Source organism: Solea senegalensis, linkage group LG11, assembly GCF_019176455.1.
Source record: "Solea senegalensis isolate Sse05_10M linkage group LG11, IFAPA_SoseM_1, whole genome shotgun sequence".
NCBI classification, from domain to species: Eukaryota; Metazoa; Chordata; class Actinopteri; order Pleuronectiformes; family Soleidae; genus Solea; species Solea senegalensis.
This window is the reverse complement of record NC_058031.1, coordinates 19,019,441-19,082,214: the sequence shown is the minus strand read 5'-3', so window position 1 is coordinate 19,082,214 and position 62,774 is coordinate 19,019,441. Positions and strand designations below refer to the sequence as shown.

Sequence of the window (62,774 nt, the reverse complement as noted above, 5' to 3'; positions counted from 1 at the left end):
GCAGTCAACCAGTCAGGGTGGGTTTTGTGTGATCACATTGTTTATTTTAGCCCTCATTAAAATGTGGTGGGGTGGCTGTGTCTCTCCAGGGCTCGGCGGTGGCTACTGTGGTGGGGAAATGGGGGGCCTGTTGTGGTGGGACCCCCTTGGGCGGCCCACAGAAAGCTGCCCCCTCACCCCCTTCCCCCCCGCTCGTCATCTGGATGTGGCAGTCACGCCCTGTGGCAGAGCTGTGGTTAACTGCCGCAGTCGCTTGGTTAGTTTTTTGGTTGCCGAAAGAGGCGCGATGAGGGTTTTGGGATGCAATGTCAAGAAGGAGGTGTGCTGTTGCACACAATGGCCACTAGAGGGTGCTCAGCTACAGTAAGCCAAAAGAGGGGGGTGCTCTCAGAGCTGATGGACCACTGTGCTGCAGGGCTTTTGTTCTTATCTCCTTTTACACGGTCACACAGGAAGTGCGAGCGGGCTGCTGTGAGTGTGTGTGTGTGTGCGTGCGTGTGTGTGTGTGTGTGGGGGGGGATAAAGTGACATTTTAAATGCAGTGCTTTTTAAAAGAGAAATGTGTCAGCTGTGTACATGTGTACATGAAAGATGGCAGGTATTCCGTGCCTCCAGGTGCCTTTTGTCCACGTTGTTTAGTCTCTTTAGCAGACTACAATAGTGGCCTGTTTTATTTTGTCTGTGACGGTGGAGTTATTAGACATAAAAGACTCTGCTCTGTCAGCAGCCACGCCCTCACCTTATCTCCACACACATACACACTGGATGGTTTACCTTGCAGTTTATATTACGTTAGTGTGTCAAAGCCTGTGGCGAGTTTTCTGTCTGGTATGTAGTGAATTATTGCCTTGTGTGCGTGTGTGTGTGTGTGTTTTCATAACCAACCACGCTCGTGTTCTTCCTTTTATGAAAGGAATCAGGAAATGTATGTTGGGTGTGCTGGTGATCCAAGGTGTTTGGTTAGTGTGTGTGTGCATAACAGTGCATTAAAGTGAATTAACAGGTTCCCTCTCTGAACTCGAGGAGGTCTTTGAAGTTTGGGTTATGTCATCCGTCTTTAGCTCGTTGAAAGAAAGACAGAAATGCTCCAGCTGGCTTCTCCCTGCCATGTCACCATGGTAAATGACAACAGACTAAATTGTCATGCCCCTCGCCGACAGTGGAGTCCCTGTCTTGTTTAGATTTTGACGTTTGTGTCCTCTGTGCTGCCTCCAAGCACAATAACGGTTGTCAGATGCAGCCGCGGCGCAGAGGGGACCAGAGCGAAAGGCAATTAACTTGCAGCCGACGTTAATGGACGCATCTGATCTGCCCACGCTTAAGGTGCTCGTGCTTCTCTCTGATCTAAACCAGCGTCTCCTTTACTCGCCAGCAGCCATAGAGGATGCTATGACACTTTAACAGTGTACGGAAGAAAGCAGCATCAAGAGGAGGAGGAGGAGAGATGTATTGATTGCCCTTAGCTGCTCCTTCATAGCCTCCGTGCATGGTTTGTGTTGGCTAAGCCTTCTGTAGCCTAATGGCTTTTTAGACTTCCATTAGTTTGTAGCAGACAATGTGGTTTAAGTAAGTAACAAAAGGCTTTGTCAGAATACTTTAAGCATTAATAAGACAGTCAGTGTTACTTGTGCAGCCTGTCAGGAGGCTGGTTCACTGTCATCAGCTCCAGCAGTTTTTTTTTTTATTAGTCCTGACTCACATTTAGTTTTGGAGAATTTGTGGGATTGAGCGGCGAAAGCTGCGGCTCCCATGTCCCATAAACTTGCAGCAGTGTCCCTGTTATTGTTCGAGTGTCGTCTCACACTGACAAACATGTGAAGACGTTTGTGCCGTTCCTTTTAACGAGGAGAGTCCTGTGGCTTGATATCGGGGGGGGAGTAATTCAGTAGGAATGGGGTTAGGAGAAATGGAACCACAGGCCTCAACGGTTGGATTTTTGGGAAGTTTTAGCTTGTTTTCTTTTGGTTCTACTTCTGGAGCCATTTTAATTTTATGAATGTTGTTTATTTGGATCAAGGTCTCTTTCTTTTGCCGAGACCTACGCTGTTTCTAATCACCCTAATTGCGTAGTTGTGCCTTTTATATGCACACAGTTACCGTGTATAATATGACGACTGTGACATAGATTTGTCCGGTTGTATTTTACATTTATCCAACTGTATTTCTTTGTGGGTGCATTCTCCTGCACTGACCCACTTTACCCCACAAATCCTGCTTTTTTGGAGATTGTATTCTGTGTTTTCGCCCGTGCTCTGCCTAATAACGCTCTGTCCCTGCGATCCCTCAAAGTCCTGCACTTTAATGCATCACTTACCGTATTTTTCCAGTGAGTTGACTGTCGCCTGCCGGGAAGGCTGCACATCGTGTGTGTGTGTGTGTGTGCCACTTTTGTACCATTTTTGGAGCCGTCCCTGTGTTCTCTCCGCACCAGTGCTCATACTACGGAAGCCTCCTGGGTCCATTGCTTCTGTGGCTGGGCCACAGAACCCGGGATCCTGCTTTGGTTGGATGCGAGTCTGTGTTTTTCTGTGTCTGTCATCATATGAGAGAAAAACCTTCTTTACTGTCTCACTATTTCTATATTAAAAGGCTGTGTTTGGGCCAGGACTCCACCTTAACTGCTCCACTCTGGACGTAGGCACAGATGTATAAAGTATTAGGGACCAAGACTGGAGTAAAAGTACAAGCTGAAGTGTTTAAGTTAAGTGGAAGTACTGAAGTATTCAGCATTTTTTGTACTCAATTATTGCAAGTAGTTTATTTTAATTTTACATTTCTAATTTAATTTTAAATTTTGATTTTTAAATTTTAATTTTTAAATTAAATTTTTTTCCTTCCAGATAATAAAAGGATTCTGGTTTAAAATTTACTACTCAAGTACTGAAAGTGAAAGTCGTGTTGTGAGTTATTAAAGACGGCAGTCAAAAACATCATTCATTTGATATTAACACTCTTTTAAGGCCAAAAATGAAAATAGACTTTAATATATGCAGCTCTTTTCCTATCATACAGTCCTGGCACAGCTGCCTTTAGTAATGTGGGGACCCGACCAGTGACACATCAGCATGTGGACTGGACTAGGACGGTTGACCTCTGCACCACCATCTGCTCATGGAGGTACCGCTCACTGCACCTGAAGCGTATCCCTCAGGTGCTTCAAGACGAGGAGACAGATTTCGGCTTGCGTCTCATTGGCTGGCTGCGCTCTGATCTGCCAACCAAGCAGGAAGTAAAAGAAGACCAGAACAATGAGCTGGCTGCAGATCAGTAGGGACCCGCTTGGCCTCTCCCAGACACTACGTCTTATTTCCTTTTCAATTACTCACGGCTGCCCGATGAGCAGCACGCTCACACTCCTCTCTGTCTGCCTGCCCACCAGAGAAATCAAAGAATAGACTCTTTTTTAATGTAGGAGAGTGGTTTTGATTTGGACGCTGGAATGTCTTTGTGATACTGTCGCAAGATTTGTTGGCAGGAGTCAACGTCTCTGTGTGTGTGTGTGTGTGTGTGTGAGAGAGAAATGTTGTAATGTGTGTATTTCGTGATTCAGACACAGTCAGGTATCATGTGGTTCTGAATATTGTGTGGTTGTGTGTGTTTCTGTGCTAATTTATGTCAGTTTCCACTGATGGGCTTCCAGGGCCGGCCCATAAACAGCCTTTTAAAACTGGGGGGAAAAAAAGGGAATAGCCGTCCTGGCACTGAAGTCTAAACTGTATTGCCACCCAAGCGTGCTGCTCGCCTGCTGTGGGTTGGGTCCCCTTTGCCTGGCCCTCGCTAGCTCCCACCACTGCTTGTTACCCACCACTCCCCCTCCTCACCACCAGGCCGGAGGTAGGAAATCAAACCAATTACGGTTGTATTTAAAGAAAATTGGAGCACGGCCGGAAAAGTGGGGGCATTTCCAAAAACCACAAAAAGAAAACTGCAGGACTGCTCTTTGGAAAAAAGCTGTGGAGCACAGTCCACGGCACAGAGAGAAATCTATTGTTTGATTGAATGCATGAAATATCATTTCTTATTTTTCCGAGTAGCACACACATATGTATATATACATATATATATATATATATATATATCTATCTCACTGAGTAAAAACCCGACCAAAATAAACTGTTATTCCTGTCGGCGTCCTCCATAATCCTGTTCTGCATTTGTCTCACTTTGAGAGATGGATGGATCGTGCTCCCCGTTGGACCCGTGTGATGGATGGTCTTTTACGAGCGCGCCGCGTTCGTGTTCAGCTCTGCTGTGCCCCGCTGTGCGCTGCCTGCCAGAAGGCCGCACCTCGTCATGTGGCTGAATCTGCCAAGACATCTCACGGACCAAATCCTCCCTGGCTCACTGTGCTGCTGCTGCTGCTGCTGCTGCTGCTGCTGCTGAGCCACAGTATCAGGGCCTCTCATATAAAACACAAACACCTGTAGGCTTTAAACGAAGAGAGAATCGTGTGTGTGTGTGTGTGTGTGTGACTGAGGCCATGTTTACAGCCAGAAAAGCTTGTCTAGGATCAGTGTTGTACTCGCCCCCACCCCGCTCTGATGTGTTCTCTCTGTATTACCTCTCTCTCTGATCCTCCTCCTCACTGTCATCTCTCAGGAAACCCCCTCATTACCCAGTCTTTATTTTCCATCCCCCACAAGTCCTCTTTGTTCCCCGGCCCATTTGGCTGTTATATCGCAACACTTAAAAGCAATCATCACAAAGAAAAGGAAAAATGAACGCTCCCTATCAGACGTCTCCAGGCTCTCCAGATACATTTTTCTTCCTTCATCTCTCTCTCTCTCTCTCTGTCTCTCTCTCTCTCTTCAGAGAAAAACAAGGATGGAGAAATCAAGGTGTCTGATGTCTGTAGGCCGACACACACACACACACACGCAAATTGTTTACTTCACGTGCACTCACCATAAAGAGTGTAAAACGATCTCCCATTAAGGATGAAAACAAACCAATGTGTGGGAGTTGTTCCCCCGAGGAAGTTCTCGGTAGCTGTAGTGGAACTGTGGAACCATGGGAACTGGTTTAGGAGAGACCTGCGGGGCAACCACGGCCAGACACGGGGGTGTGTGACACACAAAGACCAAACTGATGACACCTGTCGGACAGCTGATACTATTATTTTCGTGGGTTCGTGTTTTTGAAACCTCAGTTTCCCTTGAGTCGAGAAATATCTCAGTTTTTTTGTTTACGTAGGGGGCGTGTTTCGAGCACACACGAGTGTTGGTAACACAGTGGACACCGGTCAGCTTGATTGACGGCTGCTGTCGTCCAATAGGAGCCTGGGTTGCAGGTGACGCCTCATGAGCTGGTTGCAGAAACGTCAACATGGCGCCGAGGCTTTTAAATGTGAGCACTTTCAGAGACATTTGAGAGGACGCGATGTTTTTAATATGGTGTGTCGTCTTGGTTATACGTCCAGTCCCTGAATGACATTTGCACAGAAGTAGAAGAAGTAGACGAGTGAATGTAAGTTTGTTTTTTCCTCTCGATGACGTTCGCACTCCCACATGATTCATAACAGACTTCACATGGATTATGAATGTAACATGGATAGAGAGATAGACAGTGTCTATGTGAACCAGTGTCCCCTGCCCAAACAGGAAGTGAACATAGACCTGGTCCACAGGGAGACCGGTTTCCCTTTCTTGCATTGTAGCCCCCACTCTTGTACTCGGGACCCCACCGTGATGATGAGAGCCTGGCAAACTGCTGCACTGTGTGTGTGTGTGTGTGTGTGTGTTAATTTCCTGTTTTATAGAGGAAGCACTGTTGAGATCATTATTCTGATTTACTCTATGAGAAGGAAAAAAGGGTAAAAGGAAAAAAAAAGAAGTGAATTCTCATGAATTTGTATGGGAAACAACTGGCATTGTTTCTGGGAATCCTTCCTTCTCTCTGAGAAACAACATTTTTTTTAGTTCACCGTCTAAATCAAGCTTTGAAAAGCGTGTCATTTCATTACTGCAATCCACAAAAAGCCCTAAAACATTTCAAGCCATTAACCTCTGATGTGTTGGACTTTGATCCCTTAACTTAACTGATCGAATTAAGGGCAAATTTGTTGGACGCGCGAAGCTGTGGTCATTGTGAGACGACAGGAATCCGAGTCCAAGTCCGTGAGGGCATCGGAACGGAACGTCGGCTGCTGTGGTCTCGGCCTGAAAACCCTCCGACCGGCGGCGAGGCCACGGGTCCACCAGGCCGTGGTCTGATGGGTTTCCATAGAGGCCGCCTTCTGGTTCTCGCTCATTTACATGTCTGTCTGCTGTGATGAGATGAGTGAGGGAGGATGACTCAGCCTTAGTTTAGAAGATTGTTAAAACAGTTTCCTTTTTCTGACGACCAACACCAATATCACATTTCTGTGTAGCTGAGCCATCTAATATTAAATAAGAGCGTTTGGAAAATTCTTGTAATCGCAGCTACCAGGAAAAAAACCCCAAGGCTCCCGACGACGTCTTTTTCAACTCGTGTAAAAGTATTAAATCCCTTTTTTTTTTTAAGCAAACAAACACTCAAATGAACATTGAATTTCCTTCTAAATGTTATTGATTCACTTTGTGATCCATCATAAATGAACGGTGTGTGAACAGAATGTGAGAATAATGATCTAATACAGAAATGGCAAAACGATAAACACTAAAGTTTATTTGAACTAGGAGTTTTATTATTATTATAGATCGAAACAGAGAATAACGTAGGCCGTGAAAAGGATGATTTCATATTTATCAGTCATTAGCGTCTCGTGTTATTTGACTCTTTGTTAAACATCATGTCTTTGTTTTGTCCGCCCGTCAAACTGAAAACACAGAGAAACGACGACATTTTCCATTTGTTTCAGCTGTTTAATAACTAAGGATTATGACGTGTAACTCTGTATCTGTAGCTCTGAGTGTGACCCGCGTTGACTCCACAGAGAGGTCCTCCTACTGTGGGAACTGGGAGCTGCCCGCTCCATGGTAACCCAGCGTGGTCTCTGTAGACCCCTGCATGGATGAGAAACCACCTTCACTGGGAGAGCCCACTTTCTCTCGCCGTCAGCAGTGCGAGTCATCAGTGTGAGAACAGTTGCATCACGGCTCTCGCGGTTTCTTAGCCCCTGGCCCCTGTGTTTGTTGGTCAATCTGTGGGAACCCTGATTTTTTTTGGACGGCAGCCTCTGTTCCCACCACCGGTCTTGGTTAGAAAATAGACTTCTGGTCATGTACCAGGCGCCCAAACCGAGCCGGCTCGAGCCTGCTCCTTCTCACGGGTTTTCGGGGGGGAGGAGAGGTCAGCGGCTGCAGAGAACGGCTCTAATGGGTTTCGTATGCAGGTACCACAGTAGCAACATGGGAGACTGCGCTCATGAGAAATAACTTTTTACGATTCAGAGCTTTTTTTTCCAAAACACTCCCTCTGTCCCTTCCCCTTTTCCTCTCTGTCCCCCGTATCTCTCCCTCTCTTCAGTGTCTGTCTTTAATTTGTGTCTCAAAGTGCTGCCATGTCCCTCGTCTCGCCGATTAACGGGAGACAAAGTTGTGCGACGCTCCGTTTGGTGACGAGGACAAATCCAGACACCGCGTTGGGTTCGTCGGACGAAGAAGATGAAGACGAAGCCTCTTCTCTCATTGTTGTAGTTGTGCTTTTGTGACACGGCCACGCCTCCTACGTTTCATCCACTTAAAAAGCAATTTTCAGTTTTTTTTTTTAATGTCGTCTTACAAAGCAATTCATCACGCCTTTCACTACAATCACATCCAGACCGTTCACCTCTGGAGCGCTACAGTCGTGTGAAGAGCGGAGGAGGGGACGTACGTCCATGACTGAGACAAAGTCTGATGAGAGTTCCTCTGCTGTCCACATGTGGACGAGAGATTTGGGTCTGAGTGTGTGAAGACAGTTGGAAAAGTCCCCTGAGCCCGGGTCTAATTGAAAGCTTATCATCTTCTCTTTGTGCTTCCTGAGCGGTGGTGGCGAGGGGGGGAGGGGGCGGGGCGGGGTCAGCGAGGAGCGACACTGTGATGAGACCTGGAGGAAATAGTGGGGAATGTTTTTAAGATGGTGCAGATCTGTCATGAGCTCTCACTGTGAAGTCTGGGCTGAGGCTGGTGTGAGATCGCTCTGTGTGTGTGTGTGTGTGTGTGTGTGTGTGTGTGTGTGTGAGTTTCTGTGGAAATGCTTTGAGTGTGCAGAGTTAATTGAATACAGTGTGTATCAAGGCTGTGTGTGTGTGTGTGTGTGTGTGTGTGTGTGTGTGTCCTAAGGCTTTGTTGTTCTGCCAACACTGCCCCCATAGAAGGCCTGACGCACACACAGTTCAAACCATACAGAAGGAAAGAAAGAAAGGAAAGAGCGCGCTGAATGGGGAAGAAAGGATAAAAGAGCAGAGATACAGGAGAGTATAAACAGAGGGGATAAAAGAGTGAAAGATTGAAGAAAAACAAAGGCTTTTTAGAAGCGAAAGCCCTTTTCGTGGAGCATCAACAGGTGGCATTAGTTTAAGAGTGAAGAATTGAAGGTATTGTGTGTCAGGTTAACCACATGAGACGGGCAGAAATCAGACCACCCCACAAGGTGGTATCTCAAGTGTTTAATCTGGAGGCTGCACGGGCTTCAAATGGTCCAAACAGATGCCATCAGCGCCGCATAAATTAATAACCACAGAGCTGGTGAAGAAAAAAGAACAAAGAAGAAGAAAGAAGAAGAAGAAGAAGAAGAAGGGGCGACATTCCAAACTACTCCTGTATTGTTTTTAACAAGCGACAACTTGCCAACATGGAGGCTGCCAGGGCGGTGCTGGATTCCTGAGCCGGGTTTTATTTACGCTCGTGGTACCGTCGCGTTGACAGCTGAGGCATTTTCAAATCTCTGAGAGGTGTGTGGCAGTACGAGCGTTGCCCTAATGGGAGAGAAGGGGGTAATTATTAAAGTGTGGGGGGGGTGAACTAGCAGTGAACTGCCGGGGTAATGAGGCCGAGACAGTGGCAGAATTTTGCTGTAAACGTTCCTGCTTTCCTCTTGTTTGACAGCTGATGAGTCAGTGACCATTAAAAACCTCCCAATCCAGACTTTAGAGGAGTGAATTTCAAAGTTACTGAGCTCTAAATACGACACAAGCATTCATTCATTGTGACCACAGACACTGAATCTAAATCTAGGGTCATTTTTATCATAAGCAACAGAAAATGATCATGAACTGAAGGCAAAGGTGAGACACATGTTTTTTAATTCAAATGATTAAAAACTACATTATCCGCAAATTGTACAAGCACTCAATATGGAAGCAGTAACGATATTATTACATATGTAGATGAGATTCTTTAAATTAACATATCAGTTTCAGATGAACATGCTTTGAGCATAAAGAGGAAACAAAGACAGGAAGATGACTTTACATTGTTTTTTTTTTTTTTTTGCTTATATGGGGATTCTTTTACAAAGAAAATGAAAAGACATTGTGCTCTTTCAATCCAACGCACGTTATTAAACATCCACACAGTTTAACAGGCAGTTGTGAAGATCTTTGGTGTTTTTATTGTTGAAGAAACCACACGACTGTAACGACGTGTGTGGCGTTCTTTAGCTGCATGAGGTTCAGGAAAAATACGTTTCCTCCAAATCAAAGGGGAATGAGACGTCGTCGTCGCCGTTGATTATTTAAAAAAAAAATAAAAAGAGGAATAAGGCAGAGTCTTTGTTGCGAAACATAAGTTGCATAAGTTTTGTTTTTTTGTTTTTTTTACCTGAGCTACACACACACACACACACACACACACACACTAGCTTTGAAATGAAATCTCACTTGTGTAGCAACCAAACACCCGTCGCACAGAGTCATGAGTGATAATCGTCTTCCCTGGAAGACGTTGCCGGTAAATGTCACATGACACCCGAAACCTGCAGCCTGGCGCTAACATTACCTGTGCAGGTGTATGAGCCGCGAGCTTCTGGCACTGACGATGATCGTTAAATTAGAGCAGCGAAGCATTTGCTAATTAATCAGAACAAAGGCACCTTTGCACAAGTGAGCTTTCTTTCTTCTTCTTCTTTTTTTTTTTTTGCATAACTATTGTGAGGTGTTGGTAAGAAGATCCCACTCTGACCCCTCTGCCTTGTTTCATCCCCTCATCCTCCCCACTCTTTTCCCCTTCAGGGATAAAGGGATCACATGTGACTGCAGTGACCTCAGGACAGGTCAGAGGGAATGTGCACACACCTGTGGTGCAGGAATCTGTGTGTGTGTGTGAGAGAGTGTGAAACCGTTCAATATTTGGTGAAGGATTAGTCCAAAGGTCACTTGAAGTGTGTTCTCCGTGTGTAAGGCAGGAATCTTCAGATTTAGATATTTGTAAATGCAAAAACCATAAGAGATATGAGTTCAAACATAGTGCAAACATTAAGCAAAGGACTCTTTTCAGCACAGGAAGGCAGTTTTTGGACATAGCTCAATAAAAAGGTTCCGGACTGAATCTGTTGGGCGTGGTTCATATAAGGAATCAAAGTTTTTAGTGCATCAAAGCTACATTTGGAAGACAAAATAATTACATTAAAAGGTTTTGTTTTTCATAATTTAGTAACAATATATTACACAAATTCCAAATTTATACTTATAACAACAAAACATGGTATATATATATACTGTATGTATATATTTATATATATAATTATGTATAAAAAGGAAAGGTAGCGAGAAATGCTCAAGGATTTTGGGGGTATATGCGTACATTTCCTCACAATTTGGCTCAAATAAATATCAAAAAAAAAAAAAAAGTAAACCGTTTATCATCCAGATGAAAAATACCAGACGAGCACTTTCATGAAAGGGGACTGGATTAGAAAAAAATAAGGAGGAAACAAAAAAGTAAAAGCGTAGGCACAACAGGACTGAGAATAGAAACTGAAAAACACTCCTTTTGCATTTAGACTTTTACATTCCTCAAAACATCAGCCGCTGAGAATGTAGAGTCGTGACACATCCCATGCTTTTCTCCCAGATTTGCGGCGAGCGTCGCGGATCGCCGTCTGCCGACCGCAGCACCACCAGCCGCTCTGTGTGAAAGTACTGCACGTGCACGGTGAGATGGTCATTAAACAAACTCTGTCTGCATCCCAGGTTGTTTTTCACAACTGACTTCTTTTCTCTTTTTTTTTGTCTTTTTTTGTCTGTTTTTGCAATAATTACATTTTACAGAAATTAAAACTTTTAAAGGAACCGATCGCCACGGCGACGCGGACGCAGTCGGAGTCTCTCCTGGAGCAAAACGTCCTCAGGTGAGTTTCTCCTCGGTCTCAAGCGTCTGCTGTCATTTTCCAGTTCATCGCGTGTTTTACTTCCATTGTCTCTTGAGTCTCTGATGAGTAAATGGTTTGCACCAGAAAAAAAGTTCCTGAATCTTTACTTTGGTTTCTCTGGGTTTTTTCGACTCTCCCTTCTTTTCTCAGCTGAACATCTTCTTAATTTATAAGCTGTTGTTTTTCTGAGTACATGTTTTTAGCACAGTGCAGGAGTTTGCTCAAATCTTACAAAATAACACGGGAGTCTTGGGAGAGTTATTTTTTTAAAGCGAGTGCTGGAGAAATAAAAGACAAACATGCAGCCGTTCTCTTTTTTTTGTTTGTTTTTTTTCAGTGTTCAGCTTTTCTTTTTTTTCTTTTTTTTTTTGATCAACATCCTCTTTGACTTCCTTAACGTCGCTCCTCCCACACCCTCTGATTGTCTGTCAGTCAGTAAGGCCTCCAGACGGACTCATCCAAGCGACCCGAGGCGCTCATGGCCGTCGGGGAGTTGCTGTGGCTGCCGTCGGCCTCCACGCCCTCGCTCTGGGTGTTCAGGCCAGGGTTCATCAGGCTGTTGGTCCCTCCGGTGCCTCCGGCCCCCGAGCAGGACAGCAGGCGGGTGGGCGAGCGCTCGCCCCCGGTGTTCCCCGGCGCCACCATGGAGAACTGGTAGGATCCAGAGCCGGTGCCGTAATACAGGTAAGAGTTGGACTGGAAGTTCTGGGTCTGGTTGTTTGAGTACGGCGGCGGCAGATAGGTGTGGTATCTAGAAGAGGCCGACATGCTCAGGCCACTGATGCCAGTGCTGGAGGTGTTGGCCGAGTAAGGGAAGGCCCCGGGGTAATGCATGCGCGGGTCTGAGAAGCGGGGGTCAGTCAGGGGCGACAGAGACGGGAAGGTGGTCCTCTGCTGGAAGAGGTCTGTGGTTCCTGTCGACGGAAACAAAGACACAAAAGGACGGAATACGTTAACAAAAGTCTTGTTTTCTCATTTGATTTGACTTTGGAAACATTCTGGAAACATTCTGGAAACATTCTGGAGCTCAAATTTCTCTTCATGGACGGGTTTGCTCCGAGTAATGAGCTGAGACGTTAATAGCAGTCGTCAAGCACTGACAGCACATCATCCCACAGCCCCGTGCACAAGACTGAAGTTATGAAAAGACCCCCACACACACACACACACACACAGAGCCCTCCTACCACTCCCTCAAAATGAAAGCAGCGCACACAGTTAGTTATGAAACGCGGTATTGTCAGTGGTGAGGGGTCGTAAATCATATTTGATGTCACGATCTCAGGCAGACGCAGAGCGCGAGTGCGTGTCACGGTCCACGACCTGTGTGCTAATCTCATATGTAAACGCCGCACAATCCTAATCCAGCTGTGAGGACTTCAGTTTCACTGCTTCACCTTCTCATTTACTCAGCTGACACAAAAAAAGAAAAGAAAGAATATAAATATTGCTCCAGAGCTCCACTTGGTAGTTGCTTCCCTGAGATTTTGGGGTCACTGCTGTCACCAGCTCACTCCCTTTAGTTTAGTAATACCACACCGCTCCTATCACTGCACTGAAGCGTGTTATTGTACTTTCTTCTGCTGTATCGGTGTATTATGCCACTTAAATCATGATTTTTTTAAAAACTTTAAACGTATTTACTTTCCCTATAAAACGTTTATAGTCGGTTGTAACTTTTAATCCAACACCAGTTTCCAAGCCTCCGTTCATACTTGATTATAACCCTTGGACAGACGTGTTGGCTGACGAGTGAAGCGTGTTGAGTCTTTGAGGTTTGAAGTCGAGATTATTCTGCAGCTTTTAAACGGCGTGTAGTCGAGACTGGAGAGAGTTCCTCGTACTTGATGTCAACGTACAGAACGCTCCATCCATCCACACCTGCCAGCACGCTGCCAACACACACACACACACACACACACACAAACCCCATCCATGGTTATTTGTTTGTCCGCATGTGGCTTTCACGGGTCCTTTGTGCCCACATGACTGCAAGTGTAAAATGTGGATTTGGATGGCAGAGAAAAGAGAGCTTGTATTTGTGAAATAGCAAGCGCTTGCACGCCACAGCCCCGAGGGGGGAGAATGCCAAACTTGCGTGCCACAGTCTTGTTGAAATGTCTTTTCCCCATGTCTGGAGAACTGGGTCCATTTTCAGCTACAAAAAAAAAAAATCTGTTCCTTTGCAATTTCCATGGCCCCACTTTTTCTTTTTCTTCTTTTTTTTTTTTTTTAAACAACACATTTCTACAGTCGAAGTTTCCTCTTCTTTTTGGGATGTTTGATGGTGGTGGTGGTGGTGGTGGTGGGGGCTGTTTCTTTTTCCAGAGCCTACCAGGCACTGGAGTCATATCTAATTTCACGCGAGGAAAATCCAAACCTTCAGCTGCTGTTGATTCGGGTGAAGTGGAGTCGACCCACTAATTCCTACCGGACTCCCAAAAAGTCTCCACACTCTCTCTCTCTCTAAATTTAGGCTTCAGGGTGAAGCTGGGAGGGGATGTGTGTTGGGGGGCTTGATGAGTCTGGCTGCTGCGGCCCACCCTGCTCAGGATCTCCGTTTAATTGGAGTTGGTGGAAACGTGTTGGCTAAACTGTGGTGAGGACTGACTCCTGCGTTCTGTCACGGGAAAGCGTACTGGACACGTATCACAACACCTTTAATACCGTCCTGTTGGCTGTGAGCCAGAGGAAGCACCGACGCTCGCCACCACCCGACACTCTCCCCTCCACCACCCGACACTCTCCACGGCACAGTAGCTCCCTCTGGAGGACAGGGCTAAACAAACGCTTCTGTAATTGAGAAGCAAAGTTGTGCAGTCTGCTTTTTCTCCCACTTCACCGCGCTGCTGCATACCTCACTGCGTCCGTCGCCCCCACCGCCTCCCCCCTCCCACCTCCCGCCAGTGTAAGTACAGCCTTCACTGTGATGGCTGTGGTAACCGTGGTGTATCTTTGGCAGTGAGGGTCTTCCTTGCTGAGCCGAGTAGTAGCTGCCTGTAACCTCTGTGGCCTGAAACCACACATGATCTCCATTAGGCTCATCTGAAAAGTGTTGACTAAATTGCAGGGACAGGAGAGAGGGGATGGACCCCAGAGGGCGAGCTGGCACAGTCTGCCGTCTGTGATGTTCCCAGTCTGTGAAGCGAGCGGGTCGCTGGGAATCAGGGTTTTTATAGAGAACACAGTGTTCCAAATGTTTTCTCTCTTTCCTCCTCCTCCTCCTCCTCCTCGCTGCACACACACTTCATCCTGACGCCGGAGCTCTTCTCCACCTTTTGTGCTTTGCTTAAGAAGTCCACTAGTCCACAGTCAAGCGTGTAACCCAGATACGACGGCAGGGTTTGCCTCATTTGCTTGTGGGAGAAACTGATTTTTTTGTCGACGTGAGGGCAAGCTTGAGGAGGCCGTGTGTGTGTGTGTGTGTGTGTGTGTGTGTCCACATGTGGTGGCTGGCAATGGGGGGGATGCAAATCCAAGCGCTCACCTGTGAAATGTTTACTCAGCCTTGATGCAAACTGCGATGGCCATTGCTCAGGGAATGGTGTCTCAGGCAAATAAGTGGAGGGAAGGAGGCGGGAGAGGGAAAGCTCCGTGTTAGAGAGCCACTCTCTGCTCGGTTTTAAAGTCTCATCTCATGCCCGCTGAGGGAGATAACGTCGTGTTTGATTTACGAACGGGTTTGGGTGGTTTGGAAAAGATGCCTTTAGATGTGGAGAGGTTGATTTATTCACGCTTGATAACAGGGCGATGATGACGAGGCGGCGTAATGTCAGGGCAGATCACAGTCCCAACGAATAGAAGAACACAAATGAACACAAATGATCTCCAGGTGTTTGTTTAAGTGCCAAGGCTTTGAAGCCGGAACGTCGCGTTGTATGCAAATGATAATCACCTCTGCACTGTGACACCGCGGCCACCGGCTCGAGAGTTTCCATGTCGGACGCATGCAAACGTTCTGCACGGACCCAACTTTTGACATGACAAGCAAACGTCAAAAAAACAAAAAAAAACATCTGAGATTTTCCTAATGCGTCGACAAACAGGCCGACGTGATTAATCTGTCGCTCGAGTAACTCTGCTGTCTGGTGTCTTTCACTGAAAGTTATGAGCCGAGTATCATCAGCACTGTAAGGATTTGTTTTTGTAAGATTTTAACATTGTAAAACATGCTCTTTAGATAATTATTACTGAGGTTTTTTATTGTCTGAACAGGAAATATGTATAGTCCATTAAACGCTGGGTTTTGTGAAAGGCGCTTTATAAATCTAAGTTATCATTATTAGTTTTATTATAATAATAATTGATCAAATGTCTCTGTAATTCACATGGGTTATTAGCTTCAGCTCCAATTGGCATCAGTGGGAACACGACACGAGGCGAGTGAACGTGCTAATCTCGTCTTTGTCTTATTTTTTGGCGGCGATGCAACGTCCTGCGCCGTTAATAGTAAAAAAATAAATAAAATAGTAACCAGTGTAACATTGTCCCTGAGCTCATTGTTTGGTTTTGGTTATGTCACAACTGACGCACGGGTGCAGTGATGAAGAATCCACCACAGGGCAGTTGGAATGGAGTTTAATCACTTTTTAAAAATGTATTTATAGCGTGAACGAGACGCTAGTGTCACTGCTCAAACACTCAATGTGTTTTTCAGACAGTCTCGTAAAGGAGCAGCGTTAGTGAACTAAGTCCACGGCTTTTCTTCTGTCTGTTCTCATCACAGTGTGAGTGGATGACTCAGTGTGTCTGCTGACGTGGAGATGGACGGCAGACTAAAGGGGCTGCAGCTAACACAGCAGCTAACACAGCAGCTAACACAGCAGCTCAATCACCCAAAAAATCCAAAGTTTTTAAAGAGAAAATAGGAGATAAGGAGACAGAGCAGCGATGTCGTCAAAATTAAAGCGAATTGTCACAGCGCAGCGGCACACCCTGAGTCGCGCCTGCCTTTCCAGCTGCTCCACTTCACTACTGTTGTTTTCAAAGGGTGTCAGTGTCTTCTATAATTAAAATTAATTTGTTTGGAAATATTCAGTTTGTTTTGAGATGTTCTTAACGCTGTACTCTTTGAAAGGTGTGAGCTTTCTTCAGCAGTCCAAATTGCATCAATTACCTCCCCGGTATTTATCGAGCCGTAATTAGAGCCATAGCTTACGAGTGACCTCACCACTGATGCTGCTGTTTTAATGAGAGCCTCGCAATATGATTATCATTTGGCAACTTAAGAAGAGGAAAAAAAAGAAGCACAATGGGAAACGATTTTGCACATCTTCAAATTCTTAGAGACGACAGACAAAGGATTCCCAGAGTGAAATGAAGAGGTCTGCGTGTCTCACCTGGCCATGGCCTCAGGTCCTCCTCCACCTTGCATGTCTTCAGGGCAGGAGTGTCCATCTGATCCTGCCACAGTGCTGCGGAGAAAAAATGAAGAGGGTTAGGGTCAAACGTGGACATCCACATATTATAATGATGTGTGTTATTATTATTATTATAATAATAATAAGTCATGATATTGTGGTGAAATTCGGAGAATGTGTGGGTGTGTGTGAGGAAGCTGCTGCCTGTGCCACAGAAATCTGAAGCACGTTCCAGGAAACACCCTCCACGACAGACTTGTCAAAGCTGTCTTGACACCTGGCGGTTTGGAGTCTGTGTCTTCCTGTCACAGGTTGGCCTCTGCTGACTGAGCAGTGAAGACTGGGAAGAGGAGGGGGTGGGGCCTTTTTCACACCAGGGTGAGACCAGGCTTGGAAACATGCTCGCTGGCTGCACGGGAGATATTTTTGGGTCTTTCAGGCGAGACATTGGAAAGGCAGCAGAGACCTGTGAAGCGCGGGACACTCACAACACTTTCCAGCCGAGCTGTCAGGAAGCAAGGACGGGTCACACGGAGCCCCCTGGCCCACCGCGTGGGACCCTGCTTCACACTCGGCGGCCACACCGCAGGAGGCCTGACACAAACGGGCGCTGTTTGTTTTGGGTCTGAGACGTTTGCAGCTGTTACACGGCCACAGATTTGTGGACGTGGGCTGTGCTCAAAACTGCTCTGTGTAACTTTTGAACGTAAACAAACGTGCGTCGCGTTCAAACCTCTGTCAAATGAGCCTCCGCACAACTGTGATAAGAAGCGAGGCGGCTGCAAACGGGCCGGAGAAGCTCTTAAACTACGCTCCCTCTGCCGGGTCTGATAGTATTGCTTGACAGAGCCCATTTTCAGAAGGACCGTACGTCGTACATCACAACATTGCTCTATTATTAATGAGCGCAGCAGCCAGTCGAGCATGTGTTCTCACTATGACTCTAACCTCCTGTCGTGGCAATTAGGATCGCTGAGGATGCCAGGAGTGGGGAGGCGGGGAGGCGGGGAGGCGGGGTGTCTGGTGCTGGGTTGGGTCACCTATAGCAGAAGCAGGCTCAGCATGTGTATGATCTTTTGCTTTCCCTGGAGCTCCTCCGCTTCCTTTGCAAAGGCCCAGATCAGCACTGGGTCTATGAGAGGTCCTGCACTATGTGCCTCACAATGGCAAATTCTTACACATAAATGGCCTTATTCAGAAAGGCTCGCAAGCAGCTGGTATGATTCGCTCAAGAAAATAAACATTTCCTTCAAATATTTTGATTGGCCGGCAGACAACGTCAATACCAGAGGCACAGATTACCCCTGTTAATAAAAGGACCCGCCCCCTGGGTGGAGCTGCGGAGTGGGAAAGGAAGGCTCCGAAATGGGAAGAAGTGTCAACTGCGTCACTAATGAGCAGCGTTGGGGAGCTGCCAGTGCAGTTTTTGGGATGACACAAATAAACACGAGCTTTTTTAAAGTGCAGCGAGTAAATGAAAGGGACGCGCCCGAGGGGGGCGGGGGGGTGTCGCTGGAGCCAAAATGGCGTCTGTCCTCGTGACTCCAGATCCAGCGACGCCTCTGAGACATGTAATGTGCCTGCCATAATGAAGCGTGTCATTGAGACACAGTGAATGCCAGTCCTTGTGCTGGCTTCCTGCTTCGCTCCGGCCTGAGGCGTCGCAACGGGGAGAGAATGTGAGCGAGCGAGCGAGTGAGAGTGAGACGCCAGCGAAGGGAAGGGGAGAGAGAAAGAGAGCGTGTTAGAGTTGGGAGGAACGCGGCCTTGGCTCAGCTATGTGGGACATTTGATATGTCTTTTGAGCCCTCACTTATAATGTGAGCGAAAACAAACACATGGGCTGAAAAATCCTATGTTCTCTTTGCGAGCCCGTGGTCCTCCTGCCCTTCCCCTCTCCCCAGACTCAATAGAGACTGTTCATGGCACACATGTAGTTTCTGTAATTGCTGAAATGTAAAACTCGGCCCCGACTCTGATGTGAAATTATAACTTACACAAACAGTCGAGTCTGAGTAAAAAACAACTCGCTCTCACTTCTCTTTTCTCTCTCTTTTTTTTCCATGAAGAAGTCGGCTTCAAAAGAAGTCGGCTTTTTTTTTTTTTTTTTTTTTCTTCTTCTTCTTGTTGGAGAACAGAAACATTTTCAGTTTGAATTATTCATCTTTGTGTCACAAAAAACGCGTAACCACAAGTGAAGCTTTCAGGCACCATAACAAATAAACTCTGCGGCAGCCATTGACATATTATGTAAATAGTGGAGTGTAGAAGTAAAACAGTGTGTCTACAGGACCGCTCCAGATTCCGGCTCGTTTTGGTTGTGTTGGCCACGGAGGGACGGCTTCCTGCTTCGGTTTGGCAGAACTCAGCATGAAACTCAGCGAGTGTGACGGCCATACTCCAGCGTCCGCACCACAGCTACCTGACGGCGCTCATTTCCTGTCTCGCTCTCGCTTCTAATTGGCTGATCATGTCATTCTGGATGTGTGAATTAGTGTCAGCGGCAGTAGCAGTAGTGCCGCCCCGAACCGGGGGGCGCTTGTTTACGTGGAGTAAACAGTGTGGTCACTGTGGAGGAGGCGGGCGGGAGGGGGGGGGGGCCCGGCCGCACCACACCACACCGCGCCCGGTCCTCGCATCAAATGGGACTTTTCTGGAGTCCAGTCCAGATCCCACAACCTGAGCACACTGAACAAGAAGGGCCACAGCTGTGGCGCACGTGTGCCAGCCGAGCAGCAGGAAGGAACCAAAATTTGTCATTACTGGAAAAAGTTTGCTCCTTTTTTTAAACACAGGTTTCTAAATAAAGACTGGGTACATTTAAAAAAAAAAAGGAAAGTGTAATATACAATTCCTGTATTTCAGGTCACACACATTTTTGGGCCATCATCAAAGCACTTGACGTTACACGAGTCTGATACTCGTCTTCAGAGAGGAACTCACAGGTGCAGCAACAAATAACATTGTTACTTTGTTAGTTAGACGTCGAACAATCAGAATTAAATTCTCGCTGCAGTCGTTGTACTTGACACACATGAAGAGCAGCTTTAGAGTCGTCCAGACGTAAAACACAGCGAGGTACAACTAGAACCTGTCGTGTGAAACATGATCTCGACTCTTTTGCTTTTGAAGACGTTGCGTATGTATCGTAAATGCAGCCGCAGAGACGTGTTACAGGACAGACCGTGTTCTGTATCAGGAGTGCCACCCACAGACACACACACACACACACACACACACACAGTATACACAGGTACCTCACTTGAGGTTTGGAAAACCAGAATAACAATTTACTACTTGATTGTTTGAGTGTCAGATTTGCTTGACGGCACTCGTTGAAGTACGTATTTTCAACCACACACACACACACACACACACACACACACACACACATAGACACTCCCTCCACCCTCCTGGAGAATCATTCCACATGTCTAGCAGGCTTACCTGTGGCCAAAGACGAACAAAAACAAGCAGCCAATGCAGCGTCTGCCAGCGCGCAGGAATCTTGTCACTGCATGCACTGTAATGAGCTCTTAATTACCCCGTCTGTCTGGGGCACTAACACACAACTTGCAACACTAGCACGGAAACTGTGTACAGTGTGTGCGTGTGTGTGTGTATTTTCACTGTGCTGATGTTGCAATCGTGTGTGTGTGTGTGTGATTTAAGAATCCAGGGTAACATCAAGCAGATGTCTGTTGACAACCAAACTGAGACAGTATTTCATAGCTCAGACAACAACATGTAGCAAGGAGGCTTTAGGCGGCGATGACACTGTATTTTCTTATTTAGTCGTCTTCAAGGAGGGGGGGACAAAATGCAAGGTTCCAGCCCCTGGATCATGGAAAACATCTTTTGTAACTGCGAGCTGGGAATCCATTTAATTATAACGTGTTGATGGGCGATCTATCACCCGGCAATTCTTCAACTCGAGCCAGGCCCCGGGATTTAGAGTATCTGCAGAATACAACGGTGTCTGGCAGGACTTCCTACAACAGCAGACGTGTGTGCTGTTGATATGTAAACACTCCACTGTGTCTCTGAATGGGATTTATTGCGCGTCTATTTTTGTTTGAGCTTTGATTGTAACACTGTAGCGCTGTTGTCCTGCTACATACAGGAGCTCTCTGTGTGATGTTGCAGGCTGCCGCCGCATCCAGCAGATAGTCGAGGTGGGAGGGAGAAAGGCCCTCCGCTCTGTTATTTAATTATTTTACCACTCTTGCCCTGCGGTATGCCGTCATGATGGTAATACCACACATTAAGGTGTGTGGTTTTTACAGCCCTTCCCCTCTGTCTCACACACACACACACACACACACACACGTCTTATAGGTGGCCTCCAGTCACTGGCAGCTGTAACGTGAAGCTCAAGGTCTTTACAGTCCTTGACAGTTCAAACTGATGTTAATGTGTTGTGTCTGCTCACGGTGTATGTCCTGTACGTGTGTGTGTGTGTGTGTGTTGCAACATGGCTACACTTTGAAGCCTGACAAGCCTCTGACGCTCTAATTCCTGCCCTAATCCTGTGCGAGGCAGACAAGAGGAGAGCAAAGAGCCGCTCTCCGTCTACTGTCTGGACCAAGTCTGTACACCTCTCTGCGTCGACTGGAGCGCTTCCTCCCCCAGAAACCTAAAGCTCCCTGTAAATGCCTTGCTGCAGGGGGCTTTTTATTGGCAGACAGCGCACAAAGCTCACGCCAAACTCTAAATCATCAGAAAATTATCATCACAGTGGCTGCATTGTGTTGAAGTCTCTGCGCTGTTTATTTTTTCGCTCGCTGGCGTTTCTCTAAAACGGTCGAAGGGAACGGAATCAACAGCAACAGCGAGAGTAAGGACGCGGGGGAGCACGGGGGTAAAAGACCCCGTGTTCTCCACAGTCAGCTGCTAGATAGGGGCCGTGCGGGTGACTCAGTGCTGGCTAAGCTGAGCACAAGGCCAAACACTGGTAAGTGGCTGTGATACACACTGATAGAGCTCAGAGTTCCACCCACACACACGGGCCAGCGCTCCAAAACAAGCCCTCCTGTACACGGCAACATGCTGATACAAAGGTAATGAGATTCATTAGTTTGCATGAGAACTAGAGAGTAGGCGACGACTAAAGCTCTGTGTGTGTGTGTGTGTGTGTGTGTGTGTGTTTAGTCTGCACGCTTCCTGACATGGCATCCTGTTGCAGAATCAGTGACATATGATGGAGCGTGAACACACTCATCCTCGGTCCAACACATCACCCACGCAGCTGTCCACACACACACACATATGTTTGAAACAACCCCCCTCCCCTCCATCGCACCTCCTCCTCCTCCTCCTCCTCCTCCTCCTCCTCCATGCCCCCGCACGTTCGCCCGGTCTGAGAGTGACGCGACTGCCAAGGTAGCGGGCGGCTGTTACATTCCTGAGGCTGGAGTGTGCGGTGTGCGGAGGCCGGCGTCAGCAGCCAGGCCAAGCTCGGGCTGGCAGCGGCCCGCCGCGCCACCTGGCCACAGACTCACCCCTGCGCACTGTGGGGCCCGAACCCCCACCAACGCAGGGCATCCGGGGACAGAGCTGACATGCACTTCCCCGCGGACGGCCAACACATATAACGACTCCCAGATCAGAAGGGAGAAGAAAAAAAGAAAAGCCCCCGTGGAGGAATCGCACATGATGTGCACTTGGCTTAGTTTGATTCTGTGTTGAATGGTTTGCACTGTGTTGATGTGTAATAAAATATCAAAGGAGGCATTTGTGTCTGGGTCATGGCAATCACCATCAGTCACAGTGTTTGTGATTGTGTGGATCAGTGTCGCTCACCTTGTGTGGTGCTGAGGTGTGTTTGGATGGGGCGGGGGTTGTTGTTCACTGGGCCTATACGCATACTCCGCTGGTAGCGCTCGATCTCTGACAGCCTGTCTGAGAACTGCATCTTCCCGGGGTCTTCTATCTTGACTCTGTGCCCTGAAACAACACGAGGAGAGACGGGGTAAAATCAAGGACTTGCTCATTCACAGGCACAGAATTGTGTTTCCAGAAAAGCTAAAACCTCGGCTCAGCTGGCTGACTGGCAGTGAGGACATGCTGGACATCTTAAGTGTAATTAAGCAGATATTGACTGGCACTGTGAGGACATGCTGGACATGCTCCATTCACACGGAGGCCGTCACCGTGTTTTCCAGCTTCCAAATACAAAAATATTATGTGACTGTTTGCAGACCTTGAAATACATTGGCTAGACACTAAGTGTTACCCAAGCTGCACCTGCTGCTGCGTCATCCCCCAGATAACGATAATGTAAGTGGCTGAAAATCATTGCTTGAGGAATGTTGTTTTCTCTGAACTGGAGAAAGAAATAATGATGAACTATGAATAGTTTGCCCGAGTTCTGTGAACTGATGAAGTTCAGCGATCGCTATCTTCAGTCTGACAGACACGGCACTGAGTCAGAGGGAAACACCCAGATGAGGCTCTGTGTGTGTGTGTGAGAGGTGATAATTAACTTATATCTGCAACAAACCAACAAACTTAGAGCTCTTATTTTCATTTTTATGTCCCCGTTCAGCCTCGAAACACTTGCTCCCGCTCCTGCCTTTTATAGAAACGATCCCGTGTGCACTTACACATACAGAACACGCATATGTGTCCACATGATTCACATGTGGACACATCTTAAATGTCAAGACGCGAGTCCGGATGAGGGCTCTATGAGCCTCTAATGGGAGGAAGAGATTTTAATGTAACTATCAATGCACCAAAACTGCGTGTGTGAAGCGGCATGTATACATTCTGTGGTTTTCTCCCTGGCATCTCTACAGAGTGGCCTAATGTGAAGTAATGGCTGGATTTGAATATTTTATCACTATATAAAGGGGGCAAGGCAGACCGACCAATATGGATTTTGCCCGTCCTATCTCTCCACTGACCCATGGGCAATATATCTTCCCTCAGAGGCTGACCCATGGGTAAAGTTTCCTCTCGTTTACCGCTCTGTCCATTTGTTTGTGCCGCCCCCCCATCCTGTCTTTACTAACTATATAGAAATATCCAGCTTTGACACCCCCCACCCCCAATACACATCCATACAGAGGTGCACATGGATGAGCCGCAGACACGATGTCTGATCACGTCAAACATACTGTTTGATTCGCACCCCGGATCAAACCATTAAGTGTGAGAGAGAGAGAGAGAGTGTGTGACTCGCTCATGACTCATCTGTCTGGGCTCAGACTCGAGTGGCTTGTTTTCCTGAGCTCCACAAGAAAGGACGGTGTGAGTGAACAGTACGTGAGTCCACACGTTTTGGGAACACACACTCTGTTAATATCGGTCTCACGTTCATTTCTCTCTAAACTGTGGTGGAAGGAATGAAGTCTCTCTCTAAGACTCTCTGTGTCCAGGCTCCATCATAGATACTGCAGCTACTGTCTGTCTGTCTGTCTGTCTGTCTGCAGGCCCAGAAGTGACCCTCCCAAATATAGCCCCTATATTTGTCCTTGTGTAGTTATTAAGAGATTTACACCACCTCAAAGGGCTGAGGTCGGGGAAACGACACATCCCACCGCTCTCTGACGCGCAGCGGGAAAATACATGATAATTGGTCAGTTTGGTCTGGGATGAACGGATGAAAGTGATCATTCAACACACACACACACACACACACACACACACTTGAGTCTAGCTGTGAATCCCGTGGCACAAATCCAACTGGCAAAGGCGCCGTGTTTGGCGACACACTGTTCATAGCGTCCAGCAGGGGGTTTAGTGGACTTTACAGTGAGATGGTGATGTTTGGGGGTGGGTAGGGGGGGGCAAAGCCTGGAGCTGATTATCAGGGTCCACAGTTGCTGTTTAACACCAATCAACTGAGAAGCTGCAGGACTTTCTTTCCCCCTCCTCTGCCTTCGTCTCCTGCACGCTTAATAAACCGTTCTGTTTTGATTTTATCCTCAAAGGATAAGAAGTATAGCTAATGGACGGAGGGATGTTTTGATTTTTTTAGCTGTAGGTACTAAAGAACACTTTTTTTCCCCCCTCTCTTCATTAAACCTTTTCCTTTTGAGAGTCACATAGGAACAAAACTCCAGTTTCCCTCTACTGTATGTGCAGCCCATGATGGATAAATTAAAAGACTTGTCATGGCAATACTGAGTGAAAGAGGAACTATTTAATCATTTTTCTTTTCCCCCTTCAGAGAAAATAAAATTTCCTTTTGCTCTCACGTAGACTTTGGCTCTTTGAGTTTAAGTCGAACAGAAATCGTTGGATGGATCAGTATTTTTATTCTGACTACAACTGGGCTTTAAAATCCTACTGAATCGACTTTGTTAAAGTCGGACGACGGCATGTCCACGTCCAGTTAAACGTGACGTTAATACGCCGTCTTCTCTGGGCCAGTTGACCCCGAGCGTAGCCGCAGTGCGTCTGCTCCGACCGACGTTTGACTTTCGAGCTACTCTACAGGGTAAGGGCCAGAGGGGTGCGAGCGCTCCACACCGACCCCTTTTCAGAGGGGTTTCTGTGGTCAGATGAATATTTAATGTGTCAGTGTGCACTTAGGAGAGAATGCCCTTGTTTTTCTCTCTATGATATCATAACCACAAGATAGAGCTGGGAGATGGGGGCCAGCGCACACATGAGGCCCTAAACAGCAGCGCTCAATACGCACCCGGAGTAGAAATGGATGCTAAAGGTTGCAGATTTACTAGCCTCCTCTCTGAGTAGCGGTCGCATCATCTGAAAGCATTATGGAAGTCTGCGAAGAACAAATAAAATGCTTGATATAAAATGTCTGGTATTAACGACGTAGTGAGAGGCGACGGCTGTGTTTTGAAGAAATGGGTGTGCCGCGCCCTCTGCCCCCGCTTTGTTTTGTGAGCGAGTGTGTAAGTGTGTGCCTTTTTTTTAGTTTCCTGGTTGTATTACATCTTTGCTGCAGAATAACGTGAGAGTTATTGCTTTGTTCTCCTCCCCAACGCCTCCCTCCCCAGCCACCCCCCACGCTTTGACTTGCATGGATTTAGGTTTAACTTTAAGTGACTTAAAAAGGGGTGGAGTTCTCTCCTCTCGCCCTGAGATTGTGCGCGATGCTCCGAGACCTAAAACCACATGAACGGTAAACTCTGTCCGAGCCTCACCCAGGCCTTCCCTCCACAAAGGCCGTATCAGCTCCACACAGAGACGGTGTTTGTTCAGCACGGTGACAGCCTGGGCTTTAAACACAGACGCCACAGCTGAACGATCACCCAATTTGACCCGTTTCCTTCCTTCATCCCCTACTTCTCCTCCCTCCCTCCCTCCCTCTCTGTCAGTATATCTCTGTCTCTATTGAAAGAAAGAAACATATGTTCCCGTCCAAAGGGAGACACATTAGACACAAGCTCTTTTTAGTGAAGGGCTGGGTGCTTTTTCAGGGGCAAAGTGAAACTCTATCTGGATGGCAAAGGGCAATACGTGCTTTGGCTGCGGCTCAAGTCTGCTCTGAATATATTTGAAGTGTAAATATTTGTATTTGACGTATAAATGGACTTGATAGGCCCCTGATAACACAGCAGAATTGATTTGGAGTGCACCGTTCCCGCAGAATGACATTGAAAACTATGTGTGGATTGTAAAGTCTGTGTAAGTAGGCTATAGGATTACATAGAAAAACAAAAATGTCTGGGCAGCCTAAAAAAGTGGCCGTTGATTTGGACATTTGCCTTTTTTCCTTTTTATTTTACACGGCGTCCACTTTTCCTCTCCGACCGGTGAAGTGCACTGAACGTCAGGAGCTGAAAACACCGTTGAATGTTGAATGTGGGGCGACAGTTGAACAGGAGTTGCAGCGAGGCCTCGTTGCCTGCGAGCAAACTTCCGTTCACCCTCAACAGACACTGGGGACGTTTCAACATCTGTTCAGTAAAATCTTGTACACCTGTCTTCCTCTTCCTCCTCTTGAGCAGACCCCACACCCCCGCCCGCTCCCCCCTCGTGCTCTTGTTACCGCCCTTCTTCTCTCCACCCGGCTCTTTATACTTCCCCTTTCATTCTATAAGTAGCATCGTTGCGTAGCTGGAACGGCGTCGCTGCAGCAGTGTGCGTTTTGGCGCCGTGGCACCAGTCGCACAGTTGGGTATTCGCTGCGGCACAAATCAAAGTTCTTGTTTTGAGGCTGACCCTGTAGGATGTGGCTTTTACCCTTGGCTGGTGATTGTGGCTGTCTCGTCTGGGCCGAGCGGAGTGGATGCGAGCCGCACGCACACAGACGCCGCGCCGCTTAATACTGATTTACATAAGACTTTTCAGTAAAAACACATTTTATAACCACATCATTAGGGATTGTTTCCTTTCTTTGCACACAGACGAGGAGTGGGTGGTGTGTTTTTTAGTAGATGTGACGGAGTTTGAAACTGGTTTTGCTGATTGATTTGTTGTTGAGCAAATATTTCTCGTGTAAAAGTTTTGGCTAAACTTTTATCTGCAGCTCGCCCTCTGTGGCAACAGCTGCGGGATCATCTGGTCCCTGAGGCTGATGCATCAGCGTCTCTCTGGGGACATCAACAGTGTGAAAATCCCCCTCTCGCAGGCCTGAAAACAAGCTGCTCACAGCGGAAGTTGCTACACGAGGCTGTTTGAGCAAAGAGCACAGCTTTGCTTCACTGATAAGGGGATAAAGCTCTGTGTGTGTGTGTGTGTGTGTGTGCGCGTGTGTCTGTGTGGAGCACAGGCAGTGCCACACTACAGCCCTGCAGGTCGAGGCAGGCACGGAGAGTGACGGGGTGCCAGAATGAGGCCCGGTGCACCCGGATACTTTAACAATACGACGCGGCCCGTAGCACGTCGGGAGCAATCATCTCTCTTTTGTCCCATCATTCTATACTTTGTGTGTAACTGTGTAACTCAGGAGTTGAGGCATGTTTGGGAGTGTGTGTGTGTGTGTGTGTGTGATATGAGTGCGGTTGTTTTCAGATCTTTTTGGCCGCTTGCCTGCAGACTTCCCACTGCTGCTGCTGCTGCTGGTGGTGATGCTGCTGCTGCTGCTGCTGCTTCTGCTTCTGCTGCTGCTTTGGCCTTGTTGAGCACAGAAGGTCTATTTGGCTGCGGTGGCCGATCATATTAAAGCAATAAGCTGCTTTGAGTGTGTTATTTTAGCTCTAACGGTGAATGGAGTTGTTGTGGCGCCTGTGTGTGTGTGTGTGTGTGGTAGTCAGTTTGTTTCTAAGCAGCGAGATGCTGGGTGAAAGGTGGTGGGGGGTGGACTCACAAGACTGTGGGAAAGGAAGGCGAGCTGCTGCTGTCACATACATCAATGCGACGCCAGCAGACGTGTCAAACGGCTTTGCATTCACACCTCTTTGCACACGAGCTCACACACATTAATGTGCAGCATGCGTTCATTTGCCCTTACACACACACGCAGTTCCACAGAATGACTGCTTATATTCCAGGTGGGTCTCAGTGAAATGTGTGAAATGTGTGAATTTTCCACTGTGTCTTCTCTGGTGTTGTCATGCTGTGAGTGGACTGTTATAAACCTTATAGACTTATTTTCTGAGATTTCTTCTTTTTCTCTTCCTCCGTCTGTGTTGACGAGTCCAGGCTTCCCTGCGTGTTTACTCTGAGGATTACAACCTTCTCCGCTCCCGAAATCAAAAGACAGATCTTGCTACACCTATTATTTGCTCACTGTTCCTAACCATTAAGTCCTGAAGAAATAAATATCCAGACCGCAGGGTGGTGGTGGTACACGGCGTCTTTTCCAGTAACCAGCAGGTGCTGCTTCTTCCCACAAACCGCACCCCCCACCGCCCCCGCTTCACTCCACCCCACCCTCGTCCCCATTGCCCCGACACAGAAAATGGTTTATTGTCATAATGCAGTAGGGGATAAAATATTCCTCCACTCATGGGCCATTTATTTTTCTAAATGCAGATCAGGACTTTTATTGAATTATGGCTGAAAGGTCGTAATGGCTCCCTCCTGTATGGGTCAGTGTAAACAAGGAAGAGTGAGCTCACACAGAGTGGGCATTTTACTTCCCTTCATAGGTAAGTAAACAGGAAAGACGCTTGGCCGGTGACTTTAGACGGGAGTGTGTGCGCGGAGGAGGCGGAGCGTCGGGAATGTGCGACGTTAGCCGATCGTCTCGGTGGACTCGACTGTGAAAATGTTTTCCTCTTGCATCAGCGCGCGGAATAAAAAGTGCTATCTTGGGCCTTTTGTAAGTCATTTGGTGATTCTGACTGCTGATCTATGTGGCGTCGGGAAATCTAGAGGCAGGGGCACTTTGTGTCTGTGGAAAAGAAGGGGCATTTCACCCCAAAGCTATTGTACATCTGTCTCCGGCAGTTATTAACTGGCCTGAGGAGTTGACATCACACTGTTCCACAAAATCTTAGACAATGTTCTTCTTTTTTTAGCAGCAGAAACTTTAACAGCGTCGATGCTTCAGAAGCGGAGGCTTTGAGAGGAGGAGCAAAGAAGAAAAGTGCCAGTAATGGACTGATTAGGCCGAGGTGTTTACGTTCATTAGCGTGGTTTACACAGGAGAGCGTGTGTGCGAGTGTGGGAGTCTTTGTGCATGTGTGGCCCATGAAGACAGTTTGCTTCAAAGCTTCCACATGTGGTTAGAACAGCAACAGTGGTCAAATCATGGCAACACTCAACAGTCATTCCTATCTGACCTATAAGACTTATAGAATAATCAGCAGTGGACACGACGTCCTCCTCCTCCCCACATTCTCGGTTCAATCCAATTCTATTGAATGTGCGCCGCAGCATTCCAGTGGATTTATCAGTTGGCCAATATTTGCTCTCCTTCGAATCACCAAAGCCAAGTATGACGTGTCTGGAGTGACGCGGAGCGCCGCCGTCAAAGGCCTCGAGTCACGGCAGACGCCGAAAAGCCATTTCTCTGAAGAAGATAAAAAAATCCCTTTATCTGTTCCCGTCTGTCTGCGAGTGGTAATGAGGATAAATATCTTCTCTACCAAATCGTAAATTAAGTGGTCATGAGTTAGATTATTGAGGCTCGCCACCATTTATGTGTGTGCGTGTGATTGTGCGTCTAGGCCACTATGTCTCCAGGTTATATTTCTAGGAGCCAGGATGAGCCATTAACAGTGAGGAAAGCACCCAGTGTCAGACATGCCACAGTTTTTTCCCCTCCCCTGGCACTGATACACCTGTAGGCCTTTCTTTCAAAGACACCCAGCTCCATTTTCAAACATCAAAGTTGCCTTTGAGAGAGCAATTCGCACCGAGGGCGAGCCTTTCATGTGATTTGTGGAGCATGGGCGGGGCCCGCGGGGGGTCATCTTAAAGAGATGGATGCACCTGGCAGGTGCACGCAAATATACGCACACACAACAACACGCAGGATACCTCTTCTCTGTTTACTCTAGAGAGAGACTGCAATATCGCAGGTAAAATAACACAGCAAATGCCATTGTTGGCCTGTTTGCATACTTTGTACAGTCTGTGTGCCAAATGCAAATAGAATCAACCCGCCAAACTTCAAGCACGCCCCCCACCCCCCCCAGCCCCCGCCCGCTCAAAACACTGCAGCGACTCATCGCCACCCCACCCACCCTCGCCTGCCATTCTGTGCGAACACACCCAGCCGAGCAAATACAGGCAACAAAACACGACAGCACTTGTGTGATTTGGGTGGATGAGTCGGTCAGTGTGTGTGTGTGTGTGTGTGTGAGCTCTATCTGCATGTATGCAGATGCACACTGAGGCAGATAAACTCTATAACCTTACTGAGGTAAAAGAGACTTCTGCAATTCCAATTCCCCGCCACAGATCGATGAGTAATGAAAAACAGACCAAAAAAGAGTCAATTGTTGACAGTTTGACATAATTTCCTTCCTGGAAATGTAACTTCACTGTCTCTCACACTCATGTTGATTTATCGAGCGTGGATTTTCAGATACAGATAACACACACTTGCACAACTCTTTTTTTTTTGTTGCATGATCTTGTTTTTTTTTTTGTTTTTTTTTTACATTTCTGTGTCCACAAGCAAAGTTTTAGTGAATAATTATACTTTTATATTTATTACACAGTCAATACTGCATGTGCAATACATTAATAATTGAATTTGTAATTTTTGTAAATGTGATATATATATATATATATATATATGTGTGTGTATACGCATATATATATACATATATATATATATGTATATGTAGAGTATATGTATATGTATGTATATATATACATACAAACAGCCCCCGCCCTGTGGGTAAATAAGCAGTGGGTGATGTCATACATATATATGAGTGAGAGAGTGAGAGTACCATAAATAAAGACGTGGGATTAATTGAGAATAACCCTGCAGCGTGCAGCGAGGGTGCGCGAGATGTTGCAGAGGCATCTGATACGGCAACAAACAGGGAGGGTCCTGACACATAAGTCATCTGCTCTCTCTCTCTCTCTTTTTCTTTTTTTTCTTCTGACGTTTCTTACTCAGAACGCTCTTTCTTGTTTTGTTTTTTTAAAGCATCTGCTCACACAGAAGTGCAGCGAGAGTTTTGGTCAACAGTTGCAACAGCTGTTTTTTCCCCCAGTGAGGCCTTGATAGAAGTTAGATAATATAGAAGTAAAAAAAAAAGAGAAGAAGAAGAAGGGGGTTAATGTGACGAATGCCGGATGTGTGATGAGGAAATCAGCAGCGAGGGAGACAGAAATAATCGGCTGAACATTTAGCCCGCACTTTCTGTTTGGTAACAGAATGTGTCCATCTGTGTGTGTGTGTGTGTGTGTGGGCATGTAAACATACATTTGTGCACATATGACTCGTCTGTGTGTCTTATTTGATGGCTCAGGTGTTTCCACAAAAACACGGCGTTCTTTGTTACATTGCCGAAGGCAGGCTGCCACTGCAGTCCTGTCCATCAGGTTCTCCTGACTGGATCAGTAAACATTAATAACACCCCCCCCTCCTCCTCCTCCTCCTCCTCGTCCTCCTCCTCCTCGTCCTCCCCTGGGTGCCAGCTCCTCGGCTGGCAGCCATGCAAATGCACGAACAGCCTGTAAAGCTGTGTGCAGGCCCTGCCAGCCTGTGGACAGGTGAACACAGTATAAGCCGGCTCTGGGGCTGTCTGCACTCTAAGAACGCTGAAGCTTAAGCTCGTACGGGCAGCGTCGGGGAAAATAGAGAGTTGGGGGATCAGGCAGAGTTGGAATATATAACTGTCTCCAAGAATGAGTTCTCTAATGAAAGAATGCTGTAACTTTTACGCGCTGGCTCAGCTTTGCCTCTAAACGTGGATGTAATGTGGTGCCGTGTGGTGAGCAGAAGAATCTGAACATTTTTATGGTCCTAATAACGTCTGAATGGCCGTGTGTGTTCCTGTGCCGCGTCGGTGCCGTGACATGACTGATATGATACTCTCAGAATGTGCGTCTTGTTAAAATGTGAGGGCTCCTTTATCTCATCTCACAAGTGATTTTTCTTTTTTTTGTCTATTTTTAAAACTAAACTGCACTGAAAACTCACGTCTGACAGCCTCTTCAAAGTTGCGTCATGAAGAATAAAAAGTGTCCTGGTGGCTGTTTTCTCCATATTTCAGACAAGCTTTGACTCAGTTCTGGTTTGGATTATATTCAGTCAAAATTCTTTTAAAAATCAGCCTTTGCACAATTTCACTCTCAGCCATTCTGTGAATTCCCTCTCCGGCGCTGTGTAATAGACTTTAATGGAGCCCTAAATTCTTCCTGCCCTATATTAAACAGTGTCACTTTATAGCACCCAGCAGTGCCGGTGTAAAAGTAGCACGGCCACTCTGACGCCGCCGCTGAAGCTGTAACGTGTTGACAGACTGACGGGAGACAATCTTAATGTACACAGTTATTTCAAGCCGAGACGCTCGCGTCGAACACGAGCCTGTGTGTGTGCTTTTTATGCACAAGCACATGAACTTCTTTTTTATTATTATTATTATTTTAAGATGCAACACTCAAATTGAAGCCATCCACACACACACACACACACACACACACACACAATCAAATGGTGTTTATTATTATCTCGTCCCTCCCTTCTGTTGTCTTTTATAACTGCAAATTCTTGGGTGATTATATATGTCCCTTTCTTTGTGCCTGTCGTCTCCATCCCTCCACTCGCTCTGTCTTTCCCTGCTGTCGTCTGTTTTGACGAGACTAAATCCTCCTGGTTCCTAATAACTCCTACATACACTCCTGCAGTGTCTACACTGGGGGTGCCTTGAACTTGTGCCACAGACCATAACTTAACCTTTTTTATATCATATCAAGATGCAGGCAAGCACTGGGATCAGAAAATATTACACAAGTGAAATAACAATAATATTCCTGTCACACAAATGTATTTTTGTAAGGGTTTTTGCTTCTTTACGTGCAATAATTCAAACAATCTGAATCTAAAGCTCATCTAAAGGAATTCACTGCTTATTTCCTCCATTGTCTAAATGACCAGTTGCAATATCAGTGACTAATAGCGAGAAGCACAGAGCAGGATTTTGATTTTCAGACGTCTGCCAGTGTGAGGCTGCACTTGATTTTAGAAAATCTAATTTATTTGTAATAAATAATACATTTAAGGATATTTTTGTTTTTTAAAGAGAGCAGCATAAACAATTTTTTATTAGATTTTTTTTGTGTATAAAAAAAAATTCAAATAACAGAATAAGGGACAATTTGGTGGGGGCAACGTTGGCCTGCAGGCCCCACAGTCCTGCGAGAAACCCATGATGAACACCCTCCCTCAATATGTGATGAATTTATAAAGAAAAATAACCTCGCCCTTCAGCGTCTGAGTAAAACGACACTGCTCCCCACAGCAGCAGCAGCAGCAGCAGCAGCATTTAAACCACATGAGGACGTAGCTGTGGCGCTAACAGCATTAGCTGTGGGCCTCCCTGCCAGGGCCAGTGGTGGCCAGACTCTGCCCTGTGTTAAATCAACGGGGCCACTTATGTGGTCAGGCAGGTACGACCCCTCTGACCATGCTGCACCGGGGGAAGGCAGGGGTGAGGAGTGGGAGAGAGTGATGAGGGGGAGAGGAGGGAGGGGGCTTTCTCAGAGCTGAGCCACCTGCGGCTTGGAGTCTCACCCAGCTCCTCTTAGTGGTCTTGGGTTTTGCCTGAATATGCTTTTACAGTTTCCTCTGAATAGACCCCGTCCCTGTGGCCATGCTGCACGCACACACACACACACACACACACACACACACACACACTGCACTGCTAATCTTAAGCACAATACTGTGCTACATTCAATCTGGTTTACCATAACCATTACCCCAAGCCTTTACCTAGTCTTAATTCTAATCTTAACCCCAAAACCAAGACTCAACCTCAAAATAAATCTGTGTTACCCAGCACACACACACACACATATTTATGAATACATATCACTCACACACTGCATTTTTCCACATCAACAATTCTATCACATGTTCTATTATATGTTAGGTATAGTACATATGAATATAACATGTCAATGTGACTCATGCACACCGCAGATAAAGAGTTTAAAGTCATTTATCATGAGAGTAAAGAAGCAACAGCAGAGCAGCTTCAGGATTCTTCTGAGACTTGTGACTCATGCAGGTCTTTTGTTGTTCAGGATCCAGGAAAAAGTGCTTTGTGTTTGTCACAGTGCATTTTAGCAACAACAGGAGCAAGTGTGTGTGTGTGTGTGTGTGCGCGTGCGCGTGTGTGGTCACTCACTGCGTGGTTCCCGGGGTCCGTCCACGGTGACTTTGATGGCTCTGTGGTAAGTGGCCACTTGCGGTGGTCCAGTGAAGACAGTGATGGTCAGAGTGAAGCTCTTCCCTGCAGCACAGAGACACATCCACGACATTTTCACTTCATGACTTTGTCTTTTTAGAATGATCCGTTTAAAAAACAACAAGCCGGCGTTTCCTCTTGTTTGTAACAATACCTCGCTTGTTCAACCTCAAATCATCACCGGCTTTATGTCCCGCTCCAGCCTTTGAATATTTTATTATTACTTTCTTTCTTTTTGGTAAAGGGAGCTGGGGACCACCTCCTTTGATGGCCTGACTGCGGATATGATTTAGATTATTGAGCGAATGTTTTCCAGATTGCTCGAAAAAGGCCTTACAGCCATAGTTTATTGTTCAACAAGACAAGATCTTGCTCCCATCTGCATCAAAGTCCGTGCAGGGGGGAGGTGAGGAGGAGGAGGAGGAGGGTGAGGAGGGGTTTTTGCATCGTGCTGCGGCTCCGATGCGCGTCCCCAGCTCTGAGAAAGGCATCTCTTGTTAAAAAGAGACTGCGTGGGAAGAAAAGGGAAAAAAGCTGAAGAAGAATCCTAGGGTGGGATAATTGACTACAGAAATAAAAGGTATTGGCTCTTCTTTTCTTTTCTTTTTTCTTTTTTAATTCGCAGACAAAACCCTTTTTTCCCATTCACCAAATCACAGACATGTTCGCATTAAAAGGAAATATAAAAGGCCTGAAAAGCCTCTGAGGGGAATGACAGAAATGCCTCCTCCAGATGCTGCTGTTCTTTCACAATTCCAATTTATTTTGTTATCTGTTTGAAAAAATAAATGCATAAATAAAAGCTGCTGTCTCCTCTGCAGCAGGCCGCGCGCTCACCTGCACACACGCGCCATTAGCATCCATTTATTACAATATCACGTGTTGTTTTTGCTCTCAGAAATTAAACACAACACTTACGAGCTACTAGAGTGAGTTTTCCAAACACATATTGATTTACACCGCCCTCTATAATTATTTTATAATCCCCTGGATTATTGGAAGAACCTGTCGTGGTCACATTATCACGTCGCCTCTGCGCGCCGTGACGCAGGCCAGATGTTTCGGATGACACCCGTGGACGTCAGTTGGCAGCGCGTGGGCACCCGCCGTACCCACGCCTAAATCATACCACGTTTGCGGTTTTTATCTTAGTAATGCAGAGCAGAGAGGAGGAGGAGGAGGAGGAGGAGGCCATCACTGACACACATGCACTTCAAAGCTGCGTCTTCTTCACTGTGCGTCGCTGACAGCGCGGTGTCCACGCTCCACAGAGCCGTGTTTGACATGCTTTAACTTTAATTAAAACATTGACAGTCATTACGATAATAACACACTGTCAGCCCTAGACCCGGAAATAGGATCTATTATTATGATTATGATTATTATAGGCGCGTCTCCAAATGTTGCTGCAAATTGCAGACACCTTGTCTTTGTCATATTTTGTGCCTGCGTGTGTGCGCGCGTGCCACTATCGTGCCTGCGTGTGTGTGTGTGTGTGTGTGTGTGCGGAGCTCACCTCGGCCGCTCCTGCCCACGAAGCGCAGGTCGTTGAATCGGGCCACCTGGTTCTTCATCACGGCCGAGGCGTTCCTCAGCTCGGCCGAGTAGTTCTCGTCGTTGCCGGCCATCACCGTCACCAGAGTCCCGTCGGGAACGTCACCGAGAGCCACGACCTGCATGCGCAAGGCAGAGAGGCGGCGGCGAGGTCGCCCCGGGTCACCAAACCAAATGTACACAACAAGCGCGCGTAAAAACCGCATCCGGCTCCTTTAACATTAAACACTAATAGTCAAATTTCCACCGCAATGTCAACAGTGAGGTGAACTGTGATGTTGGTGGATTTACTTTTTTAATAAACTTCTGTGTCGCACATTCATTTCCTTTAGTTTGCGTTCGCATCGGCTCTCAAACAAACTTTAAAGCCAAACAATGACACAAATATTGAACCATAAATTATTTTTTTAAAAAAAGAAAAAAAACCATCTACAAATTCAGCTCCGCAAAAATAATAAAATAAATCATAACTCGTTTTTTTTCCTGCGATACGAGGCCACGTCTAAAGTTGTTTTCTTATTCAATAAAAGCAAAACATAACCAACTTTTAATAATGTCACTGCCTGTAATGTGCAGAAAGCAAAAGCACAAATCATTTATAGATCCTTCCCTTTTGTTTATAAATAAAAGCAAGGAAGTTGGTTTTCAATCTGCCTCTAAAAGTCATTTCTCGTGCATTTCCTGTAGTTAGAAAAAAGACAAACCAAACCACAGTGTGCGTCATTAAAATGAAAATATAATGAGTGATAATTAGAAGCCTTGTGTCTTGCCTTGAAAGCCACGGGCAGCGTCTTGTTGCACCTCCAGTGCGACGGCAGGACGGAGCACAGGAAGTTCGGGCTGTCGGTGCGGACCAGCTCGCCGGCGTGGTCCGCCAGGACGTCCACCACGTTCCTGGTGTCCGGTCTCGTCCTGAGGGGCCCCGGGGTGGCCATGGCCCCGTTGCCGTCTCCGAGTTTACTGCAGGGGAAGGACGTGGAGGGCGGCGTGAACCGTCTGGTGGTGGGCGGCTCTACGGGAATATGCATCACAACAGCTTGGGTCAGTGCCACCTGACTGGGGTTGTATGATGAGAGCAGGAGGACACTCTGGGAGGAAAATAGTGTTTTGTTTTTCTTTCTCTTCTCCTCCTCCTCCTCCTCCTCCTCCTCCTCCGGACGCGGATGGTCTCAGGAGTCCAGCGTGTGAGCGCAGAGGATGGAGGCGAGAACGCACCGAGACAAGGTGGAGAAAAGCGTCTCCCTGTGCGCTAAAGCTCAGGATGCGTCAGGCTGAGGAACATCAGGATCTGACTGAGCACAAACACACCAACTAAAACAAAGTCTCTCGCCGCCTTCTATCTTCCCCTGCTGTACACTTAACCAGCCGCGTGGCTAAACACATCAACAGCACAAGCTCTCACTGTTCAATCTATGGAATTAGTCACCAAATCTCACAAACACTGGTCAGATAATCCAGACGTGATGCGCAAACTGACTACTAAACTTTTTGTGCGTAAAAAGGTGAACGCAACTACAGAAGCTTTGCCAAACTCTCCTTGAGATCTCACCAAACTTCACTATAACATATAAAAAGACCTGAGAAATATCTAAGTGGAGTTGAAGTTCAGCATATGTGTCCTTTTTGTTAAAGACGTTGTTGTAACTTTATCCTCGGTGGATTTTCCCCCAAAAAACAATCACAAAAGCAGAGTTATTGTGGGATAGAAATGAGAAGAGTCCCGTTCTTTTCCTGCTGGATTTTCCCCTTTTCTTTAAAAAAAAGTTATCCTTTTTGTCGCAGGAATATGTGGCGCAAGAAGGAACCGCGAGGCTGAACGCAGAGCAGAGTGCGGCAGTATTATTTTACCCCAGTCATTTTAGTGTTTAGTGGTTGGGAGTGTGGAGGTGATTTCAACCAATGAGTGCGCAGGGCTGGGCTTTGAGAGAACCAATCATCTCTCTCTCTCTCTCTCTCTCTCTCTCTCTCTCTCCCCCCCCACACACACACACAAGCTGAATTATTGATGCATATCTGTGTCTCTCTGTGCTCGCGCTCGTGTTTTAATATAAGAAACCTTACACGATAAAGAGTTTTTTGCAGGAGTTTCATAAAACAGCACCAATAATATCATGTGTACATGAATTGATGTTACATTATTGCCAATAATCATGTGGTGGATTAAGATTTGAACTTTTGTAATTGAGTTTTAAAATTCAAAAAACAAATTCAGCATCTTATGGATATTCTATATTATCTAGATTATAATTGTGATGTTAAATCATGCACCTGTGCTTTGTCTCAGTAATCTATAATCTGTTTTAATTTCAGCAGATTATAGTTGCACAGGCCTGTGGTTTCACTCTCATTAATTACAAGTTATTTCATCTGGCGCCTTCACACCTTTCTCAGTAGGTAAATTATTGTATTATTTTTTCTTTTTCATAAAGGGGGAAATTATAACTTTATAAAACAGATGACTATCAATTTAATTGGCTAAAATTGGTTGGATAGGGGAATTAAAGTGCACATCAAACGACACAACTGATTAATAATACGCGCGTGTGCCAGAGGCAGAATCCACAAGGAGCCATGGATTCGTCAAATGACGACGGCACGCCCTGTTCCAAAAAAGCCTCCGCCGTGCGCCTTTCTGACACTAGTTGGCGCATTTGCCTTTTCAATCGCTGTCAGCTGCGGCAGTTGAGAGGCGGCAGCAGACACGCGCTTCACCTCCTCACTGAGCAGGAAACTTTCATCCGCAGCTCGAGCTGTGAATCTGTTTCCACTTTGTCTAAAGTCTTCAGAGAGGAGGCGCAGACCAAACAGCAGAGACATTTTTTCTCTCTCTCTTTTTGATTGTGATTTCAAATAAAAATGATTATCAACCTGAGAAATATCATAATAATAAACGCGGGTGATGCAGTTAATCGTTGAATAATCGCTCACTGGAGCCGCGTGACGCACGTGAGTTTACATCTACTTTAAAAAAAAAAAATTCACAATTTTCTTACATTTTTTTTAACTTTTCATGCGTAAACATATTTTTTTAAGCTCTGCCATTTTATTAATTGAAGCACCGATTTACCAGGTTTATTTAATTTAATTGAGTTCAAAGTTCCATCATTGTATTTGAATTAAAAATTAAAACCATCAAATGCATAAAGGAGTAAAACAGGAGGCAGGAGTTATTACTGCCTCACGGTCCACGTATGTAAACAGGAAATGGACAATGAAAGGAATATTGAACAAAGTCGTGTGGAATTTTCGTTGCAGCGCGCGGTGAAGATGCAGCCAATCAATCGACCTTTCATCTTAATAACAGGATAAAGCGTTTTATTTTCGCGCGAGTGTGCGGCGGTTTTTAAGTTGTTTACTTGCTCGAGAATAAATCAAGTGCAGTTAAGTGGAGCCACGGATTTCATCCGAGTGGATTCAGGTTTTCCCCTGAACCCCCTCCTCCCTCCCTCCCTCCCTCCCTCCTTCCCCAATAACGCAGGGAATGATGAGGAGAAAGAAAGAAAGTTAAAATGATGTCATTTTAATGTGCAAATGTTTCCCTCAAAAAATTAAGAATCATAGAGGTTTTATTTAACAGGAGCTTAAATAGTGGATTAAAATTTAATTACAATGTCCTGATAAAATTTCCTTCATTATCAATAAACCAAATATTTCAGTATGTTATGTTTTCCCTCAGATTTGTGAAACGTTTCAGTTTTTAACTTAAAAAATAAGATCACAAAGTCAAACCTCTAACTCAATCTGACATTTTACCATGATAATTATAAGATAACCACAATTAGATTCTTTTTTTTTTAATCATAATAATCCCCATCCATGTGGGATAAAACCAGGCCACAGAAATCACATTATCAGCAGCAAGCACCAAGCCTTTTCATTACAGCACTTAACATCATGTGCTATTAATTAACTAATTAATTCTATATTAATCATTTTCAAAATTTGTATCATCTCTCTCTCTATATATATTTTAGGCTTATTTAATTCCTTCCACAGTAGGAATTATTTTAATTGAGTCATGACATCATCTGGTGAAAAACCAAATTCCTAACCTTACCTCATTTTTTAGTGTTTTTTTTTTTTTTTTTAAATCACAGAAGCTTATTTCACAGTCAGTGCACAGAGCAGCAGCAGCAGCAGCAGCAGCAGCAGCAGCAGCAGCAGCAGCAGCAGCAGCAGCAGCAGCTATACAAAAAAAAAAAATCATCTGTGATCAGATCACCTATCATGCATCCTCTATTTTGAGTAAAGCTGGACTGGGACAATGACAATGCCAGTGATATTTTAGTCGTCCTCCTGGCCTGCGTGGTTCATTATTAATACGAGTGACCACATGCTGCAGCTTTAGCCCCCGCTCAGCTGTAATGTGCGCTCCGGGCGCCTGTCACATTTAGACCTCCACATTTCAACATGCACTTTCTACAGTTTCAGCCGCACGGCCGTCGAGGAGGGAGCCCGCCGCCCGCCGCCGTGCCCCTGAACGATTTTTAATGATCCGGGGTTGGGCTGAGCCTGAAATCAAGACCCAACTCCTGCAGGACACGTGAAACCGTGGACCCACCTCAAACAGGCCTCCGCACTCTGGACGCTCACTGTTTTAAAGAATGAAATGAAAGCGGATCCGCCGGATATAAATCAGGGAATCACATTGTTGTGCTCTCTGTGAAAACAACCTGACGTGAATCTCGAGGGTTAGAAAAGGGTGGAGACAGTCGTTGAGGTGACTTAAGTGTACAAAATGTCATAACGAGTCGTGCTGTGAAGACGCAGTTTGATCCCCATTAACCAGTGCAAGCCTTTGGGCTCTGTAAACGTACACCTGGATCTAAAGTGCCACCCACTCTGCTTCCAGTGCCACTTTAAAGTCACTTTGAAGACCGGTCTCTGATACATGGACACCTCTTTAAACTTTTTTTTTTCCTCTTTTCACTGAATCTGATCTATTAGCCTATGTAAACTCCCGGGCTATTTCCAGACGTGTACACATGAGTAGCTATTCATTTAGAGAAGAAAAAAACAAGGGGGTACTGTGGGGGCAATTAGAAATAGTTTTAGGTTCAGCGATGACATAAGACAAAGATTTCTATCTTTAGAGGAGCTGTGGCCATCGCACATTTCTGTACATTCACCAAATTACAGGGCGAGCTCGGGCCCTCCATCCACCGAATGCATTCCTTCCCAAAAGTGTCTGCTCGAGTTTCAGCCGGGGGTTTCAGCGCAGTGGAAATATGAGTGTTCTGAATGGACGACTTCTATGAAATGGAGTTTTTATTCCTCTTGGATTAAATTAGCTCTACTTTGGGGCTTGGGGTATTTTTTTGTATGAATGATGAATTCTGTGGTGGCTGTGGAACGCCAGGCTTGTTTACTGTTCCCTCCCTAGCACAGCTCACTATGAAGTGGACTTTTTTTTTTTTCCTGCTTGATATGACAAGAGTGTCTGTGATTAGAACCTCCAAGCATGATGTAAGTCACCAAAGCCACTTGTGTGCGCGTCCCCTCAAAGGGAAAAATCATCATATTCTCAGCGTCGGGAGTGTTTATATACACGAGTGTACGGAGAGACGTTTGAAACAACAGTGAGGGGGCACACACTGTTTGGGTTTCGGGCTCTCGCTGCTCTGATGGCTGATTCGCTCGCAAATTTTGATTACATAACGTGTCAGCACATTGCAATCGGTGGTCATTTCTGTCCATTTTGATGTTCAGACAAGAAAATCGGAAACACGTTGAACAATTTTGATCGCATAAATTGTCTGTGATGACATAAAATTCATTTTTGAGTTCTTTTTCTTTAGTACTTTTACATTTATTTTAGTCTCTGTGGTTTCACTCTTCTACATATACATATATATCACTCATGCCAGTGTCCGATCCTTGAAGGCATTCAGAGTACACACTATCCTAAAAGTGATGAAGAGCACGGTGACGTTTCCAAAACCCCACGCAGCATCAGCAGCAGCAGCAGCAGCAGCAGCAGCAGCAGCTAATTACCATGCAAGCACGATGAGCCGAGATGCAGCCGTCACTAGAGAAGACGACTAGCACATTCATTTCATGCATCTTTAATACGACACTGTCTACGTTTTATAAAAGGTGCAGCGTGGAGCCAACGGCTTATTAAAGCCCTCGGAATCAAGCTCCTGCTGGGGGACGGGGGGGGACGAGGCCAACCCTGTTTTTATTTCCGTCTGCTGAATGTAAAAAGACGAGGACATGACACTTCACTTCATACATAACGGGATGGAGTTTGGTTGTGGTGCAACGCGACGTTTTCCAATAAAAGTGCTTCTGAAATGCAGTACGGAGGGGAAAATGGATTTGGCGCCAACTAGTTATTTCTTTCGATGAATATTTGACATAAAAACAAACAATAACTCTATGAGAGGATCGTTAAAGATTCAGTATACAACACTTTTCTGAAAGGATGACTTTTTGTCTCTGTGGGTCACTACCTCGCTCACGTTTCAGAGCACCAGGGTCACTTCCTTAACCTAAGTTTATCTTTCAACGCTCATTTCACCTCACCGATGTTTCAGGGAACTGGGAATAACCTAAAGTAACACCTAACTTAACCTTAAGTTCACTCTCACGCTCATGCTTCCGTCAGTCGTGACGTAAAATGCGTCACGCTGTGTCTCCACAGACACGAGACAAAAACAGAGAGAGAACTGAGAAAACACAGAGAGAGAGAGAGAGTTGTGTTGACTTAATCATCGTTATGTGAACTCATAATCAAACACCCAAATCATCTCATTTTTTCCTCTCTAACCTACAACCACGAGTGCGCGTCATGATTCATATCGCGACGCTCTGAAACTATGAAGCTTTTGCTCGTACGCTATAGTGGCATGAGGCCTCTGTAGGGGGGGGATTTCCCAGCAGTCATTGCAGTCGCTTGTACTTATTCAATGATCAAATTTAAAGGGGTTGTCACAAATGATGGTTTGTTAGTGAGAACAGGATCGACAAACAAAAACTGTCTATAATGTACATTCTACATTTGCTCCTTTTTTATGGTCTTAGTGTTAACATCTTTATATATTGTAAAACAAAATTGTTAATGCATGTTTATTATTCATTATCTTTATCTTTACTGTCTGTAACAATGTAAATGTCCCCACTGCGGGACAAATAACGGACGATCTTATCTCTGCGTGACAGGGTTCATTTATGCAGAAAGAGCAGGTTTATAAACTCAGCCATTATTAATTTAACTTTATACCTGTGATATTCCTACAGTGGCTCGTCTTGGTTGCATAGGACTTTATATTTGATCATTTTTTTGAATTGTGGAACACTTAACACCATCATCGCTCAATGTTTAATACAATAAATGTAGAAAAAGTCCACTCATTTCTGTCTAGTTAACCCCAGGAGTCAATAGAAAGCACGGTGAGACCCACTCATGAGTCCTCTGTGACTGGGGGTTGATTGTGGTCAGAATCGCCCCCCTCTCCCTTCCCCCCTCCCCTTCCTTTCAGTGGCAGTTCAATGGTAAACACCACACCCCGCACACCCGGGGGCAGATCGAGGGCGGGGACTCGACATAAACCCCACTGTCACGCTCACTCCGCCCTCACATCATCCATCGGGTACACTCACCCAACGATGACAGTCAGCAGCCTGTGATGTGGTTCACAGGCCTGTTTATTCTTTGGAAACCCACTAAAAGTAGCATTGGATGGTAAGCTCACCAGAAGGCCCCAGTGCTATTATAGGAGCACTTTGGGTTGAGTTTTGATCTGGTGGGATTGTAAATAGGGCCCTGCCTTGCTGCGGATCACCACTCTGGGTCGACATTGTTTAGTGTGACCTGAAGGAAGCTGTTTGATATTCAGGGTGATTTGTAACCTGGAGCATACGCAGCGTAAAAAGCCCAAAATGTGTCTGTTTTTCATAATATTGACGGTGATGGACAAAATGTAGCCTGCTCGACTTTTTCTTCATTTCACAGAGAAGAAAAAAAACATGTTTTTTTTTTCTTCTTCTCCAGGGTCTTTATTTACCCTTGAATGTCAGCGTAACTTTTAAATCTAAATGAGTCCCATAAATACATCAACTCCCCCATTTTTTCAGTTGTGGTTTTTAGTGTGAGCTATAATCATTTCTCATCTTTCTTTGTCTCTGAGCCCGACTGTCTAAAACACTCACACACACACACACACACACACACACACACACACACAAACTCACCAGTGTTTCTCTCTTTCTGGCGAGCTTCTGATGCAAGGACGGCAATCTGTAATCTGTAGTAATTGCATGTTGCAGAAAACATTTTTCCGCTGTGGTAATCGCTGCAATATGTGCAGTTGCGTTGCCAAAGTGACAGCACCCCTCCCCTCCTCCCCAACCCACCCCACCCTACAGACACTCACACACACACAGTATCCTGACTCACTCTGACTTTACCAAACGTGTCCAACAACTTGAAGACCGCTCATCAGGACGGAAACAAAAACACACCGTGTGCCCGTGACAGACCTGCAGCCGCTCACACATCCACTCGTACACCTGTGGAGCCGTCGCACTCAATTCACCTTGTACAGAACTGTACAGTTCCTCCTAATGACAGTTTAACTGCCACGCAGTCCTGATGCCAAAGCCCTGCCAGAGCACAGCTGCCACACACACACACACACACATATCAGGAGAGCCACATCAGAACTCCTCTGTAACAGCGATCACACACACTGTGAGCAGGTGACGAAATTAGTCTCGCACTAATTCTGTGACAACAAAAGTAAACGCTAGTGCTGTCAAACGATTACAATATTGAATCTCATTGTAATTATCAACATAGAAAAGTGGATTGGCTTTCTTTGTGCTGATATCTCCGTCACCTGCATATTTTAAGTTATTCCTATTATTGTGAGCGCCGCACAATAATAAGAGAGGCTGTGGTTCAATGTGCTGTTGCCTTAACGAGCTAACCCGAGCTAAAGGAGCTAGCTCTCCTTACTACGGTTGGGGGGGTCTGCCAGGAGTGTGTCGAGAAATGATTCAGGCTAGTTGACTACAAAGTTTGCTTGGCCACAAAGAACGTTAATGTCGCGATTAAAATAAAAGGACGCCGCTCGTAAATCCATGTCAGAGAAAGGTGCGATTCACCAGCGCGTTGACCCGACTCGTGCAAGCGACAGCCACAGTAAACACAGCGAGACGAGAGCTGAACCGTTGATGCATATTTATCATAGCATCATCTACCATTTCATCACCCTCACACTCTGTTGGACTCCAGCGCAGATTTGTGAGGTCATCACGCCGTGAAACTATAAAGACAGCACATTCTACTCCTGCCCTCTTCCTCATTCTCCCTCCCTCTCTCCCTCTCTCTCTCTCTCTCACTCTCTGACGCACTTTTACGGTATCACCGCCCGCCGCGTCGTCGTCGTCGTCGCCCCTTCTACTCGACAAAATAAGCGGGCCCAGTCGGGCTCTGGTTGCGTTACGCTGGTCCACGTGTAACCCCACACACCTAGAACGAGGACAAGTAATGCTCAGAGACATTTATAGATACACAGCACAGACACGAAGATTGCAACCAGACCAACTGTGTGTGTGCAAACCTTTTTCCTCTCTGGGCTGCTACTCTGACTGCTGAAGCCATCCAACCTCCCAGCAGCTGAACTTCCCTGTGTCTCTAATGGAGTCTCTCTGTCAGATCAAACAGCTCCCACTGACGAGGAGAGGAGACAGATCGCGGCGCTGGAAGCCGTTCAGTCTGACAGCGGCGAACACATTTGACTGGCAACGAACGCAGCCTGTGTCTACTCTTCCATCGCTGCAGATCCCACACAAATATAGTAGCGCCACCAGAGAGGAAAAGAGGGGGGAGGCAGGGGGTGGGAGGGTGAGTGAGAGGGTGAGGGGGGCTGAAGGAGCCTGTCTGCTTTAGAAAATAAGTTGTGAGGCGTCCCTCTCGCACAAAAGCAAAGCCCACGATAGTCGAGTCTTTGCTCAAAATGAAATCGCATGTGAGCTGAATATTAGGAAGTGTGCATTGCTTCCAGCAACCACCGAGCCATTATAGCAGAGCCTGTAAACCACATTTTCACCAGCAGACAATGCCCCTTTGTGCTTGTTGTGTGGCTGTCCCCTCTCACTGGAACTGGAGGGGAAGCCCTGCGCGGGGCACAGTGGAGATGTGGGGACGAGCGATGCCGGGGAAGTGTCACTTTTTTAGATCTCTGGTTAATGAGTGGCAGTCGCGTCAGGAGGGGCGAGCGGGACAGTCTGCCCTCATTTAGCCCCGTGGCAAGTGGGTGCTTTTCATGTGGCTGCGTATGGAATGCTGTTGTTCATTCCTGCCTGCAACAAAAGCCACATGTTTTTTTTATTGATTTTTTTGGAGACTTGGGTTGTTGTTACTGCGACAGGAACACCGTCAGGTATGTAACGTATGAAGTGAGCGACATGAAGACCAAGCGACAGAAACACAAGTCGGCGCTGACTCTGCCGAACGCTGCAATATGGAATCACATGCAAATCGATTTGTGTCCACACACACACACACACACACACACACAAACACACAAAGCTGTGGCACATTCATAGCATTGTGTTAACACACACACACACACACACTGCATGGTTTTTTCACCTTCTCAACTACTGTCATCATTGCGTGTCCTCTTCAACTCCTTTCATCGCTGCTGAGGGACTCTTTCACCGGGGGTCATTCCAGGTTCTGTCACACTCGTTCAACAGCAAACGGACTTCAAAGAGCCCCCAAATATTGAATTTGCATTTCTTTCCTCTCTTCAGAGTGGCTCGGCCTCCCGAGCTCCATCTGACTCACCACAGAATCCAACCAGATTCGAGTAGGAACCCGACGCCGGTTTCCTGACAAGTGTCCATGCCACTTTCCTCTGCAGACGTGAAACAACTCTTGGAAAGTGCTCAGCTGGCCCTGTGGGCTTTTCCCCATAAGGAAACAAGGGTGTGGCAACTCCTCAGCCTCCGAGTCCAGGAGCTCAGGAGAGCACTTAGACACATAATACTGTTGCCTCTCATCAATCTAATGTTTTATATAGTAAGTGCAATCATTCCAATTGATTTCAAATTAAACTCACAGAAAGTCAATCCTCGTCCAAATGTCACCGAGACTCGCTGTGTTGCATGCAGGCCCAGTTTCTGTGATGTCTTTGGGCTCCGGTCCCAGGTCTAGATGAACCAAACCTAATTGGAGACTAAAACTTATTTTCAATGGAGTCCCTCCATTCAAATCATTGCTAGAGTCAGGGACTTGGCTTAATTGGAGTCCGGGAAACCACCCATGTGTCCAAAGTGACTGAATGTTTCCTCTCATCATCTGCATCACTAATCAGTTGTGGCGTTGCCCGTGTGCAGTTTTGCGCCGGGGGCCACGTGGAGCTGGCATAGCGATGCAGGACTCCCATCGACTGTGAGCCTGAGGCATCCGGGCTTTGCTGTAACAACACACTAATCCCCAGATTGCTGTGTTTAGGGCCCGGCACGTCGCTGTTCCACGTCAAGGCGGCTGCGGCCAACGGCGAGCTAATGACACAACGATGACAAGGAGCGTTTGTAAACCCCAATCAGAAGCCCGGAGTCTGAGCTGCCTGGTGATTAGGTTAATCAAACTCTGCACTGACTGAATGACTGGCTCGCTGTCTGCCTCTTATGTCATCGCGCTGATTAAAGGGGAGACGCTGTGCTCAAATCTGTCAGCCTCTTCTAACACACACGTCCGTCTGCCAGGCTGGCAGTGCTGCCATTGATCTCTCGTTTTGTTGTGAAGAGAGAGGACTTTTTATTTCATTTAGGACGCACTCTTATTGTGCTCTAACACTGGTGCTGTTCACTCCATGGGATTCTCTGATAATATAACACAGAAACATCAAGATTCTCATTGACACAATTATTCACTCTCTCATTTATATGTGTATATATGTATATATATATATGTATGTATATATATATATATATATATATATATACATACATATATATATATATATATATATATATACACATATATATGTATATATATACATATATATATGTATATATATATGTATGACATATATGGGCCAGGCCGTGGCCAAGAGGAAAAGAATTGGGCACGCAACTGGAAGTTGGTTCAATCCCATGATCAGCACAGTGACACAGTGACATATCTCTGAGTCTCTCTGAGTCTCTGAGTCTTTCTGAGTCTCTTAGTCTCTCTGAGTCTCTCTGTGTCTCTGAGTCTCTCTGAGTCTCTGAGTCTTTCTGAGTCTCTGAGTCTCTGAGTCTCTCTGAGTCTCTTAGTCTCTCTGAGTCTCTCTGAGTCTCTTAGTCTCTGAGTCTCGGTGTCTCTCTGAGTCTCTCTGAGTCTCTCTGAGTCTCTGCATCTCTCTGAGTCTTGGTGTCTCTCTGAGTCTTGGTGTCTCTCTCTGAGTCTCTCTGAGTCTCTGTCTCTCTGAGTCTCTCTGAGTCTCTGAGTCTCGTGTCTCTCTGAGTCTCCTCTCTGAGTCTCTGTCTCTCTGAGTCTTGGTGTCTCTCTGAGTCTTGGTGTCTCTCTGAGTCTTGGTGTCTCTCTGAGTCTCTCTGAGTCTCTGAGTCTGTTTCTCTGAGTCTCTCTGAGTCTCTGTGTCTCTCTGAGTCTCTCTGTCTTGGTGTCTCTCTGAGTCTCTCTCTCTAAGTCTGGTGTCTCTCTGAGTCTCTTTGAGTCTCTCTGCTCTGAGTCTCTCTGAGTCTCTCTGAGTCTCGGTGTTTCTCTGAGTCTCTCTGAGTCTCTCTCTGAGTCTCTGTCTCTCATCTCGGTGTCTCTCTGAGTCTCTCTCTCTTTGAGTCTCTCTGAGTCTCTCTCTGAGTCTCTCTGGTCTCTGTCTCTCTGAGTCTCTCTGAGTCTCTCGTCTCTCTGAGTCTTGGTGTCTCTGAGTCTGGGTGTCTCTCTGAGTCTCTCTGAGTCTCTTTGAGTCTCTCTCTGAGTCTCTCTGAGTCTCTGAGTCTCAGTGTCTCTGAGTCTCTCTGAGTCTCTGAGTCTCTCTGAGTCTCTTAGTCTCTCTGAGTCCCTCTGAGTCTCGGTGTCTCTGAGTCTCTCTGAGTCTCTCTGAGTCTCAGTGTCTCTCTGAGTCTCTGAGTGTCTCTATCCACAGCAGTTGTTTAACACAAACGTAATGAAATAACTGCAGCAGCCGCTGATATTCTCCAGTCCAGTCCGCTGCTGTGGATAAATGTGCTGGGCTCAGGCATCCGGAGAGCATATGTTAGTCGTGACCGTCTATTACAGTGAGGTCAGACAGCATTTAGAGGGGAGACACGTCACGGTGATCATGTTGACATGCACCGCTCTCCTCTGACTCAGCACGAGAACGAGCTCACGTGGTGGACCTGTGTGTGTCTGTGTCTGCGTGTGTGTGTCTGTGTCTGCGTGTGTGTGCGTTTGCGCTCATGACGGCAGCATGTGCGACCGTGAGAGCGGCATACGCAGCAGACAGTGACCTCACAGCCGACAGACTGTGGAGTGGAGGTGGAAGGGACACTTCTGCTGCACAGCTGAGGGGGGAATCCCTGGCACAGTGTTTCCTGTGCCGAGCCAATGGAGAAGTGAGCAGCTGTTGCAAAAGCTCATTAAAGTTTACTTGAGGGCAAAATCTCTCGCGCCGCTTGACGACATTTTTATCAAATGACAGAACGACTCGTAAATACTTGAGAAAGTACTTCATTGTTTGAGGGAAGTGTTTGTATTTAGGATAGCGTCGTCACATTTAAAGCAGTGTGTGGATTGTACTGGGCCTGTGAGATATGTTATGTCTTTCCCGTCGACTCACCGATTATAACCACACTTATCCAGTGACCTCGACAGTGAAACAAATAAAGTAAAGATGGACTTTGATCCAGAGGCTCATTTACAGTACAGCATGACTGCTCTTAACATGTGCAGATTTTTCATTGATCCAATAATCTTCTAAATGTTTTTTTTTATTGCACATGAGTCATTTTTCTGTTTTTCTCTTCTTGGGATTTGTCATTTTAAAATCGTCATGCTGTTCAGACGACATGTCTGGCTAAGAAATAAGCCCATAAAACAGGGGTGTCAAACTGGCGGCTCGGGGGCCACGTGTGGCCCGCACACCACTGTGCTGAGGCACCGCTGCCAGCGAGGTGATGGTAGTGAAGTATACGTCATTTTATATCAAAACAAGCACTTTTTTTACTTTGCAATTCTGTCTCATATGGTCATGAATATCTTATATATTGTTTTTTTCCACTGTTTTTTCTTTAGGCCGGCCCCCAGGTCATTTGAGTTTGACACCGCTGCCATAAAATGTACAAAAAAGAGTCTTTTTTTTTTACTCTTTAGTTTGTGCACAGGCTAAATGACTTAATTTAAAGCTAACTGACCAACTGCTGCTTAATATTTAACAATAACTTATGTAAATGAGTGACAGTCGATCATAGCAAAGGAGCATATTTCTCTCTCTCTCTCGTGTCCAAACATAAAAGATGATGACGATGCGTGGAGCAGCACATTGAGGTGGTCCCTGACACATGTCAGTTATTGATGCCCCCCTATGAATAGTCTCGGAGAAAACCAAAAATCCCATTCTTGAAACGCTGGCTCCACAAAAAAATCAATTCCCTGTGGTTAAAGTTATGTTTGAGGGGCGGGAAGAAGCAACCCAAAAACATGTTTTATTGCAGCAACAACAATTAACTGTATGTAAACAAGTCGAGAGGGAAAAAAATCTGGGAAAATGGAGGAAAATAGAGAATAAGAAAACATTTCATTGCCTGCAGCCTCTCTCATCCTATCATTATCTGCATTTTTCCCTCCACCGTAATTAAGTTTTTCCTTTATTGCTTATGGGAAAAGGGGTTAGACTGTAAGGATGTTTTGAGCGTGATTAAAGTTGCTCATAATGAAGTGAAGATCCAGTCCGCAGGATGGATTTTATTTTAATTTTTTTATGTCTGTGAAAAACATTCTTTGTGACCCTTTGATGGTGACAGAGCGAGTTCCTCTGGGCCTCAGATCATCGCTAAACTATCACACATGATAAAAAAGAACTGTCTTATGTGTAAGAGGGAGAGTTCCTCATACGTTTCTGAACATGTGGGATCTCCATAAGTTGGAGTCAGTTTTATGTGCTGGCGACCAGACCCGTGCCCACCCATTGAAGTTTTTCAAGCCGTAATGTTAAAAACAAAAAGTGCTCGACGATCGTCGCCGCGCTCCGTCGCAGGCGGAATCGTCCAACTGTAACCGAAAAGGATGTTGTTGACAACATCTGTTAAGTGATACAGGGAGGGGTCTAAACAGCCAGCTTTCAACATGTGAGTCAAACTCAGGTCACAGCTCTGTAATTGTAGCCAGAGTCGGTGAAAAGAAAACAAACCTGTGACAAAGCAAATATTCCTCTCAGTTGTTGATCTCATTTTAAACCTTGGCTGAAAACCCTCCAGCAGATTCTGCGCACGAGTGTCACTGCTGCACAAAGTTAGCTTAATAATACATAGATTAGTCGGCAATAATATGTGCATGTGTGTGTGTGTGTGTTTTCTTCTACTACAACCCCAGCCTGAACATGTAATAAGCTGTGGGACTGGCCTGTGGTTAAGGGCGTAGGCTTAAAACAAAATTAAGAAACAGAAAATTGCGAGGAAGGCTTTTTCTTAATTTAGTGGTCCGTCGTGCAGGACGCATGAGATCATGAACAAATGAGTCGGACGGGAGTGATTTGGATTTAATCGCTTGAACAAAACGGTTTATATGAAATACTACCGAGCTCGTAAGTGAAGCAAATGAACCGTCAGGACATGAGTCATAGAGAGACAACGGCCTCATCCGGTGTCAGCGCTGCTTCTTCTTACTTTTGAATATCAAGCATAAGTCACATATATTGCCATCATTTCCACCTCATTATCCAATTATTCTGCATATTTTGTGTTGGACTTTTGTTTTCCCGTCACATGGTCGCAGTTAGAGACGCCGGTCTAGACGCCGTGAATTCTCCCGACGTCACGTGTGGACTTTCGTGTCTTTTTTGTGTCTTCGACCGCCGGCTGCTGATTATCGCGCTCGCCCCCTTTTCATCTGAGCGTGACCTCAGCGAACGCTCACCGCTCGCACAGCAGGCACGTCACATCACAGCGCTTGTACGCCTCAGATGACGCTCGCTCCCGCCTGCATGCTGCTGCTTCTTCACCTCCGCGAGCCACACAAACAAACCCCTGCAGGAGTGTTTGTTGACACAAGCCGCTCAACCTTTTCACAACACTTTATTTTCTCTCCCTCTCTCCCCTGCTTGAGAAAACCTTTACGGCATAAATCCATATTATCAGATTGGCTGTAAAGAATCCGGCCCCTGTGGTTGCTGACGCCGACCACCAGAAAATTGTATTTACGACCACACTGAGCGCACACTTTGACCTCGATCGACGCAAACCGTGAGCACGGTGGTTTGAGCCCAAAGTGCACGAGGGCGAGGCAGGTTTGGGATTAGTCGACCACATAATCAGCACGCCCCCTCTGCGCGCTTTACCTGGAAGCCATTTCACTGGCAGCCCCTGAAAGTGTTCCTCGTAAAGTTGTGTTGACAGACGGTGAAAGCGGCGAGACGGACCAAAAAGTAAATAAGTACCTCCAAAAACCGTTTATAGACCTAATCAAGTCCAGAGCGTTTTCTTCTATCCAATATGCCTTCAGAGTTTTATAAATAGATATTATACTCGGCTAAATTGGAGACAGGATTTCGCTTCTCCGCGGCCGACATGCGTTTTCTATTATTTTCTTTCACTTTAGAATATTGAAACTCTTAATATCTGGTTACAGATTTCAGGCCCGTTCAGCCAGCCGTCGTGTTTTGGCGTCACTGTGGGGCCTCACACTCAGCGGGATTTTCAATGTGCTCCATCTGAGCATGTTTAATTTGAAGAGATGGGGTGAGTGGAGGGGGGGAATCATCACTATTTGACTTTGTTATTAATAAATCTAGGCCAGTGATGTGTTCCATTAAATTTATAGTCTCTGTCTTTTCTGAGCTACTGTACAGTTGTTTTTTTTGTCAGTGACACTGAGCTTGACTTCATTTTTGACTTCAGTTTGCATTTTTCACACAGTGCTTGTGTCTCTCTGGCTTTTCCTTTCCCCAACACTTGTAGAACAAACCAGACCACCTCCCCAAATCATCCCAAATGACCTCGCTACCACTGTGGTGAGGCACGGGCGCATGTCTCACACACACACACACACACACACACACACACAAGCCCTCACTTCCATTCATGCGGCGCAATGAGCCAAACATATAAAACCGTTCCCACTCTAATAAAGTCAGGCCTTTTTTTCTCTGCCACAAAGGGAACTGGCTCCCCAAGAGAGTAAAATGGACTCCTGTGTAAAACAAAAGTAAATGTGGTGACAGAAACCGAACCAGGGACCAGGTACGGCACCTGACGTTTATAGAATCCTGCCTCACGTTATTTGGAGGGTTTCTGTGTGTGAGGGTGAACAGGTGTCGCCTCGCTGTGGTTATTATCTGTGAAGTGCTGCAGCAACACAAGTCTGCATCTGATTAAAGTCTCGTCGACGCAAACGCTCGACAAATCTTTGTCTCACGGCGTCAGACTGTCTCTGCTGTCTTTGTGCATGTGTCACATGTTTCACGTGTCTGTCTTTGTTACTCCGAGGACACTTTGTGGCATAAACGCTGATCCTCTCAGGACCTGAAGTCCTCATGGAGATCACATCCTGGTCTTAATGAGTCGGCACCTCATTTGTGAGGAACGGGTTAAGTTCAGGATAACGCTTTGTTCAGGCTGTTTAATCGACGTAGTGTCCTAGGAAGAATAGCTGTGCAAATCTGTGTGTGTGTGTGTGTGTGTGTGTGTGTGTGTGTGTCTTCCTGAACTTCAGCAGAGAGCTGAGGTTTCTGAGGTGAGGTATCATCTCGTTTCTCACGCGAAGTGCATCTGATGTTGCACATCACATGCTCACATGTGTTCTCTGGGCTGCACTGTGAGAAACGCTGGACTGGAGTGAAACACCTACAGACGACAGACACTGTGGTTCTTTAGCTCCAACCAGAAGACAAAAAAACCCCTAATAAGTCAGGTTTTTTCTCCTCGATATTGAGCAGAGAAACATAACGATTTCTTCTCCTCTCTAAAACAAAAGGAGACTTCTGCTTGCGGCAGTGTTTCCTGACTTCTGAAGAGATGAATACATTATTTCCATGAGCTCCATGTCGCACAGTGTTAGAGTCTGAGACAGAAGAGCCAGACATTAAGCAGTCTCCTTGATTTTCTCTAACCATTCCTCTTAATTTCAGTTTGATTCCAGCCTAAAAACGAGGAACCTCTGCCAAATTGCTTCTCCTGTGTAATGCAACTTGTTAAACTAACCGCTGGGGTATTTTGCTTACATGAGGTAGTCCCAATTTGAAATGCTTTGAGATTGAACTGGAGGATTTAATGACCCTGGCCTTTGTTCTCTCGCAGTTCACTTTCAGTCTCCTGACAGAATGAATTGTAAAAGGATATTACATTTTCACTAATGATTTCCAATGGATGATTACAGCTTTAAATGCCTGTCTCTCTTTTTCCCCTCTTCCCAAACTGCTCGCCTCGTGTCTCTGTCTCGCTGCTCAGGAATCAAAATCAGGCAACACAAATCATTACGTCTGTAAAACCTGAGGAAGAGACGGCGCGGACGGAACCTGACGCTCTGTAAACTGACAATCTATAAATCTACAAACAATAAACAACGAGGGGATAAAGAGATGCAGATACAGAGGGTTTTCAGAGGGGCGTGTCAGGAGGAAACTATAAATGCTCGTGTGTGTGTGTAGAAGCTGTGAGAACACTGGAACATCATCCTCTGTCACTGCGGTTCCACTCAGGATATCAGAGGACTGTTTTCATGTGAGACGCAGATGTACTGAGCGTGTGTGTGTGTGTGTGAGAGGCTCCAGAGATTTTAAGATATACTCTGCAAACAATTAGGAGCTGGTAGTGCTTCTCCTGTGGCTGTCTCTAATTAACACAGCAACGAGGCCTTAATTGGGAAGAAGGAGATTTGGGTTTTTTTCTCTCTGCTGCCTTTCAGTGGCTGTCTCCCTCTGTGGTTGTGTGTGTGTGTGTGGGGTGGAGGGGGGGGCAGTGGGAACAACTGGAGTCCCTCGGCCACCGTTGAATTAACAACTCCTCTGTCAACACTCTGTGTTTGTGTTCTCTTCACGTCGTCGTTACACTCGGGAATAAACACATTATTCAAGTCAGTCCCAACTTCAAAACCCTCGTCGTGCTCAAGAGCTTCGTTATTGGCAAAGTGGAAGGCGCCTGATTGGAATCGCCATGGCAACAAATGGCTTCCTCATTGAGGCCTGAACATTTAGCGTCTCCAAGTATAGTGCACTCACCTCACCACACAGACCAAAAGTACGTCCTGGAAGTAAAGCGGAGTGAGAGCCTAATATGTTTTTTTCTTTTTTCTCTTTGCTCTTTTATTGTATTGCCGTGTTCCAGTAAAGGCTCCGGTCACGTGGAGCCCCGGAGCTCGTCCTCTCGCCGGAGAGAGCGCACGGTTTCACTTGATAATGAATGTCTGTGGTGAGAATCCCATTATGGTGCCACTCCATCAAGGCTACACAAAACACAGGAGTGGAGAGGCCTTTAAGGGCCACATCAGTCAACTCAACGAGCTTCTGCCGCGCAAATCAGATCCTCCTTTGTGAACCTCTGTGTGTGTGTGTGTGTGTGTGTGGACAGAGAGATGAATGCATTCACGCACCACAGGAAGCACCCGGCGCTTACAATTCTTTTTTGGAAGAAACACAAAGTCAAACTGACAATGCCGCATCTTTAAAACTGGACAGAAGGTGGGATGCTGGTGGTGGGAGGGAGGGAGGGAGGGGAGGAGGAGGGAGGGGGTGAGTGGGGAGAGAGGCAAGGATCAGCACTCACCTCTGAGGAGATTGCTGCTGTAGTTGGAGAAGGAGTCAAAGATGCTGTTGGATGCCATGACAGTGTCACGCGCGGCAGCGTGGAGCAGTTGATCGCCGTTGACCTTGGGGGAAAAGGGTTGAGACACAGAAACCGGTGTGAGAGTGTGAGGCGGAGAAGAGGGGAAAGGAAGAAGGAGAAGCATGAGAAGACAAAACTCCTGGAGCTCTGAGTCTGTTTGCAACCAAGAATCTCGGGTTTGTGACTACCACAGGAATCCCAAGCCACAAGCCTGCAGAGAGAGCAGCAGCAGCAGCAGCAGCAGCAGCAGCAGGAGATGTTTGAGGGCGAAGCGGAGAGAAAAAGGGTCACAGGGAGAAAACAGAGACAAAAGAGCAGAAAGACTATTCACAAACAGGCAACGAGAGAGTTTGTGCCTCCAGGTGTTGAAGGTGGACTCACCAGGGCTGGGCCCACCCGACAGAGCCCGGGCGGTGGACGCGGGCAGGCGAGGAGGAGGAGGGCTGGGTTTTGTGGTCCTCAGTCTCGCTGCAGGGCTGAGGGTCTGAGGTTAGCCGGCTAGCTCGATAGCGTGGTGTCTACTTTTGTTTCCTCCCTACGATGGTGGTGGCCTGACAGCAGCGTCAGTGCTAGTAAAAGGCTAAAAGCCACAGTCTATCTGCATCCTCCTCGCCATCCTCCACACACAGACACACACTCCCTCCGTGACTGGTGGAGCCCACGTCACATGTCACGTGAGGTCACCGGGCCTCTCCCTCCCTCCCTCCCTCCCTCCCTCCCTCCCCTCTTCTCCTATCGTCTTTGCTTCTTCTCTGGTTTCTCTGCTTTTGGTTTTTTACTTTCCATGCGTCGCCTCCTCTGACTTGCTGTCTTCACTCTCACTTTTCATTAGTCGCTCCAACTTTTTGGAAACGTTCTATTTTCTTTCTGAGTTCAAACCAGGCGGCGGCGGCGGCGGCGGCTGCGGCTGCACACTGTACGCAGAGAGAGAGCGAAGTGGAGAGGCATTAAAGTGTATTAAGCCCTAACATAAACATAGGTGAGAGAGAAAGACGAGAGATAGCTGCGGCTCGTGCCATCGATGGGAGCGTGTTGTTCTTCACTGTGCGCGCGCGCTGTGCTAGTTCTGTGTTTGTCTGACTCACAGCACATCTGTGTTTGTAAGAACCGGTGGTTTTGGGCCTGCAAAACCTCCACCCTCACTTACCACTTGATAGTATCATAATCTTAGTCTCATCAGAGGCAGCACGGCCGGTTCCTCGGGTCCTTCTCTTCACGCTCATCTTTCATCCTCTCCCTTTTACTTTGTCTCTTGTGTGTTGATACATATTTAAAATGTCTGTTTACTTTAAGCCTCCCCGTGTATTCTGATAGAAACTGTGTCTCTTTCACGTCCGCAAAAGCAAAATCAATGTAACCTGATTGTGGTTTTCACACTTTTTTATTTTCTAGGTTGTATTTCAGAACGGAAAAGTTGACTTTTATGTGGCCGCTTGTGCCGTGGAACGCCGTCGCACAGTATCAGCGTTTTTTATTTACGCTGGATATCTGAGAGGTTTCTGCAGCAGCTCTGTGTGGAAAACAGGAAATGATTCACGTCGCCTCAGATTCACACAGAAACGAGCAGCCAAGTGACAAATGTGCATCCAGAGATAAAGACTGGCCGTTTGCTGTGGCGCTGCTAACCTGACAATCTTGCACTGCATGTGTATGTGCATGTATCTGCGCCACGTGTGTGTGTGTGTGTGTGTGTGAGAACACAAATCACTGGCATTTGCAAACCTGTGGTATCCACACTTCCTCTCTGCTTTCTCCTGTCTCTTGGTGACACACTGGCCACGGGACAACAGAACCAAACCACTGTCTGGTCACTCATGTGACCCATTTGCTTTCCCTAGAAACCTGTGTGTGTGTGTGTGTGTGGGTGTGTGTAATTGTCGATGTGTGAATTTCGGCCCTCGTCGTCTTCCACTAATTGTTGGACAATAACTGCTACATGGACCACAGATGTGTTTGTATGTGTATACAGTACCATGGTCTGCATGAGAGTGTGTGTGTGTGTGTGTGTGTGTGTGTGTTTGCCGGTCTTCCTGGTAGCCCGCACTGCCCTGTAAATGAGCAGTTGCCGTTGAGTCAGGCGGCAGCGCGGGCTAAATAACACGGCGTGTCGGCGAGTGTGGCCGAATGCAGAGGCCACAGCCGCGGCTCCAGGGCTTTTATCAGTCCGTCCACGCAGCCACTACAGGCCTCTGACTTAACCTCACACACAACCAGGCTTCCTCTTCTCACACCTCTGCTGCCTCCCGACATGGCCTCGGCCGTGGCCTGCCAGCCCAGGGACAGATTACAGTTGTCGCTGTCGCACAGGCCCACAGGGAAACAGCACTCTCAGGTCTGGTGCATTATGGGACGGACAGCCTCTGATCATCTGCGTGTGTTTAGACGAGTTGCTGGTTTCGTCGCACAGCGAAACAATCTTTTTTTTGTGTGCATGTTGCTAATAATTCGTGTTGTCTTGTTTTTGTTTTCCATTAAAGTGAGAGATGTTTTTTTTCCTCTGGTTGTTTTCACGAGCAGAAACTGTTTCAACTTATCGCCAGTGACCTTATTTTTACTCTGCGTCTGGGTTTTGCGACGAGGAATGAATAAACAAATACAGGAGCGTCCGTCCCACAGCGTTGTGCAAGCTCCGGCGCTGCCTCTATTGTCGCGCTGCAGTCCAAACTCTGCAGTCAAGGCCTTTTCTTTGCTCCTCAGTCCGCTCTGTGTTTTCTTCTTTGTCTAGGTAAACATCTGCTTCATGTTTTGAAATCTATCTCATGGCTTTGCACTGCCCATGACCATGAGGGGAAAATAGTTTGAGGATCATTGTGGCCGTCTTTCACTCAATTCTTTTTTTCCCCTGCCCAGGCCTTGTTTATCAAGCCCCTGTATTTAAGCTTAATATAACTCCTGTTTTGCTGAGAAAACTGTGGTGGTTTAATCACTGTCAGTGGTCCTACGCCTCTCGGGTGTGGCTCGCGAGGCAAAAAGGACCCACTGCGGTCGTGCGTCCAGCTGCAAAGGGGCTTATTTTGTGGTCTAAAAATTGCAGGCTTCCCCATATGTTCCCCATAAACGTGGAATGCAGCGTGGGACTTGAGGAGGCTTTTATAATGAAGTGGCCGTCATTGCATCAAACACCACGGCCCTGCCTGCCTGGAGGATAGGCCCTGGGAGCCCAGTTTAAGGCTGTGTACACAGATCCTGTGCCCTGATGGTTCAATCACACCTTCTTCTTTTTTTTTTACAGTGTTCATTCCATTGACGGATCTTCCTGTCAGTGCACTAAACTCTTGTAATGTTTATATTGCAAAAGATTTGACGAGTCCTCGCCCGCTTTTATTCCGCGCTCATGTAGGTACGACGCAAAGAGGTCTTGTGGAAGTTCTCGTGCTAATTTAAAGTATTCTTAGATGCAACTGGCACCGAAATATCAACATTTCCTAACTTGTCGCATTTTAAAATTTAAATTTAAAACTGCTGTTAAAGCACAAACGCAGGCGAGCAGTTACTCTACAGAGTTCTTAGAAAGTTACAGCTGTATGAGAAATGACTTCACTGGTACCACCGTGTGTGTGTGTGTGTGTGTGTGTGTGTGTATTGTTGTTGTCATTGTAAAGCAGGCACTCCCAGATCCAGTGGTTTTAGTGTGCAGTATCACGGTTGGAAGTGATCACCGGGCCCATTATTTATTTATTGGCTCCAGCAGACATGGAGACTGTGGTAACCACACGGAGAGGAGGCGAATGGTGGGGGTGGGGGGTTGGGTTAAGGGGGGCGCCGTGTCGCCACACATTGAGCAGACTGCATCCCACAATTCCTGGGGAGCGTCGCGTGTATACAGTAACCTGTGGTAGAGCGAGGACAGCAGAGAGTCTGTGACGACTGTAACAGTAGGAGAGCGAGCAGCTGATGCTTCCGTTCCTTTTATCATCCGTGCTAATGGAGAAAGTAGTAGGTCGGGATGGGAACCAAGAACCGGTTCTTCTTCAGTCATGACGTCACACACGCGCTGCCTAGTTTTGGTTCAGAGTGCAGCAAACATGGCGCGGCGGAGCTAACGGGATCTGTTATTAATGCCGAAGGTAACTTTTCAACTCTCCAGGCAGGACAGGCCTCGACGGACAGCTTCTCTGTTCAGAGGCAGGAAGAATAAAATGACCGAGGCGAGGATAAACCAATGTCACCAAGCAGTCTGTGTTTTTAGTTTTTATGGCACATAAAAAAGCCAAATATTTATTTTATGACTGGACCAATTAATGTGAAAATCAGATCGTAAAGAGAGTTAATACAAACAAACGTATTCCCTCACTCAGTGAGAATCGATAAGCAATATTGATAATGGTATCTGAATCATTCTTATCAATTCCCATCCCTAGTAGTCGGAGTATTAAATGATGATAAGACTGGTGCAGTTGTGTTCCTTCAGCACCTGCCACAGCACCGCATGTTTACAGGTAGTGAGAGCGAGCTCTTCCTGTTATTCACAAACGACTCTGACACAAAGAGCGAGCGTCCAGCTTCCTTCTCAGCGCGTCGATTCAAAACCCTCGCAGGCCACAGCCCACGAGCTGTGCAGCCTAATTTGATGATTTGTAGCTGTCCTGACCCGTATTCAGGGCTGGACGACACCCACAGAATATTATCACGATAGAATATGTTCACTTCAGTCGATATCGATACTTATCACGATCAATTCCAGAGAATAAAAAAAAATGAAAAAGACAAAATTAAGTGCGATTTTTCTGTACGGACAAAAAACAATAAAGACACCTCACAAAAATTTAAGTTGTGTCTCACGGTGTGTAAACATATTAGCATCTATTGATTATTGATTGTTATATTGATATTGAAGAATATTACCTTGTGATTACTGTGAATTATTGCCTGGCCCTTTTTTTAATTAATTTTCTCAGTTCAATGAATGCATTGATTCACCTTTTTATCTTTTTTGTTATATCTGTTTTTCTTTAGATATATATCAATATATTCCTCATCCAGCTGCTATTAGACTTTTAATATTTATTCAAGATGAGCAACACTGCAGAGTTTCATCATGTCTTGGTCTACAGTGCTTATCACACTGTGCCTGTGTGTGTGTGTGTGTGTGTGTTTTGAACCACTCGTCTTCACCAGAGTGGTGAATTTACACTCGTCTTTGAGGTGCACAGAGGCACCACATCATGGCATCCGAATCAGAGCAGCTGGAGAGCCGTGTGCTGCAGCCTCACATAAAAGCACCCATAAACCCGAGACCTCAGTTACCCCAAATGCCCCAACGCTCCGTACACACACACACACACACACACACACGTAGATCAGCCCCAGCCAGACCAGAATAGAGCAGACCGGGCCACAAACGCCAGCGGATCCCGTTGACCTCAGTGTATCGTCAGAGCTAACAAAGGTGGAAAGCTGTTTTTTCTTTTTCGTCTCACTCCGTGATCTTTAGCCCCCGCAAAGGAGCTCCCGCACAAATGCAGGTCGTTCGCGGGAGTCGTCGCTCTGTTGTCACTCCTGCCATGTTTAATCACCTGTGCATGTGTTTGTGTCAGCGCATGTGGATGCATATTTTCTGCGGTCCAGACATGGGTTTTTGGATGTGACAGACGAGCTTGCAAATATGCTAATTTGCATCGGGCAGGATGTTCCTCTGCAGCAGATGCACAGTGGTTTACAGATGCTGTGTGTGTGTGTGTGTGTGTGTGTGTGTGTGTGTGTGAGAGAGCGTGTGTCTGTGCTGCATGAAACAGTCACTTCACTTCACTTTAGAACATTTCAAAGAGAACATGTCTGTCGTGCCTGGAGAGGTCTTTCTTCATAAAAGAGACAATAATCCTCAGATTATTTAAATAAGTACTAATACCTTTGTTTAATCAAGTCAACAACATTTATTTATTTATTTATTTATTTATTTATTTATTTATTTATTTATTTATTCATCCTCTGGGTCTCATGAGCTGATCATATGTCCTGTGTGTAAAACCATGATTTTAGTGTTTGACAGCTGTTATTTAGTCCACAACATGTGAGAGATGACATGAGAGTTTGCAGCATTAACACATGACTGTGTGTGTGTGTGTGTGTGTGACTACAAAATCCAGCTGATTTAACCAAATCTGTGGCGTGATGGCGTTTCTTTGTTATTTGTTTACATGTAAAACTAAAGAGAAGTTATGTAGAGAATATTGAAGTGTCAGTTTGAATTAAAAGGCACCGAGGCTCTCGTGATAATGCACAGTAACAATGTATCAACAACAACAACAACAACAACACTAAGGAATTCCCTTGTCTTTTCAGATGATGTGGGAAAATCTAAGTGTTTTTATGACGGGGAGTAAGCGGGGTCTCAACCTGTGGCCGCTGCAGAGGCCTGTGATCTTAATAAAGCATGTGCATTAACCTGGGAGTGATATAGCCGTTTGAAAGATGCTTGATTTGGCCACATGGAAGTGTGTGTGTGCATTATGTGAAGTAAAGTTGACTTTATTTCCTGCAGATGGGAACTCACAACTCTCTGCTCTGTGTGTGTGTGTGTGTGTGTGTGTGTGTGTGTGTGTGTGTGTGTGTGTGCTGTGACCTGCTTTCATATGACAGCCCACGCAGTTCAGTACCTCACTGAGCTTTACTGACCTAGAATGAGTAAAGGGGGCTCAGGAAATCCATGACTGTGTGTGTGTGTGTGTGTGTCCATGTATCTGTAAATGCAGGCATATGTGCATAAGCCCTTTATAGTCCTCTGAAAGCCAGTAACATGATAACACACACCATTTTTCTCCAGAATGTCGTTCTCACTTTTTCCGCCGCGTTGCCTCACTTTCATTTATTTCTCTCTTTGACAAATATTTGCGACGTCCATTGTGCTTTATGAGGTGACGGTGAC

At 46.2% G+C, this 62,774-nt stretch overlaps 1 protein-coding gene across 2 annotated transcripts; it reads right to left on the bottom strand.

Annotated features, from left to right (window-relative positions):
* Nucleotides 1-9,191: 9,191 nt before the first annotated feature.
* On the bottom strand, nt 9,192-56,491 carry runx3 (RUNX family transcription factor 3). 2 transcript variants are annotated; one of them, XM_044038149.1, is made up of 8 exons: nt 56,291-56,488; nt 55,850-55,952; nt 36,703-36,944; nt 35,895-36,051; nt 34,319-34,423; nt 22,437-22,580; nt 16,614-16,688; nt 9,192-12,188 (listed from the first exon to the last, which is right to left on the bottom strand). In XM_044038149.1, exons 2-8 carry the CDS (start codon nt 55,905-55,907, stop codon nt 11,707-11,709), a joined length of 1,263 nt encoding a protein of 420 aa, XP_043894084.1. In that variant the 5' UTR covers nt 55,908-55,952; nt 56,291-56,488; the 3' UTR covers nt 9,192-11,706. The 2 variants fall into 2 exon arrangements, with proteins under 2 accessions (XP_043894084.1, XP_043894085.1); XM_044038150.1 differs by lacking the exon at nt 22,437-22,580 and having other exon boundaries at nt 56,291-56,491.
* Between the last annotated feature and the right edge of the window lie 6,283 nt (nt 56,492-62,774).

What these genes read in the sequence shown, in the direction of transcription:
- runx3 (XM_044038149.1), bottom strand. Translation starts at nt 55,907, where the DNA reads ATGGCATCCAACAGCATCTTTGACTCCTTCTCCAACTACAGCAGCAAT. An exon ending in CGCTGCCCGTGGCTTTCAAG is followed by an intron (nt 36,052 to 36,702) that starts GCAAGACACAAG and finishes TTGCGCATGCAG; the next exon opens with GTCGTGGCTCTCGGTGACGT. An exon ending in ACACCTCAGCACCACACAAG is followed by an intron (nt 16,689 to 22,436) that starts GTGAGCGACACT and finishes TTTTCTCCGCAG; the next exon opens with CACTGTGGCAGGATCAGATG.